Here is a 72,089-nt window from a genome sequence, read left to right as displayed (position 1 = left end):
TCAAGGGGCAGCCACCAGAACAATGCTGATATCTGAATGTTTAAACTTTAGAAGAATGTTGATGTCTAAATGTTTAATTTTCGAGCGATTCTGGTATCTGAATGTTTAACTTGAGAGCAGTACAAGAATGCTGATGTCTTAACTAAAGAAAATGTTGGTAGCTTATCTTCAGAAAAATGCTAATGTCTTAACTTGAGGTAATGCTGGCGTTTGTATGTCGGACTTAGAACATTCCTGATGTGTACGTTTACATTTAAGTATAACTTGATTAACATACTTTGTGATAACCCCATGACACGGGATTCTGCCTTGGGTGAGAAGTTATGTATAAATATGACAACGTTCCCAATTGAGAGCGAGAGACCACTGTCTAGGATCCGGCATGGGCTAGAGTGGATCTGCACCCAAGCTTGTTTGTATACGTGTATACTTGCAATCTTGAATAAAGACAGTACTGTTGACTCTATTAATCAAGTGGTGGTTCTCTGGTCTCGGACAGGCATTCACAAGCAGCCAGCAAGCTCGGGCTGAGCTTCCACATTTTGGTGGCAGCGGTGGGATCCCAACGGAAGGCGGCTCCTGGTGACGGTTGAACAGGGTACGGTCTTGCCGAGGCAAGGTGGACACGGGCCCAACTAGGACGTGAGTATACCATTTGGGACTCGCGACTAGTATCTCCCCAAGCCAGGGGCGGACCTAGATCCAACTCACCGCAGCAGGAACTGCTACCGGACGGGATCCAGAACGAACCCGTGAGCAGCCTTTGAAAGGAACCACCACTCAAGCGTGGGGAACGCTATAGAAGGTAGGAAACTTTAAAAAGTCGCTGGGAGCGCGGGTAGAAACAAGAATAGTTAGATACGTACGGGTTTAAAGTCCCATGAGGTTAGAGTCCTCATAAAAGCACCAAAGTACGTCTGTGTGGAAAGGTTTAAAGTCCTTTGAGCAGAATCTCAAAAGCACCGTCCACAAGGTTTAGGGAACTTTTAGGGAACATTATGGGACAGCTCATGGATAAGTGTGAGGATCCGGGATCATTAATTGTAACAGTCTGTGCAGAATATCCTGAGGATGCGCACTCACTCAGGAAATTGTCAGGATGGCTAACAGAAAAAATTGGGACCCGACGAATGGCCTGTAGGGGGTACGTGGAAATTGGAGATTGTAGAGAGAGCTACGGAGTTAGCATAGAAAAAGGGAACAGGGGGAAAGAAGGGTAAGAAAATTATGGCCAAACTAAGAAATGCATGCTTAAGAAAGAAAGAGGAAGCTAAAAAACAACACGAGCAGAAGGTTTACAACAGTTGGTTACATAATGCTACAAAAAGGGGCTTCCTTTGACCCTCCATGAGCTCAAGGTTGCATGTGCAAAATTTGATGAGAATACTAACGAGAACAAACGGTTGGCCAACCAAGCGGTGGAGACGGCATTGTCAGACCCGAGGCTGGGTGCAGGATGGGAAGATAAGGGAAGTAGTTCCAAGAACATGGAATCCCATCCCCAACCCCCTTCACCAGGCACAACACCCCCGAAGGCACGTAGTGAAAGAAGTTTTACCCCAAGCACAGGGAAAAAGGGATATCGGCCTCTACCTCATTATGAACCCGAACGGCAATTGCCCTACCCTTGGACAGAGGAGGCTGACGATGACAATTCAGAGACAGAAGAACCCTCAAGTCACATGTTCCCTATGCGTACTGTTCCTAACCCTCAAGCTGGACGGGTAATAGTCCCTGCCCAGCCGAACGCTCGCCCTCCTGTCGCTGCGGTTCGTCTCCCCCCTACCCTAGAAATTTTTACGCCATGGAAACCGCAGGAAATTTTGGCACTGACTATGAATCTCCCTGACAAAGATAGGGACCCACAAAAATGGTGTGAATCAGTGGAAAGTATTTGGCAGGCTTACGGGGCAGTGGGAGAAGATATCTGGAACTTTGAGGGTTGTGTTTATTGGCTCTAAGTGGACAAAATTTTTGGAAATTTTAAATATGCCCCCTGGTGCCAACAGTTGGACTGCCTTTACAGCACAACACCCGAACCAACCACAGCAGGAACAGGAAATTAAGGGAGCAATGCGGCAGGTCCTCAGAAAACCGGTTGATTTAGCAAAAATCATTGATCTAAAACCAAAAAAGGGGGAGGGTGCTGATGAATACCTACAAAGGTTTAATGAAATTTATGGCACATATTCTGGGGACCTTCTTTTCCCCTTGGGAGCGGGGGCTGTCTCACAACAGTATAATAGTCTCTTGATGAGCACTCTGCCTAAACCCACACAAGATAGATGGAAAACTAACAACTTAAATTGGATCAATTCCTCACAGGGTGATACAGCTAGGGCAATTAAAGCATTATGGGGTGAGGGTGACGGTCCCAAGGCCGAAAAACCTATTAAATCTGAATTTGCTGTACGGAAAGTGATCAAACTACCATGGCCCCCTTGCAACAACCTCCCACCCCTCCCCAGCAGACCCAGCAGCAAGGGCTGTGGAGATTACCCGGCCCCCAGCTGCAGTCTGACAATAGAGGCTATCAGCTGGAACCGGATTTTTATGTCCCAGGCTGGCAAAACCAAAAGGGCGAGTTCCACGCGATGCAGCACCCAAATGGTCCAGCTAGGAGTGGTCCTTATACACCATGTCCCCCTGACTGGCGTGACCAGGCATGGACTCCTAACTTCTGGAACTCGGGTTATCCTGGTAAGCCCCAGGCAATTCAGTTCACAAATAACTCTAAAGGGGAGGGTTGCTTTAACTGTGAACATCCTAGCCATTGGAGACGAGATTTCCCTAGACAGCCAAGAGGTCGAAGCATCAGAGGAGGAAGGGGCAGGGGTGCTATAGGCACACACAGAGGTGGGTATGGCAATCACAATCCGTTCCATTACATACCACCACCCCAAACGCCCCTACAACAATGACCTACTGAGACATTGCCTGTCTTTTCCCAACACCCCCTACCGGAGCCTGTTGTAACCCTATTAATTGAAGGTACCCCTGAACGCTTTTTGGTTGACACAGGGGCATGCGCATCCTCACTAGTAAGGACCCACTATCCTTGCAGTGACAAGATTCAACATTTGAAAGGTTTTGAGGGCAAGTCTGTGCCTTACCAAATTACCAAACCATTGAAAGTTAGCTGGGAAAACGAGGAATGGGAGCATGAATTTGTGATTAACCCCCACATTGGCATCAATATTATGGGACGAGACATTCTGGGTGGTCTTGGGGTGGTCATCACCTGCACCCCAGAGGAAATCCGCTTGACACAGAAAGGCCAGGACTCCCTCCTAAATCCGGCATGCTTTTGGGCGCTCTTCCCTGAATCTGACAGTGAACCCCAGACCCCTTATCGTTACCCCCCTCATGTAACGCTCTGTTATGATAAGTCAGGAGTTGACCAGAGAAAGGAGGAGAAGTTTGAATCCTTGCTAGGGAATCAGTATACATTTACACGATTGGCTAAAGTTAATGGGAGACAGGGTACGGCTTGGTACGTTTGGGTGCCACCAGAACTGTGGGACCAAGAGCCCGGTATTGCCCCACATCAAACTATCTTAGTTCACAAGGGATATGCAGCAAAGGACTTAGGACCCATGGTAGCACAGGCTGTAGCCTTGTCAGATCCGAATGTAATTGGGTATCAGGACTTAAGAGACGGCCTTTCTATCATCTACCTCGACCATCCCAAACCGGTATTGTCCGCGCTACGGCAGCATGAAGGTGGTTACAGCCAGGTCGAGATTGACCCTGCGGTTTGGGCCACCGACAAGTACTGTGTGGGTTTGGCGAAGGGAGTTGCTCCTGTCAGTGTCATGTTAAGGCCAGGAGCACGGATCCCCAGTGTCAAGCAATGCCCTGTCAAGAGTCAAGCCGTGGCCCCTCTACGTGGCCTGATTGATCATCTACTGGCTCGGAGTTTTGGTCGAGTGTCAATCGCAAGCCAATACCCCTACCCTTCCCGTGGCTAAACCAGGTAAACCTGGCGAGTATCGCTTAGTTCAGGATCTCCGTGAAATTAACAAAATCGTGGTGCCCTTGCACCCTATCGTCCCTAATCCTGCCACCATACTTGTGGCAATCCCTCCAGAGGCGTGTGTGTTCTCCTTGATAGACCTACAAAATGCCTATGTTGCTATTCCCCTAGCCCCTGACAGCCAATATTTGTTTGCCTTTACCTTTTTGGGCAAGCAATATACATGGACGAGACTACCACAGGGATTCTGGGATTCCCCCACTATATTCTCTCAGATTCTCCAAAGGCAATTAGACCAGATCCAGTTGCCTTGTCAATCCACCCTGGTACAATACATGGACGACCTATTACTTGCCAGCCCTGATGCTCTGTCGAATGAAAAGGACACTAAGCATCTCCTCAACAAACTTGCCGAGTTAGATTATGTAGTTAACTATGGCAAGGTCGTCGTCGGCCGACGTAAAATTAAAGTTCCTGGGGGTGGAAATTTCAGCACATGAGCGTAGGTTGGCCCCGGATAGAATTGGTCCGATTGTCAATACTCCGGCCCCTACCACGGCTAAGCAGATGAGACGATTTTTTGGGATTAATTAACTTCTGCGGACAATGGATTCCTAACATTGCCCCCTTAGCAAAGGTTCTCACCCCCTTTACCACTGAGCGACAGCCCTTCACTCTATCCGAAGCTGCATTTGAGGCATTTAACCAGTTGAAACAGGCGCTAACCAATGCTCCTGCTTTAGGGAGACCCCTCTACGATAGGCCTTTTCAGCTTTTTGTGGCCACTACCTCGGGCTGCGCGGTCACGGTTTTGATGCAGGACCATGGAGGTTCCCGCAGACCGGTGGCGTATTTTTCTACTAAGTTGGATTCTGTGATTAGTGGTCAGCCTCATTGTATTCAACAACTGGCTGCCACGTATTTGATGGTGTTGGCTGCAGCAAACACAACGCTCCAACAACCGGTCACTGTTTTTAGTCCTCATGCAGTAGTTTCTATGTTGGGCCAAATGCAGACGCAACACCTGACATCTGCCCGCCAGTCTCACTATGAAATCTTCCTTTTAGGGAACCCCTTGTTGACCTTCAAATATTGCGCAAGTATTAACCCGGCAACTTTTATGTCTGACATTCCTGCTGAGACTCCTGTCCCCGTTCACGATTGTGCCCACAAAATCATGCTAGACACTAGGCCCAGACTTGATTTGACTGACCGCACCCTTCCACATCCCGATGTTACTTTGTTCATGGATGGTAGCTCCTCTGTAAATAAGAATGGAGAACGGGTGGATGGATATGGTATAGTAGATGTGGGGGGGCAGGATTGTGGAGCAGCGTCGCCTCCTACCCACGGTATCCGCTCAAAAAGCTGAATTAATTGCATTAACTAGGGCATGTGAGCTAGCCTCCGGACTTACAGCTAATATTTATACTGACTCTAGATATGCCTTCGGGGTCGCCCATGATTTTGGGACACTGTGGGAAAATCGAGGTTTCCTCACCTCATCTGGGACCCCCATCGCACACAGGGAGGAGATTATTAATTTGTTACAGGCCAAAGTCCTCGCAAATTGGCCATTATTAAATGTTCCGCGCACTCTGCCGGAACGGATCCAGTTTCTATGGGAAATAGACAGGCAGATGAAATTGCTAAACAGGCTACGGGGCTCCCATGCTCCTCTATGATGGTTCAGAGGAAATTTATTAGGGCCTCGGTTCCTGACAAGCAGCCTCCCTCCACCGCTGATATTGCCGCGTTACAGGGGGACGCCCCTAACAATGTCCTTCATGAATGGACTGATCTGGGATGTTTCAAAGACGTTGACAGTCTTTGGAAAACCCCAGCGGGCCAGGTGTGTATGACTGATGTTTTAGCCGTCTGGGTGGTCGATGTCGTCCATCACTTAACGCATTGTGGGGCTAGACAAACTGCAGATTTAGTCTGGGAGTCTTGGTGGCATCCCAGGGTCTTGCAATTGGCTAGAGCACAAAGCAAAAAATGCTTGACATGTATGCAGCATAACCCCGGCAAGGGGGTCCCCTGTGAACAGGGTAGAACCCCGCTGCCTGAAGGCCCCTTCGACACGTTGCAAGTGGACTTCATTGAGCTACCCAGAACAGCCAAGTGTAAATTTGTTTTAGTTATTGTCGATGTTTTTAGTAAATGGATTGAAGCTTATCCTGCAGCCGATAACAAGGCTGACACTGTTGTTAAGACTTTACTCAAGGAGATTATCCCTAGATTTGGTGTGCCGCGGACACTCAGTTCTGATAATGGCCCTCATTTTGTGGCCCTTGTTAGTCAAGAACTTTGTAAAGTTCTAAATATCAAACAGCAGTTCCACTGTGCCTACCATCCTCAGAGCGCGGGTTTGGTTGAACGTGCTAATCAAACCTTGAAATCCAAATTGGCCAAACTGTCAGCTGACAACGGTCTCTCGTGGCTTCAAAATTTGCCCATTGCCTTGTTTCGGCTCCGGGTGTCCCCGGCAGGAGCCCACCGTCTCTCCCTCGCCGAGATTTTGTATGGGCGGCCCCTCCGCACTCCCTTTAGCTCTGACTTCTCTGATTCTCCTGTTGACATCCATCAGATGTCAGATGGGATGATCTCCTATGTTTTATCCTTAACTGATGCCTTACGCATGAACCATGCGATGGTTAAAGCTGCCAGGCCTTTGCGGTCGGATTTGCCGTTGCCTCCAAACATCCGACCTGGCACCTTTGTATTGATCAAAAACTTTGCCAGAAAGCACGGCCTGGAACCCCGGTGGGAGGGCCCTTTCCAAGTCCTCCTTACCACCCCTACTGCTGTTAAGGTTGAAGGTCGTAAAGCCTGGATTAGCCTACACCATTGCAAGCTTGTTGGGGAGGAATGAGAATAAGGGGCAGCTACTGCTGTATGTATTTTCTCTTCCCTTGACATAGGTGCCACTAAGGAAGGAAGACTAAAGGAAAGTTGAAACGATGAAAACCACCATCTTCCTCTCTGGCCTCTGCCTAACTGTGGCATGGACATCGACGCAAGTCAGTAACACCAGCGGTGCACCTTCTACTCTTCAAGGGCCTACAAACAACTCTAGGGCAGTCACCGCGGAGACTTGAACAAGAGCAGGCACCCCTGCGACAACTTCAAACTCTACAGATGTTACTACTAATATGGCTAATGGTTTTGTGAGTATGGCATCAAGTATTGTTCCTGGTGACCCCAATGGTGTAGTAATAACCCTTAGTGGCCTCGTGAGTACTATGAGTGACAATATGACTACCAGCACCCACCCAATGAGTTTACCACCACCCAGAGTGACAGATACCCAGTTTAATAATATAAGTGAGTCCAGTCAGGCCCTAGCTACCCCTTGCAACCTTACCGGGGATTGGTGGGTATGGACACAGGAGAATAGTATAACGCTGAGTAACACAGGCCCCACTAGAATAGTTCAGGTCAGATTGAATGCCACGTGTGATTATCATGGCTCGGATGGCAGGGGTTTTAACCAGACAATTTGTCCCTTGGTCGGCTTTCCCGACTACTCCAATGCCACTTCTAATTATAGCAGCATAGTCATCCAAAATATTGCATGGTCGCAGGATTGCTTAAAGCATTTACAAAACCTAACAGGACTTCGACAGTGGTGCCCCGAATATAATATCACAACTCGGGATGCCAGGACAGAATGTCCCCGTAATATAACAATTCCTAACACTGGCACCTGCCAGGAAGTAATGTATGTATGCCTATGCGGAAATGGCACCAAATCCGGTGATACCAATACGCACCTAAATGATACACGCACGTGTTGCCATGCTTTTGTGAATAATACCGCAGCGGACCCCAGAGACTATTAGTTCAACTTTCCCGGTTGCTTAAAATCCAAAAACCTCGCCCGCCTACCGCACCGTTTCCTTGAGATCCACCGAAAGAAACGAAGCGATCCACCAAAAGCAACGAGTCTTATCGGCAACACCTTTACTGGCTTCCTTGAAAAATTAAAAAATCATCTTGACAATCAGACTGATGAAGGAAAGAATACCAAAATAGTCTGCGTCCCAGGCCCACACTCGGTAGGGTCCAGATTCCTCATGATGGCAGTCCCTACGAGTCAGGATGAACTCTGCAGTCTTACCTATAGACGTACCCAACAAATCCCAAAACTTATTCCCTATAGAGACATTTCTGACCAGTATCCGATCCATTATGGTTACCTCAGGCGTTGTTATAACACCTGGCAAGTGATACCGAAAGGTTTTGCAGTCGCGGTGGTGCCAGAATTTAAATGGTTCATTCGCAGTGCTACAGGAACGCGTGACATGGGGGACTTAGAAGACAACAGATGCCAGGAAATAATATATCAGGACGAAACCAAGTCAGACCCCTTTGAGGACTTCCCAGAAGACGATTGGGACCAGTGTGTTAACGAAAAGCCTCATCCCGATGCACCTACAAGCCGCATTGTGCTGTCCTCTTTCATGCTAAACACTGCATTACGCCTGCACTTAACGGGACATTTTGGTTATGCAATCACACAGCCTATGAATACCTACCCATTGAGTTTAAGGGCACCTGTGCGCTGATATATTACCTCCCAGCATTCCGGTTATTGAATTCAACCCCAAAAGTTAACAGCGAGTGGAAGAAGTGGCACGACCTTAATTCAAATTACAAACCTCATACTCGAGGCCAGAGAGACCTGTTCCACCAACAGTCATTTTGGAGCAGATTCTTTGGCACCCTTCTGCCCAATTGTGGGGTTATGCAAGCCCTGGACCAGATCCGTGATCTCAGTCACGAACTTGAGACAAAGGCCAGAGCTGCTGCGGATGCCCTGGGTCATTTGCCACACGAACAGGTTGCTATACGAATGGTGGTCTTACAGAATAGGATGGCTTTAGATTATCTCCTAGCAAGCCAAGGGGGAGCATGTGCAATTATTGGCCCTGAGTGCTGTACCTATATTGAGGATGAGAGCTCGGCTGTATATAATGACACTTCACTAATTAACGACGTTGCCACTAAGGCATATGATCTGGACCACACAGGCTCAGATGAGGCCTGTGCCTGGTGGAATCTACTGTGTCAGCTGCTGGGATGGCTAAAGTCTATTGGGTTGGACATTCTCTCCATTCTGGCCATCATTCTTGGCATCTGTATTTGTATCCGAATCGCTTGGGCCCTTATCAAAAGAAGTTGTCAGACTTGTCCCGCACGACGCGACGTGAAAAAGAGTCAAGCCCGATATGGCCACAGAAGGAAGGGTTGACATCTACACTTTTGGCTGATGACGGTTCAGATGTAGAAACAGGCAGGGAGTTTGCCCGACTTCAACGTATTAATATCTGAGTTTTATCATAAAATGATAAAAAGGGAGGAATGATAAGTTGAAGATAGAAACAGTGACTATATAGAAAATGGGGCCCGGCGTGCCGGGTAAAATGGTCAATGTTTGTGGGGCATTGGCTGTACTGCCCGACATGCTGAGCGAGACACAAACTGCTAACATTGCAACTTGTAAGGTTCCCTGAAAGAAGTCCGAATAAACAAGTCCATGGTACACCCACCAAGTCAAGGGGCAGTCACCAGAACAATGCTGATATCTGAATGTTTAAACTTAAGAATGTTGATGTCTAAATGTTTAATTTTCGAGCGATTCTGGTATCTGAATGTTTAACTTGAGAGCAGTACAAGAATGCTGATGTTTTAACTAAAGAAAATGTTGATAGCTTATCTTCAGAAAAATGCTAATGTCTTAACTTGAGGTAATGCTGGCGTTTGTACATCGGACTTAGAACATTCCTGATGTGTACGTTTACATTTAAGTATAACTTGATTAACATACTTTGTGATAACCCCATGACACAAGATTCTGCCTTGGGTGAGAAATTATGTATAAATATGACAACGTTCCCAATTGAGAGCGAGACCCCACTGTCTAGGACCCGGCGTGGGCTAGCGTGGATCTGCTCCCAAGCTTGTTTGTATACGTGTATACTTGCAATCTTGAATAAAGACAGTACTGTTGACTCTATTTATCAAGTGGTGGTTCTCTGTTCTCGGACAGGCGTTCACAAGAAGCCAGCAAGCTCGGGCTGAGCTTCCACAATACATGACTAGATGTGATCACTGAGCAGTTTTTGAGCTGAGACTTCCAGGAAAAACAGAATCCTCAGGTATTGAGGAAAGTGTTGCCTTATTTTTGTGGTCAAAGGGAGATCAATTAGTTCCGGCTTGTAGATGGGTTACTGTTGTGTCCTCCCCCACCAATGTACAACATGACCCATGGAGGGCAATTACTGAAACTGCATTTAATAAACTTGGATCTTGATGAACTTCAGCTTCCAACTGAGCCCAGCCCACACAGTCGGGCTATCACAGTCTTCAGTTGTAGGGGTTATTATCCCAAGGTCATTGTTCACATGGAATTAATTGGTGTTGATGTGATCAAGGGATTAAGCTCAGATGGGCATTTGTCAATCATTTCAATTAAATGGGACTCATCAGGAGAGTCATAACCAGAGTGGATTAGTTTAACCTCCATGTCTCCGTGTTCAGACTGAATTAAGCAGCTTCAGTGTAGATTGTACTATTTTAAATGGAGCCAACATTATGGAGCTGAGCGTTTGGGTAGAGATAGCTTTGCCTAAACACTGGCTTCAAGCAGAAAGCCAGTCCTATTTCTGCTTTCCCTCAGTGAGACAGTGTGCCTCAATATAATTAACAGACACCTGGAGTAGTGGGGATCCATGATTAAGGCAGGGGCGATCATTGAAGGGTTAACTGCTCTAATCAGAGCAAAACTCTAGTAGGAGATAGAACACCCCGGAGATTTCAGGCTTGCTCTCACCATCTCTTTACCATCCCTTCCTCAGCCTCCTGCAAGTCTTGGGTGACTGGATCTATTCATCTCAATCACTGATCATGAGACAGTGGTTAACACACCACATTATGCAGTGACAGTTCTATGGTTTAATCAACCCAGTGTAGCGGTTTAACAGTCACCGTATTGGCACGGGCAGCAAATGAAGAGAGAATATCATGCAAATTCCCTGCTCTTCATGATAAACAAGATGGAGAGATAAACCAGAGTCTGCATTCTACATCAATCCAGCTCCCTCTCCCAGTCACCACCTCCCTGCTGTTTAATCCAGCTCCCTCTCCCAGTTACTCCACCCCCTGCTTTTCCAGCACCACTCTAATCTAGACTCTAATCTAGTTCCTGCCATTTCACCCTCCGTTCCAGTGAAGGAGCCTCCGATCAATTCCTTCTGGAGCCTGGAGTCAGGCTGGTCGTGGTTTCCATCCCCACCCTCTCAGATGGTGCTCCCTCCAGAATCCGTTTAGTGCTGATTGTCAATTGTGGGTCAGTTTGTGTTTTGTTCCAGTGAGGGACAAGTCTGTGGTAACAACCATTTCTCAGAGATTAGCAGCTCTTCCCTACAATCCTGACTCCATCTCACAGTGCAGCCTTTTACTTTCATAAAGCAATTCCTTTCCTCTCCAGACGGAGGGGGCTTTTTTCACTGGGAATTGGAGGATTGGTCAGAATGCAGAGGGACAGGAAAGGAGAAACGTGATTTCGAGTAGACCCCAGCTGTTGGCCAGGAACAAGCTGCTCCAACCCCTTCCACTGGGTTCCCAGACTGAGGAAGGGCCTGAACACTGTCTTTGATGCTCAACCCCACATTGAGAAGGTTTCTCCCCCTGCCAAGAGCAAGCTCGACTTGTATCTGTTAGCAATCCCCCTTCTCTGTACTAGCTGTCCTTGTCCCTCACAGCTACAGAGAGGGGTCTATCCACACAGCCTCCCTGACTGAAAGGGCAGCTCCTGACCCACAGGCTCTTTTAATAAGCTGCTAATCAGCCCCTTAGCTGCTTCAGCTGAGCAATCACTCAGTGAGAGATTGAAAACAAAGTGACCCTGAGGAAGAAACTATTTAAAGAGACAGCCTTGTAAAAATGGAAATTCCAGAATATAGAAAACGACTGAGCTAGGAGATGGCTAAACATACTTGATGTGTATGTATTTATTAATGATCTATATTTTGTTAATGTGACAATAAAATGCTCATTCTAATAATCACGTTTTAACTTTAAGAATGTTTTGAAAGCTACCGTGTATGAGCTAAGAGTTTCAATTGCAGAGCTTCGTTTTGAGATGGGACAATCTCATGTGAGGTACTCCGAGCAAGTCACTGGGTGAGGGAGAGAGATGGAGAGAAAGGGAACTGAATTGTGAGAGACAGACAGACAGACAGACAGACAGAGAGAGACAGGCTGAGAAAGACAAAGTGAGAGAGAGGGAGAGTGGGGGGGGGGGGGGGTGGGAGAGAGAGAGAGAGAGAGAGAGAGAGAGAGTGGGAGAGGGAGAGGTGGGGGGAAGAGAGAGAGAGAGAGAGAGAGACAGGCAGACAGGCAGACAGACAGATAGAGAGACAATGTATGGGTTGGATAAAGAGACAGTGAGGGACAAAACTAGAGAATGAAAATGCAGTATTGTAGTGTACAAAATCCCATCAAGGACTGCACAAAACACTATATAGGACAAACAGGAAGACAGCTAACGATCCGCATCCATGAACACCAACTGGCCACAAAACGACATGACCAGCTATCCTTAGTAGCCACACATGACAAGCAACATGAATTCGACTGGGACAACACTACCATTATAGGACAAGCCAAACAGAGAACAGCCAGGGAATTCCTAGAGGCATGGCACTCATCCACAGATTCTATCAACAAACACATCGACCTGGACCCAATATACCGGCCACTGCAGCGGACAGCTGGAACTGACAACCGGAAGCGGCAGAGACAAACCACTTTAAATGCCGGAGGAAACATCACAGAAGCGCTTCACAGGAGGCTCCCAAGCACTGAGGGTGTCACCTAGACACGGGACGAAACGTCTGCAACACAAATTCCCAGCGCGGTGAACAGAACCACAACAGTAGTTAATAACAAACCACATTTCTGTGGGTCTGAAGTCACATCTCGGCCAGACCAGGTAAATATGGCAGATTTCCTTTCCTGGAGGACCCTCGTGAGGCAGATGTTTTTTTTCCTAAACAGCAGTTGGCAATGGCTTCGCTGGGGTGGGGACTGGTGTGGGGGCTGTGAGGTACTGGGGTGGGGGCTGGGTTGGAGGATGGGGTGGGGACTGCGTGGGGGGTGGGGTGGGGGCTGGGGTGGGGACTGGGGTGGAGCTGGGGTGGGGACTGTGAGGTACTGGAGTGGGGGCTGGGGTGGGGACTGTGTGGGGCTGGGCTGGGGTGGGGACTGGGTGGGGACTGGGTGGGGACTGTGTGGGGCTGGGGTGGGGGCTGGGGTGGGGTACAGGCTTTGGCTCCTCCCCCTTTCAATGGATTCATCTCCAAAACAGCAGAGAACCCCAAATACACAGCAATCCAGACACAGAGATATATATACACACACACTCTCACATACACACACCCATGCACACACCCATACACACACACACACACACACACCCACACCCATACACACACACACACACCCATACACACACACACTCTCACATACACACACACACCCATACACACACACATATACACACACACCCACATACTCACACACCCATACACACACACATATACACACACACCCACATACTCACACACATTCACACATACATACACACACACTCTCACACATACATATGCACACACACACAACACATATATACACACACGTACACATATACACACACACACACATTTTTACACACACACATACACACACATATACACACACACATATGTGTATGTATATGTGAGTGTATGTATATGTATGTGTGTATATGTGTGTGTGTGTGTATGTGTATGTATACACACACACTCACATATACATACATATATACACACACATACACACACACACAGAAACACAGGCACACAAACACAGGCAGGGGCACACACTGAACCACACACATTGCTCAGTTGGGAGAGCAATCGTCTGAACATTTAAAGGCCCCTTGGTGAATACACTTAACTTTACTGACCAAGTATCTGCTTTCTTGGCCATCAATGGTCAGTAATTCTCTGGTCTCTTATCACAGTCCGGTCAGCAAAGCTATCAAAGGTAATTTCTCAGATTGAACTGATAATGCGACCTCAGGGAAAGAAAATAAAGAGCTCGTGTTTGGGTAATTGGAATGTTGTTTCCAAAGGGTACTCTCAGGATTCAGTATTTGTTCCCTGCCTTTCCTGGTACACCCCACCACCTGGAATTAATGGGGAGAATTACAATGTACAGATGGCCTGGTAGTGATAGTGAAGGAGAAATCTGCAGCCTGCAAGCTGAGGGAAATCAATCAGTCAGTTGTGTAGGAAAGGGGAAAGTGTAACTCGCTTCAGCAAATGTGAATTCATGCAAATAACGGAATTCACAACAAGTAACAAATTGCAATCCGAGCTGACTGTTTACAAATCTAAAGTTAAAAATCACACAACACCAGGTTATAGTCCAACAAGTTTAATTGAAAGCACTAGCTTTCGGAGCACTGCTCCTTCATCAGGTGGTTGTGGTGGCCACAATTCTAAGGCACAGAATTTATCGCAAAAGTTTACAGTGTGATGTAACTGAAATTATACATTGAAAAATACCTGGATTGTCTGTTGAGTCTTTCATCTGTTTGAATACCATGATAGTTTTACTTCTTTCATGTGTAAATCACAAAACCTTTGTTTAAAAAGCTGAATTCTCAGGTTAGCTGTAACAATTGGTGTTAGCTAGACAATATGTTGAAGGTGTTTCATATGTTGAACAATGATCTGTTTGAGGTTTGGCGGTTGTTTAAAGGTGAGCAGTGGGGATGTGGGGAAGGGCTTGGTGAGGTGCTCATCCTCATTGATAATGTGATGCAGGTCACGAAGAACATGGCGTGGTTTTTCAGCTCCTGGGAAATACTGAACAACGAAGGGTACCCTATCGGTCGCATCACATGTCTGTCTCTTGAGGAGGCCATTTTGGTTCCTTGCTGTGGCACGTTGGATCTGGCGGTCGATGAGTTGACCATCGTACCCCATTCTGGGAGGGCAGCTTGTGTATTCACAACTCTCGGGATCAGTGAGAGCATTGACTCTCCCTCAGAGCGCCAGCACGGACTCTATAGCGATGAGCGATCTTCACTCCACCCTTGGCTGGAACGCTGCTCCTGTTCACTGTAGGAGCGAGAACATTCTGAGGAACATCCCGGACCGCTCGATGTCTCTGTCTGTTTAACCCTGGCAATTTCTGAAAAACATTTTGTGTCCCTAAACATGTTTACACATAAAATGTGTAAATATTTCAAATAAAATATTTTATTTGAAAATTGCAAAAGGAATCCAGTGGGAAATGATTGTCTGTGATTCTTTGGCTGCAGTGAGATCAATGAGAGTGGGATGAGGCCGTGTTTGATGGGAAATGGTGGTGTGGTGGGAATGCTTCTGGGATGGAAAACAGAGGGCCAGGAGACAGGAGTTACAATGTCAATCTCCCACCTGGGGGGGGGGGGAAGAAGTTGGGGGGGGGGGAGTTTCTCTGAAATATTAATGAATAGATGGGAACTGAGGAAACAGGAGCTGGAGGAGGGCAGTCACAGCCCTCTGCGTCATTTCACTCAAACAGATTTGTTCTCCCACACCCTGCTATTTCCCCACGTGATGCTCAGCTTCCTTACAGCTTTCATAATGAGAAACCAATCTCGTTTTGTCCGGCACATAGTCAGGAACTGAAGCCAAACAGCACTTGGGCAAAGAGAACTCCACACAGAGGACATTAGCCCTAAGAAGGCGTGTTAGTTATTTAAATTGATTCTCTCTTTCCCTGGTCTTTATCCCCCTTTTCTAGGAGCCACTGAAATCTAGAAAATTGCAGCACATTCAGTTCTGGTGAACATGAAATTGTTATCAATTGGACTGAAGATCCGTTGGTTCATGGGTCGCTGTGTCTCAGGTCTCACTTGTCAATCCCGACCGTCCCGGGTTGGTTAACTCTGACAGATCCATGCAAAGCCCCAGCAAACCATTCGGCTTTGGCAATAAGAATCCGTGCGGATTGCTAGCCCCTCCCTCAATCCACAATCAGTGAGATGGATAGTTTGAAACAGTCGCTGTCAGCTGGGAGAGAGTGGACAGCAGCTGGAAGGAGGAATATCAGCTCAACATTGAAGTACACAGAAGCAGTTCAGGGGGTGGGGCTATCGTGTTTAACCACAGGCTAACCCCACACAGATTGGAATTTGAATTTTATACAAAAAGATTTCTGTCCATTGTGTGGAATCTCTTGGGTCGAGTATAAACAATGACGAACTCGCCCACAATGAGGACAATGTGGAAGGAAGAGGCGACAGGTCAGTCCCAAGGATGGAGAAACTGCACTTGCAGTGGGTCAGGTGCACAGAAATGTTGTTGGTACAAACTGAAAGAAGAAGAAACACAAACATGAGTAATTATAACAAAAAGCTCCAGAATTGCTTTCCGTGGCTGGTGGTGAGAGGGGCTCTGGCCGTGAGAAGACCATGGGAGAGGCTGGACCAGCCGCTCTCTCTGGACAAGCTGACCAAGGCTGTCGAGTCCTTTGAAAAGAATAAAACTCCCGGAAGAGACGGTCTGTTCCCCGGGACACACACCGAGACAACTGTGCCCGGAGGATCATCAACTCGGTGAAGGACGCTCTCTGGTCGGTCCGAAACCTGTTGATCTTCCAGCTGAAGGAGTTGACCCTGACTGAGTGTTGCAGACTGGCACATTCCAAGCGCCAGGACTATGTGCTGAGGGACGCGCTGAAGCTTGGGGCAGCTGCCGCCAAGGCGCGGTGGGGAAAGACCACCGTGTAACATCTGCCTGTCTAAAGAAGAACAGGGGGCCCACGCAGTAATCGGGCCCCGCTGACACCTCAGCTAAATATATGGGTATATGATTGATAAATGTACAGACCTGTATATATGAATGATAAATTCTGATCTCTCTATGCAAATGTTTACGTATGTAGGGCATGACCAACTGTACAGGCCATCAAATTATTTTAAGAATAAAGTAGATTTTTGAAATACAATAAAGCATCCTGAAGGAGGAAGACGGCTCGATAACATCATCTCAGGCTGACGTAAATCCTCCTAGGCCAGTCTGTATGACGCAAAGCCAACCGACAGCGCAGCCTCCCAGCTGTTCCTGTCCTCTATCACGGAGGTCTTAGACGACAGAACATGGGAGAGGCTGGACCAGCCGCTATCTCTGGACGAGCTGACCAAGGCCCTCGAGTCCTTCGAAAAGAATAAAACTCCCGGAAGCGACGGCTTACCGATCGAGCTCTATTCCGCTCTGTGGGACTTGATTGGCCAGGACCTGCTGGAGGTGTATGTCAGTATGCTTCAGGCGGGTACCATGAGTGAATCCATGAGGAAAGGCATCATCACCCTCATCTACAAGCAGAAGGGGGAGAGGGAGGAACTCAGACATTGGAGACCAATCTCACTGTTGAATGCGGATTACAAAATTCGGTCAAAAGGTAATCGTTAACCGGGTCAGGTCTGCTCTGGGGTCGGTGATTCACCCTGACCAAACCTGTGCTGTGTCGGGCAGGAAGATCGCTGAGAGTCTCGCACTCCTCAGGGATACGATCGCCTACGTGCAGGACAGAGGGTTGGACACTGCCTGATCAGCCTGGACCAGGAGAAAGCCTTTGACAGGATATCACACAGGTAGATGAGAGATGTTCTCTCCAAAATGGACTTTGGGGAGGGAATCTGCAATTGGATCAGACTGCTCTACACCAACATTGTCAGTGCAGTCTCAATCAATGGGTGGGAATCAGATAGCTTCCCAGTCAGATCTGAAGTCAGGCAGGGCTGCCCTCTCTCTCCTGCCTTGTTTGTGTGCTGCATAGAGTCATTTGCAGAGTCCATCAGGAAGGATGCGAGCCTGAGAGGGGTGACTATTCCTGGCAGCAGGGGCCTGCAGGTTAAGGCCTCCCTGTACATGGATGACGTCGCCGTTTTCTGCTCGGATCCGCTGTCCGTGCACAGACTCATGTGCATTTGTGACTATGATTGATAAATGTACAGCCCTGTATATACAAATGATAAATTCTGATCTCTGTATGCAAAGAAATGGAATGTTCACCTATGTATGGCATGACCAATTGTGCAAATCATCAAAATATTTTATGAATAAAGTTTATTTTTGAAATAAAAGAAAGGTCTGACCATCCACACCAGAGCCCACTCCAACAGCCGTCCCTGCCCCCGCTCCAAGCCCCAGACCGCTCTGTACCAGCACTCAGCTATTCCCAGGTAAGTGCCAGGTTTGCCTCCCTCGCACCAGACTCCACCCGGGGCTCAGCGCTCCCGGTGTCCCGGGGCTCACCGCTCCCGGTGTCCCGGGGTTCACCGCTCCTGGTGTCCCGGGGTTCACCGCTCCCAGTGCTCAGCGCTCCCGGAGTCCCGGGGGTCACCGCTCCCGGTGTCCCGGGGACTCACTGCTCCCGGTGTCCCGTGGCTCACCGCTCCCGGTGTCCCGTGGCTCACCGCTCCCGGTGTTCCGGGGATCACTGCTCCCAGTAAAATACTCCCTACTGCTGCTGTATTCTTCTGGTGCTACTTTGAAACGTGAATATTCAGTCTTCTCTCTCTCCCGGCTGCATTTAAAAATCACACAACCCCAGGTTACAAGCCAACAGGTTTATGTGGAAGCACTAGCTTTCGGAGCGCTGCCCCTTCATCAGGTGGTTGTGGAGAACAAGATTGTAAAGCACAGAATTTATAACAAATGTTTACGGTGTGATGTAACAGAAATGATATGATGAGAAAGACCTGGGGCTGTTTGTTCAGTCTCTCATCTTTTAGAATGACCACCTTGGTTTCAGTTCTTTCAGATTGAAGATCCCAGAATGTTTTTTTAAAAGTCACATTCTCAAGTGAACTAATACAATAGGTGTCATGTCAGCTCAGATAATGCATTGAAGGTGTGAGGTTAAAGTCTCTGTCTGTCTGTGTTCCAATGTTCAGATTGATACTTTTTTAAAAAAAAGTGATTTACTGAATCTTACATAGTTTTTGAGCAAAATCATTGTAATTGTACAAGAACAAATTTAACCCCAAATTTATATGTGTGTGTGCGTGCATGCGTGTGCGCGTATGTGCGTGCGCGTATGTATGTGTGCATGTGTGTGTATGTATGTGTGTAGCAGGGGGGTGGAGAGGGATGGGTGTGTCGGGGGAAGTGTGTGTGTGTGTCTGTGAGAGTGTGAGAGAGTGTGTTTGTGTGGGAGTGTAATGGGGTATAAGTCTGTGGGAGGGTGCGTGTGTGAGTGTGAGTGTGGGGGGGGTTTGTATGTGTGAGTGAATGAGAGAGATCTTATGAATGAGAGAGGGTCTGTGTGAGTGTATGGCTCTGTCGGTGTGAGTGTGTGAGTGTGAGTGTGAGTGGTGCAGTGGGGTGACCTGCAGTGTGACATGAACCCAAGGTCCCAGTTGAGGCCATCCCCATGGATACCAAACTTGGCTATCAGCCTCTGCTCGCCCACTCTGTGTTGTTGCCTGTCCTGAAGCCCACCTTGGAGGATGGTCACCCGAAGGTCCAAGGCCAAATGTCCCTCACTGCTGGAGTGTTCCCCGACTGGGAGGGAACACTTCTGTCTGTTGGTTGTTGTGCGGTGTCCATTTGTTCATTGTCGTAGCCTCTGCTCGGTCTCACTAACATACCGTGTCTCAGGGCATCCTCGCCTGCAGCGTATGAGATAGACACCGTTGGCCGAGTCACATGACCACCTGCTGTGTACATGGTGGGAGGTGTCCCGAAGTGTCATGGTGGTATCGTGTCAACACTCTGACACACCCTGCAGCAAGGTGTGACAAGGTAGTATGGTGCTGTCCTGAAAACCAGGCAGTTTGCTGCCAACAATGATCTGTTTAAGGTTTGGTGGTTGTTTAAAGGCGAGACGTGGAGGTGTGGGGAAGGTCTTGGTGAGGTGCTCATCCTCATCAATAATGTGCTGCAGGCTGTGAAGAACATGGCGTAGTGTTTCAGCTCCTGGGAAGTACTGGCCAACAAAGGGTGCCCTATCTGTAGCTGCTGATGCTGCCTGGCTTGCTGTGTTCTTCCAGCCCCCAGCCTGTCTGTGATAGAGCAGTGAAGGCAGAGTCAATTATCACATTCAATTGGGAACGGGATCATTATCTGGAGAGAAAAACATTTGAAAACTACAGGCAAACAATGGCTGGTGGGACAGGCTAACTTCATGTTACAGAGGGCTGCATGCACATGATGGGCCAAATGGTCTCCTTCTGTGCTATAACCAGACTGAGATTCTATTCACATCAACAGCTTGTTTCAGGAAACAATTCCAAAATACACTTGATTACTAGCTACAGAAACACACCAGCTCATATTCACAGAAAAACATTCCATCCAGAACTCAGGAAGAAAAGATTTCTCTCGGTCTCTCACACACACACAGTTAAGTTCCCTTTTTCTCTCTCTCTCTCTCTCTCTCTCTCTCTCTCTCTTTCCCCCACCCAATGACTTGTTCTGCGTCTCTCACATGAGATTGTGTCTCATCTCAAATACAAGCTCTGCAATTGGAAGTTTTAGCTCATACACTATCACTTTCAAAAAATCCTCAAAATTAAAATAAAGATGTTAGAAATTACAATTTTCTTGTCACATTAACAAAATATAGATCATTAATATATAAACACACACCCAATATCTCAGCTATCTTCTATATTCTGGAATTTCCATTTTTACAAGGCTGTCTCTTTAAATAGTTTCTTTGTGTCTGTTCCATCTCCTCAGGGTCACTTTGTTTTCAATCTCTCATTGAGTGATTGCTCAGCTGAAGCAGCTAAGGGGCTGATTAGCAGCTTATTAAAAGAGCCTGTGGGTCAGGAGCTGCCTTTTCAGTCAGGGAGGCTGTGTGGATAGACCCCTCTCTGTAGCTGTGAGGGACAAGGACAGCTAGTACAGAGAAGGGGGATTGCTAACAGATACAAGTCTAGCTTGCTCTTGGCAGGGGGAGAAACCTTCTCAATGTGGGGTTGAGCATCAAAGACAATGTTCAGACCCTTCCTCAGTCTGGGAACCCAGTGGAAGGGGTTGGAGCAGCTTGTTCCTGGCCAACAGTTGGGGTCTACTCAAAATCCTGTTTCTCCTTTCCTGTCCCTCTGCATTCTGACCAATCCTCCAATTCCCAGTGAAAAAAGCCCCCTCCATCTGGAGAGGAAAGGAATTGCTTTATGAAAGTAAAAGGCTGCACTGTGAGATGGAGTCAGGATTGTAGGGAAGAGCTGCTAATCTCTGAGAAATGGTTGTTACCACAGACTTGTCCCTCACTGGAACAAAACACAAACTGACCCACAATTGACAATCAGCACTAAACGGATTCTGGAGTGTGCACCATCTGAGAGGGTGGGGATGGAAACCACGACCAGCCTGGCTCCAGGCTCCAGAAGGAATTGATCGGAGGCTCCTTCACTGGAAAGGAGGGTGAAATGGCAGGGACTAGATTAGAGTCTGGATTAGAATGGTGGTGGAAAAGCAGGGGTGGAGTAACTGGGCAAGGGAGCTGGATTAAACAGCAGGGAGGTGGTGATTCCGATAAGGAGTTGGATTGATGTAGAATTCAGACTGTCTGGCTTATCTCACCATGTTGTTTATCATAATGAAGAGCAGGGAATTTGCATGATATTCTCCCCTCTTGCTGTCCCTGCCAATACAGTGACTGTTAAACAGCTACACTGACTTTATTAAACCACAGAACTGTAACTGCATAATGTGGTGTGTTAACCACTGTCTCATGATCAGTGATTGAGATGAATAGATCCAGTCACACAAGACCTGCAGGAGGCTGAGGAAGGGATGGTAAAGAGGTGATGAGAGCAAACCTGAAATCTCCAGGGTGTTCTATCTCCTACTAGGGTTTTGCTCTGATTAGAGCAGTTAACCCTTCAATGATCACCCCTGCCTTAATCATGGATCCCCACTACTCCAGGTGTCTGTTAATTATATTGAGGCACACCCTCTCACTGAGGGAAAGCAGAAATAGGACTGGCTTTCTGCTTGAAGCCAGTGTTTAGTCAAAGCTATCTCTACCCAAACGCTCAGCTCCATCATGTTGGCTCCATTTAAAATAGTACAATCTACACTGAAGCTGCTTAATTCAGTCTGAACACGGAGACATGGAGGTTGAACTAATCCACTCTGGCTATGAATCTCCTGATGAGTCCCACTTAATGAAAATGATTGACAAATGCCCATCTGAGCTTAATCCCTTGATCACATCAACACCAATTAATTCCATGTGAACAATGACCTTGGGATAATAACCCCTACAACTGAAGACTGTGACAGCCCGACTGTGTGGGCTGGGCTCAGTTGGAAGCTGAAGTTCATCAATATCCAAGTTTATTAAATGCAGTTTCAGTAATTGCCCTCCATGGGTCATGTTGTACATTGTTGTGTCCTCCCCCACCCATCAGTAACCCACCTACAAGCCGGAACAAATTGATCTCCCTTTGACCACAAAAACAAGGCAAAACTTTCCTCCATACCTCAGGATTCAGTTTTTCCTGGAAGTCTCAGCTCAAAAACTACTCAGTGATCACTTCTAGTTGTGTATTATGTGGAGAATGAAGCCTGTCTATCTAATTATATACTTGTCATGATGAACCTTATGAGTTCATGTTGAGTCATATTTTTCAGACCATTCACTGACCTCAACAATATCAGACTGCTAGTGATTTTGATGTGAGAATGGAGTCTGTATTTACCAGACTGGACAGAGATGGAATATATCCTTTGGAGGATATTGGAGAAACTGATGGGTGTTCATGGTTCCATAGCTCCCTTGTAGATGAACTCTAATGCCACCCAGCTGGCATTCTGTCCTTTGCCCTTTCGATGGGGTTTGACAAAGATGGGCCACCCCGTACTTCCCAGTGTGATGCTGTAATGTCTTGTTCTTGTGTGCATTTTTTAAAACTCATTTTGAGAGAGGTAGGACAGTCTCCACTGGTGTTTGATGTCCACGTTACTCTTTCAAACATGGTCTGCCTTGGGTCAGTGATTCTCATGGAGTATAAATAGAGGCTTTTGAGATTTAATGTGGAAATCCCTTTAAAAGCTCTTTCAGTTTATGAATTGGAGATTTTGTCTCCCTTAAAGTAACCAATTCCAAAGCCCTGCCTTTTCAAATTAACCCATTTGGCAGACTCTAACTCCCCCCTACATCTTATGGTTAAAAGCAGATGTTCAAATCTGTCCAGGGTTCCAGGGATTCATGTTGCTCCGATGTGTGAGAAATCCCAGCCCAACCCTCATACGTTTCAACTTCTTTGAAAATCTTCACCTGAAGAAGCTCTAACATTCCCAAATTCCTTCCCATACAGAAATGGGAGGAGGTCTGGCCCACTCTGGTGGGAGATTCCAGGTTCTCCTGGTTAATGATTGCAATGGGAATGTGTCACTCAGTCTCAGCATCCCAAGGCCACAATCCCTGTTCCTTGTGCAGATGATCCCATCGGTTGTATCATGGGGAAGATGATAGACCTTTCTTGTAAAATTAACAATAATATGAATGTTTTGAGATGCTTCGATTTAAAATCAGATGGCACACCTGTCAGGTGCCATTGTTGAAAATAAAAAGCTCCACTTCTAGGTGTTAGTGCAGCTGATCTTAAATTAGCCCAGAGTTTTGCAACTTCCCATCCTGCTTCCTGTGGACCTGCCCAAGGGTCAACCCCTCCCCCTGAATAGTTCTGTCTCCACTGGGGGATGGAATTAACAGGAGTCCAGCTAAATGACCAACTGTCTCAGTAATTATACTAATGTCTGGTGAGTTTTGAGCAGATTCCTCACTCAGGTTGAGGATCTGGGTGTAAGTTTGCTCACTGAGCTGAATGAAAACTAACGTCCCAGCTCAGTGAGCAAACTCTCATCCAGAAATGTTTGACCCACATGGGGGCAAATCAACTCCTCCTTGGTCATTAATGTTTAATGACCAAGCCAGTACAATCTCAACACTGACCGGTTTCCAGGTGTCTGGTTATCCCCTGCTGAGTTGCTTTAGTGCTTTATTGTTGGTGAAGGTCAAAGTGGAGCAGTTAATATAATCCTCATGGAAAGGTATAACACCATGATCAGCTTCCTCCAAGGCTGCAAAGCAAGGGATTGGACACTGTTGAAGAGAAATCTCCTCCCTGCTTCACTCCCCTCTTTCTGTACTAAAACACTACAAAATAGTGCCATCTTTGAGTTTTATTGTTGCTCATCAACACCTTTCTGGATACTTCTATCGTGAAGCTGGCTAGATGTTAGAGATGACAAAATAATAACTGACCTGACAATTGGCCAAGTGAGGGACGTTGAGCTGGGTCCAATAAGCTGCTCAGTTAGTTCTCCTACCTAAAGCTGTCATTTGTGTTGTGTGAAATTTAGACCCCAATTACCCATCACCCTGACGAGTGAACTAAAATACAATCAACTTTATTAATATCAGCAAATCACTAAAATTATTAACTATCATTAAAGATCTGCAAAAGTTCAAGAGTCCAATTGCGATGCACGCTGGCAGAAACCTCTAAACTGGTGAATCACTTGGGGATTCAAAACTTTGAACATTTTGTCTTCACCCACTTTCCTCCCGGACCCATTACAAACCCATAAAAAGATGGAGTGACTCCGCTTGTTAATCCCATCAGCTGTGTGAGAAGGTATTTGTTCGTCCACACTTTCATCGCATACCTTCTCCAACACACCCGTGACATCGACAATGACCACCAAACCTTTCCTGGAACAGTGTCCGACTTCCATCCTCTGCTCTTACCCAAGCTTCTACATATTTTCCAACTGTATTTACCGACATGTTCATACTTCCTCTCAACTATCTTTTAATGCCATTTAATTCTCATTTGTAACTGCAGGACACCAGCTGGGGGTGTGTGGAAGTGTTTCATATGGGGTAGAACATCTCTGACAAGCCTGTCTTCCGATGTATCTTTCATGGCTAAGGGTTGTTCCAGTGGATATAAATCTGGAGGTCTTCCTAATTATTGCTGTCTTTCTCCACATGTTGGAGATTCCATTGTCCTTGAAGCATCTCACTTGCCTCCATTGTCTACAGCTATTACGAAATAGGCTCACCATTATCTTGTTCTTCCTCATCATCTACACCATCTTCTGGTCATATTTCTTGAGGTACCTTTCACTTTGCCAGCATCTTTAGAACATTGGTATTGCTTTCTTTGCTGTACTGAAGGAAACGTGGATTACATTATCAGTTGGTTTTTCATGTTTTCTTCATTATTGTGACATTTGTATTTCCAATTTAGGAATCCCCAATCCTCTGTCCCTCCAGTGTGTGTATATAAAACCCCATTGGTGGTTAAAATGTGGCAAATGTAAAATTTCTTTCTGATATCTTGGAATAAGAGTGTAATCATTGTGAAAGATTGAGATACTTCCTTTGAAAACGAGATAGTAATATGTCCTCTGGATTATTGAAGTTATTTTTCTGAATGTCAATTCTTTGTCGGGTGTAGGGCTGATGGTAAGATTCTTTGTCCATTTTTGCAACTTAGTTTCTGACTTGACCCCGCCCAATGCCAATTCATGGATATGTTTGTGTTCTTAAAATATTGTCAATTCCCCAGGACAATGGATTGGATCTGATTCTTGTCAATCTTCCAGTTCTTTTGACCTGTATGTGTAAGGTCTATTTTTATGAAAGAAATGGAACCCTCCAGTTTTTGTTAATTGACAGTCTGGCATTCTCACAACTGTTGGACAATCTCCAAATTACACACCCGACCCGAGTGAGTCTCACTGAGAAGTGCTATATCATCAGCAAACACCAGGGGCACATGATGGAAACGATCATCTTTAATACTGTTTAAAAACACCTGACTTCCCTCCCCAATGTACTAAACCAATCCATAGCAATATTAAACAAGGGATCACCTTACTTTACGGCACAAGCTATCTTTATAAACACAAAATTAATGTCTCCATCACTGTCATATTTTTGTCTGAAGATTTACCATTGTATGAAATCCTCAGGCTACTCTGTAATGATTTAAAAATAATTTGTGCCCGATCAAATCCAAGGCCTGAGCTATGTCCATGAAAGCTGCCCAATCTCTCCCATTTCCCTTTGTCCCATTAATAACGTTACTGACAGTGAAAGCATTGAGACTGTAACCCAGGGTTGTCCCAAGGAAACCTTCCTGTCTTCGGGGAAGTTCTACTGCTTCGCTGAGTTGTTTTATAAATATACGAAGCCGAAGTGGTCCTAAAGTCACTGGTCGCCAGTTATTGGTGGTCTTGGGGATTAGCACTGTCCTCCCATTCTCGAGCATTTCTGGTAGAACACCAGTTTGGAGGCACAATGAAACCAGCCCGGGCAGACGTGTACTACCATCCATATGGATGGACGGACTCTCTCCTTTAACCCAATACCATCGGGTCCTGCTGCTGTTCTGGGATCTACCCCACGAATCATCATCCATTTCCTCTACTCGTTGGCTCCATCAGGTGATGAGGGGAAGTAATATCTCCATTAGACTTCAATCACACAATGAGCCTTGATTGGAGGTTAATGTCACTCTCTGATCTATTCACTGACCCGATGGGCTTGCAACCAGGTATCAGCAACGGACACAAATCTGTGGGTCTCCAGCGGTCAGTTAGTGTTGGGACGGTTGTCATTTTTTTCTGGTGTGGTTAATATTTGTCACAATCCCCCCAGCACAAGTGAGCTTACAGGGTGTGACCAGGTATCTGTCCATCCGGAACTCGGGAGATTGACTAAATCACCCATTATTTATTTAATAGCACTGTCCAATGGTAGTGCCTACAGTCCACACGGGTCAACAGTGGATCGAGCCAGACCAAGCCAACCGGCTGTACCACAAACCTAAAGCCAATACTCTGGTCCAAAGAGCAGTAAAACCAGCTAAAAACCAGCAATAAGAGTTAAACAGGTACACTCTCCCAGTGCCATTACCAGGGGAACCATGAGGTACAGTTTGTGATGGAGTTGAAGGCTGTAGCCAATTCCAAGACAACTGAAAGATCCTTTCTATTTGAGTTCCTTTTTGAGTAATCTTTTGCAAGAAGGCTGTATTGCCGCATGACAACCATTCTGTCCAAAATTCAAATTAACAGCCTGATTTGAGTCTCCTCGCTTAAACCCTTAGGGAAAAGACTTGCTAAAACCAGGCCAATAGTAATCGGTCTCTGGTTATCGTTTACTTTAAGGCTGTCCTGGTCATCCAGCCTTTAGAATTAAAACAGTTTGATTTGTCAATGAATCGGGTCCCGCTCCTGATGGTCCAGAGGGAACCTTGAGGTGAGGAGTAACTCTGTGAATGTTAATGGCCTCCAGGTCCATCCCATTGAGTCCTGGGACACGTTTCAGATTGATCTCCTCAATCACTGCCTTGATGTCACTTCCTTCTGTGGGGCTCATCAGGAGCTTGCCATTCCCCCTGATGGTATATGGCTAGAACTAACGTCTCAGCTTCATGGTTGGGAATGGATCATTCCCCACTGTATACCCTTTCCAGCTCCTCACTGGGTAGAGGACAGAGGGCAACAGTCAGTGCCCCAGAGTTTACTGGGTACATTATCTCCTAGTGTTATTCAGTATTTGAGTCTCTTTAATGGGATTTCTTAGCCAAATGTTTCCAGGCAACACTATTGGTGTCCTCTTTCTGCCTTCTCTTACTAGGCCTCCGTGACCTCCTTCCATGATCTGCTTTCCTCCCTTTCCCTGAAGTTGTTTCTCCTTGAGTCAATGATTCCATGTTCTGAGCCCCAGACCCTGCTCTCTTGTTTCTGGATCCTTTTTAACTGATTAATTCTTCTGCCTGAGTTAGTTGTTCTTCAATATCTATATTGGAGTATAGTCAGGTCATTGAATAATCTCCCAACCAACCTCAAGTGGTTTGATTTTTTGAACTGATTCCATACCTAAATTTTGTTCAATATTTTCCAAAGGTCCTTCTCCTGGGATGGGGAAGGGGCTTGAGCTCCATGGAGTTGTGAATTACTGGTTCAGTGACACTACCATTATCCCACCATCTCCTCACCTGTCAGTCTAGGACAAGGAGATGGGCATTCCCTAGGATCGGCATGCTGGGTAAATTCTCATGTACCACTGAGATGCTGCTGAGTCGTTTCCAGTCTGAGTCATACAGCACAGAAACTGACCCTTCGGTCCATCCCGTCCCTGCTGACCCGGTTTCCCGATCTGAACTTGTCCCACGGGCCTGCATTTGCCCCATATCCCTGTGAGCCTTCCCTATCCATGGAGCTGTCTTTAAATGATGTCTCTGCCTCTCCCACTCCCTCTGGCAGCTCATTCCATCTGTGCACCAGCCTCGGAAAATAACGGAGATGCAAGTGGAACATTGCTCTTCATTTCATTAAACTGATGGAACACTCCCGTGTGATACAAAGCAGATGGCTTTCTGAATAAAGCATCCTCTAAGCTATCGCAATATTAGACACACACTGACTACCAAGTGTGACCACGTTTAAAATCCTGTCGTCAGCTCTCCAGTGGGCCGCACAGTGAGTGGAGAGGCGCCAAGGACTTAATTCAGGGCCATTGGGGTCTTCAATAGTGACCGTGCAGGGTGGGGTTTTGTGACTGTCTGTCTGTAGACCAATTCCATTTTATAACAATCTCCATGTAATGCCTTTCCTCGTGGAAGGATTTGAGATGGAAGTTTAAATTAATTTCTTGTAATTAATAGTGTTTGTTTTTTTTCTGGGATGTGGGTATTATTGAGAACCCTGGTGTTTGTTCCCATCCCTAATATCCCTCGTCCAGTCAGCTGCTCAGTTCAATGTTGAAGTCTGTTCAGGGTCAGCCATGTTGCTCTTGATCTGGAGTCACAGACAGACCCAGACCAGGGAGAGACAGCAGGTTGCTTTCCCTAGAAAGTTGTGTGTAAACTAGAGGCGTGTACAACAATTATTGTCTTGGTCAGCTTTATAATCTCTCCCCTCACACAGCACTGCACCAAGTTTCATCTTGGAGGGTTTCAATAACGTCTAGAATTCCCACCGTGGTTTCTGTGGCCAGTTTCCAACATATAATGCATGTGTCCCAGTGTCCTGCCTTATTCAGGCAGCTCTTCAAACTCCTGAATACCAACTGCCCATCACAATTACAGCCCCAAATCCAAACCAGGGCAGGGTTTAGTGTCCACCAGAGTTGGAAGGAAGTGGAAGCTGAACTGAAATGGAAGACATTGTGGAGGTGGAAAGGCTATTCTCGTTTGGGACAATCTCAAGCCAGAATTTGCTGTTTGTTTTAAAACAGTCGTCAACTGAAGACAGATGAGAGTTTTGTTTTTCAGAAGATTGGTCTGGAGCTGCCTTTATCAAACAAGGGAAGCAGAGTCTTTGTTTGAAGGTGGAGGTAGGTTTTTGATCGTGACGAGTTGGTTTGTAATGATGGCAGTGTGGAGTGCCCAGGTCAGCCATTATCCTGGGGCCTGGCGGAACAGGCTGGTGGGGTTCCTGCCTGAGCTTAATGCTCATTCTGTCTGTTCCAATTTCTAACTCCGCCCAGACACTCTGGCACATATCGCACTGAAATATGAAGATCTCAGCCAATGAAAGCAATCTCTGATTTTTAAATGAATGGAGATAGTCAAGAGACGCGTTACCATTTCAGCAAAGGCTCTGTCCCTGTGGGTCACAGACCGATCACAACTGCTCAGTGAAAGTAACATGAATTGACTTTAATGTTGTAATGTCTCATTCAAACTGGCTGCAAGGAAACTAATGGGGGAGGGAGGGGGGAGCAGGATTTGGGAGGGTGGTGGGATGGTGTTAAAGAGCATGTTGGTGTCTGTCCAGTGAAGAGTTGGAATGCATCGATCTTTTACCCGGAATAAGACTGATGTGTGGAGGGATCCACTGGAACAGGAGACTGTTCAGGCCATTGGCCAGTTCCTGGGGTTATCTCATTCATCTTCTGGTCTTCATATGAAGTTCAACACCGTTTTTTTTTTAAAATTGTGAATGTTTCCTTGCCTTTAGCTTATCATCTCCTTCCCTCCCCCCATCCCACTTCCTGTCCTTTCCAGGCTGGCAGAAGACACACCATTGATCGGTCGGTCTCACTTTCCGATCACAGAAGCTGAACAACCAACATCTTTTCCCCAGCAGCACCTTACACCCACTGCCCCCACGCCTGGCACACCCCCACCCCCCAAACTGCAGCATCATGACTGACCCCTCCCCACTTCAGCTCTGATGAGCCATCTAGACTCGAACCGTGAGCTTGCTGTCTCCCCATGGATGCTGCCTGACCCCCCTGTGATCTCCCAGGGTTTCTGCCTGACATCTGACCCCAGGCCCAGAGCAATGTGGCTGACTCATTATTCTTCCTGCCATCTGTGTGCAGGTGTCAGACACAATGAAGACCAACAAGTGTGTACATTTAATTTATATTCCACCAGCAGGAAGAAAGGAAACGGCCGAGTGGCCAGTGACCAGCAGTGCCCTTCACATCAAAGGGCAATGCTGTGATCAAACAGTGAAGGGGAGGGCAGGGACTAAATCAAAATACAGTTGGAGGGGGAACTAATCCACTCCACTCCCAATATACACATGGTCCACGGCCTCCACAGAACAATGCACTCCACTCCCAGGCAGGGTGGGGCAGGGACTGGGCTCAGGGACTTCCTTCCCCACGTCTTCTCCCTTCTCCCTTCTCCTCTTTCCTCTTCCCCGTGCATCCCCCCCGCCCACCGCGAAGGCTAGGACCATGACCAGGCATCGATGCCCCAGGGGGTATCTGTAACGGGGCGGGGGATGGGCCTGGGGTCAGGAGGTGCAGGGCAGGGATCAGGCATGTGCCCTACCTCACAGCACAGGTGGCACCGCACGCCATCTGCCATCACGAAGACGCAGTAGACTGTGCCCTCAGAGGGTAAACGAGCCCTCGGTGACCTCCTCCTCCCGGGACAGGCAAATGAACAGCTGGTGTCAGAAGGAGTAAATGTTCCAGAGGGCGGGGTCTTTGAGACCGAGCAGGAGCGGTTGGACACCTGACCGGATCTCCCCCAAGGTGGTGAGGTGGGGAAGAAGCAGCTCACCGGGAATGAAGGGCAGGACGTTGGAGATCATGACCCTCTGGGCCGTAACCTCCAAAGGGTCGACGGGCAGCTGTGTCCTGTCCACAGTGAGCCCCCTCTCCGCGGCCAGGTGGACCACCCGTTCTTTCTTTAGTAAGAATACGGCCTTCCCGTACATCCGGGCCACAGCGACGATGGCCAGTGGGCTGACCCACACTAACCATGGCCTTACTGCAGGCCTCGATGGTCATGTCCAGGTGGTGGGTAGGGCTTGACAACGGGGTGTTTTGGTGAGGTGCCTGAAGGGGCTCGGGGTTGTAGCTGGGGCTGAAGCGGCTGAGTCTAAGGCAGCGGCTATCCTGGCGGAGGTACGGCTGGGGCCTGCTGTGTTTGATCTCTCCATGAGTTTTGCTGTGACCCCAGGTTTTCTTCCTCTGCGTGAGCCTCAGGCAATGCTAATCTTGAGACTAGGCTGAGGCAGTAGTACAGGCAGTCCAGAGTCCCAGTGGGCCCTAGTGACAGCGGAGGATTTGGGGCCAGGCAGCAGCAATGCAGGTAGGCCTGGGTGAGCCTGTGGCCCAGGTATCAGCAGCAGTCTCAGGTACAGACAGGACCCAGCCAGCAGCAGGAGGAGGCCTGGGTGCAGGTGGGACCTGGCCAGCAGCAGCAGAAAGGGGCCCCAGGCAAAAGCAGTAGATGCAGGCCTGGGCGTGGGTGAGGCCCAGGCAGCAGTGGTCAGAGCAGGCCCCAGGTGTAGGTAGGCCAGGCAAGGTCCAGGCTCCATTAGTGGGAGCAGGCTCAAATAAGCAAAAAAGAGAGCCAGAAAACAACCAACTACCCACAAAATAAACTCCTTACTGCAAAGGAACCAACAACAAAAATCAGTCTCCTCTTCTCTTGAAAGAGCAGAGTCCTTCCCTTCTCTCTCACACTGGTCCAGCTCCCTCAGAGACCGCTCAGTGAACAGAACCTCTGACCCTCCTGTTTTAACTGCGGTAGTGCTTATTTTCCCCAGCGCGCACATTCTGTGTGCAGGTCAGTCCCTGGGTTATTTTTCTGTGAACCTTCAGGTTCACTCAACAGCCTCCCCACCCTCCAGCTCTCGGGGTGACAGGTTTCAGGATGACCTATGAACCTTCCAGCTCACAATGAGGCCGACTCGACCCAGGGACACAAGACAGTGCAGGTGCTAAACACAACAGGCAACATGACAGTCGATTATCAACAAACAAATAGGAGTCCTTCCTGGTACAGAGTCCATTCCTAGGATCAGAGACCGTTCCAGTCTAGAGTACCTTGTCAGAAATGGGGTCCACTCCTGAAGGCAGCAAATGCACACCCCACAGCGCACAGGTGTTCAGTCTCCATGGAGTCCTGGCCCAGACTTGGAGAACTGGGCCTACTCACAGGAACACAGTATATTGTAAAGGTGCAGTTAACACAGGGGTTTGGTCCACTCCTGAAGGCAAGGTCTTCCCCCAGACTCCAGGATACAGCACGTGCTCACCTCCATGCACACGCACACGCACACGCACGTTCAGTCTTTACAGAGGCCCAGTCCCAGGGCTAGGCCTACCCATAGGAACAGTTCCTCTGCTCAGATGTATTTTCTCACAGGGCTCAGTCCAAACACCAAAAAGAAAAGGGAAGACATAAACAAAAAAACCAAGAAAACTCGAGTGCAAGGGCTAAGCCCCGCCACAAAATCAACATTGTCCTTTTCTCAAAGTAAAAGAGAAAAGAGTAAGACAGGCTGTAACCAGCCAGTGCAACAACAATCCCCGAATGAGGCCTGAGTTACACCTGAAACACTGGCTGTGGGGATCAGGCAGTTTAGAAATCAGTCCTCAATAAACAAAACAAGGAATGAGGTTACAAAACTGGCTTTGTAAACCAGCCAGGTCATGAATCGGGATTACCCCCCAAAAATCACAGGAACCACAAGCCAGGGAAACAGCCAAGAAACCCACAAGCCAGGGAAAAAGCACGAACCAACAGCATCAGCCCACCCTGGATGTGGGCAGCCATCGGAGTCAGTCCCCTCCCTGATACAAAGGGAGAGTCCTGGACACTGATCCAGTTCCCTCAGAGGCAGCTCTCCCAATGAACAGGATATCTGACACTCCTGTCTATTATTTCCCAGCCCCTATGTTGTGTGTGTGCAGGTCTGAGACAGTGAAAGACACAAGGGGCACAGATCTTTATTCAGTTTCCACCACAAGGAAGATAGGAAACACCCGAGTGGCCTGTGACAAGCCGTGCCCTTCACATCAAAGGGCGATGCTGTGTGATCAAACAGTGAAGGGGAGGGCAGGGACTAAATCAAAATAGAGTTGGAGGGGGAAATGATGCACTCCACTCCCTGCGGCGCCCACCTGTCCCTGAACAACTCCAGGGTGTTGGTGGACACCGCGTGCTCCTTCTCCAAGGACACCCGGGCCCTACCGTAACGGCGGAAGAGGGGCAGGCAGTCGGCCCTAACGACCCCCTCCACGGCCCGCTGTCTGGACCTGTTTATGGCCAGTTTGGCCAGGCCCAGGAGCAGACCCACGAGGAGGTCTTCAGACCTGCCCTCCCTCCTCCGTACCGGGTGCCCGAAGATCAGGAGCGTGGGACTGAAGTGCAACCAAAAACAGAGGAGAAGGTTGCTGAGGAAATCAAAAAGGGAGTGCAAACGCCCACACCCAACATACACATGGTCCACGGACTCCACAGCGCCACAGAACAAGCAGTTGGGCTGGGAGTCCGTGAACCACCGCAATCTGCGGTTGCAGGGGACTGCTGCGTGCAGCACCCACCACCCCAGAACCCCGAGAGAAAGGGGGAGGACTCCTGCGTTGAGAGCCCTCCACTGGGGATCCCCACCGCCCGGTGGCAAATGGGCACGCCAGGGCGTGTCCGGGCGGTGGATGAGGGAGAAGAGGTGGACGGTGTGCAGCAGTAGTCGGTACAGGGCCCGACTTTTAACGTCCTTGAACGGGACAAAATTAAAATTTCGGAGGCGGCTCAGGTTGTGGGGCACAGGCTCCCGCGGGAAGTACGGGACCATGGGACCAATGTGAAATTCCGTCCGGGAAGGGGTGAGCGCGGACGGGATCCCACCACACACCTGAGCGTCCTCCAACTGGTGCACTACGTCAGGTCCGAGTACCGCCGTTTTAAGTCGTCGGATGGCGGTGGCCACATACCGGACGTCTACCGCTGCCCTGCTCGCTATGTCCTGCGGCAGCGTCCAGCCCATGCCCCCGGCACCCAGCACGTCCCCGATCCTGGTCACCCTCGCCGCCACGGCCCTCCCCTCCGACAGCCACTTGAACCCGCGAGCACGGAGGTGCGGATTCCTGAGCAACGGCTCCCTGACGACAGCCGCTACTCCTGCCGGAGGGTAGGCGCGACGCGATTCGACCATGTTCCAGACAGTGATCAGGTCCTGGTAAAAGACAGGCAGCACCTTGAGGGCTACCTCCAAACCGTCACGGTCGACGAACAGGAGCTGTGTGTCGTAGTTGAGGTTACGCACCTGGCGGAAAATATACGTCGCCAGGGTGCACCACCTAGGAGGAGGCTCGACGTAAAGGTATCGCTGCAAGGTCTGAAGGCGGAAGGTCGCGACCTGGGTGCGGACGCACACCAGCGACTGACCGCCCTCCTCAATGGGGAGACTCAGAACCTGCGCAGCGACCCAGTGCATCTTTTTGTCCCAGAAGAAGTCGACCAACGTTCTCTGGATGTCAGCGACAAAGCCAGGAGGAGGGACCAAAGTGACCAGCCGGTACCACAGCACGGCGGCCACCAGCTGGTTTATGACCAGCACTCGGCTCCTGTAAGATAGCACTCGGAGCAGTCCTGTCCAGCGGCCTAGGCGAGCCGAGACTTTGGCCTCCAGCTTCTGCCAGTTGGCCGGCCAGGATTCCTCGGTCGGGCTGAGGTAGACCCCCAGGTAGAGGAGATGGGTGGTACTCCAGCTGAACCCCCGAAACTCCTCCGGCAGGGAGTCCACCCGCCACGGACCCACCAGTAGCCGGAACATTTGGCCCAGTTGATCGTGGCGGAAGACGCCGCCGAGTACACGGCCTGGCACTCCCGCATCCTCCCCAGGGCAGCCGGGTCGGTGAAAGTGAGGAGTATGTCATCGGCGTAGGCTGAAAGGACCACCCCCGTGCCCGCGCCGCGCAGAACCAGCCCCGACAACCTCCTCCGCAAGCGAATACAGCTGGCTGGACAAGGGGCAGCCCTGACGCACTCCTCTCCCGAAGCGAAGGGGCGCCGTCAGGGACCCGTTAACTTTAACCAGACACTGTGGCGGCGTACAAAAGTCGGATCCGGGCGACGAACTGCGTCCCGAACCCGAATGCCCGCAGAGTCCCGAGCAGGAACTCGTGATCGACCCTGTCGAACGCCTTCTCCTGATCGAGAGCCAGGAAGGCGATCAGCAGACCAGCCCGTCGACAGAAATGGATCCGGTCCCGGGCCAGATGGACGTTGTCTTGTATCCTCCGGCCCGGGACCGTGTAGGACTGGTCCGGGTGAATCATGTGGGCCAGCACGGAAGCCAGGCGAGAAGACAACACCCTGGCGAAAATTTTGTAGTCCGTGCTGAGGAGGGAGACAGGACGCCAGTTCTTCAACGAACGAAGGTCCCCCTTCTTTGGCAGCAGGACGATGACCGCCCTGCGCCAAGAAAGGAGCAGCTCTCCGGCATTTAGACACTCCCCCATGACCTGTGCGTAGTCGCTCCCCAGGACGTTCCAGAACGCCCTGAAGAACTCCACAGTCAGCCCGTCCAGCCCCGGGGATTTGCCCCTCGATAGCCGGTCGAAGGTGCCGGTCAGCTCCTCTAAGGTGACGGGAGCATCGAGCCATCCGGCGTCCTCCGGGCTGAGCTGCGGCAGGTCCTCCCACAGAACTCTGTGAGCATCCTCGCTGGACGGATCCGGAGAGAACAGGGCCGTGTAATAGGATCGGACGTAGGCCCTGATACCCTCCGGATCCGAGACGAGGGACCCGTCGTCGGCCAGCAGCACAAGGAGCTGCTGACGGGTGCCACGCCTTTTTTCCAGCGAGTAGAAGAAGGGGGAGCCGCGGTCCAGGTCCTGGAGGAGCTGGAGCCGCGACCTCACGTACGCGCCCCGAGCCCCGACGAGCTGCAGGTCCCGGAGCGCGGCCTTCTTCTCTTCGTACACCCCGCGCAGGGCCGGGTCCGCGTCGGGCTGACCGAGGCGTGACTCCAGGTCGAGCATCTCCCTCTCCAACTCCCCGATCCTGGATTTCCGCCTCTTCGTCGACCCCCTCGCGTACTCCTGACAGAAGACGCGGACGTGAGCCTTGCCCACGTCCCACCATAGCCTCAGGGAGGGGAAGCTTCCCCGCTTCCTTCTCCAGCCGCCCCAGAAACGACGAAACGAGTCCCGGAACCGCTCGTCCTCCAGCAGCAGGTTGTTAAAGTGCCAGTACGCGGAGCCCAACCTGGCGCCGAACGGAAGGAGTTCCGCCCACACCAGGTGATGGTCCGTGCACGACACCTGCCGCGTGGAGGCCTTCGGAAAACAGGAGGCGTACGCCCGCGAAACGTACAGGCGGTCGATTCTGGACGCTCCGACCCCAGGCCTCACGAAGGTGAAGGCGATGGAGTCAGGATGGAGATTCCGCCAGACGTCCACCAGGTCCAAGGACTTGACCAAGTCCCCCAACCTCCTCCCCGACGTCGAACTCGTGCGGGCACCGCCGTGGTCCCTGTCCTCGAGGACGCAGTTAAAATCTCCCCCGAGGACGACGCACTGGTTCTCGTCGATGGAAGCGAGATGAGCGGACACTTCTTCGAAGAAGCTCGCTTGCCTCGGCCCGACCAGGGGAGCGTAGACGTTCACCAAGTGAAGCACCGCGCCCCCCAGCCGAACCGTCAGGTGAAGCAAACGGCCTGGCACTGGCTCCCTGACCCCCAAGATCTCCGGCTGAAAATGCGGGGCCAACAGGATAGCCACCCCGCCAGATCTGCCCCCCCCCCCGCCGCCACTCCAGGAGCCAGGTAGCTTCGTCTCCCGGGGTAGCGTGGGTTTCTTGCAGGAAGCACACTGCATACCTCCCGTCCCGAAGGACCGAGGGGGTCTGGAATCTGCGCTGTGACTCCCTGCTGCCGTTGATGTTGAGGCTGGCTATAGTTGTCTCCATGTCGGAAGTATAGTGCAACCACCACCAGTAAACAGTTAACTAAAACTATGTACATTTACTGGGAGGACGAGAGAGGGGTACAGAAGTCCCTCGCCCTCACCAGGAGTGCTCCCAGGAAGTTCCTGACTCGCTTTCGCTCGTTCACGTCAAGCCCGGGCGCCTGGCGCGCAGCGTGGGCCGACCAGTAGACTCTTTCGAAGGAGCTCCAGCGGTCGAGCGCCAGTTGGGCTCTATCCCGGCGACTTCGAGTTTCCTCGACAAATTCCCGGAGTTCCTCGAGGGGGATGAGGGGGAGATCGGTGGGGGGCACCTGGGACTCAAATGTCGCTGGAGACGGACTCCGCGTCGTCCCCGGTGTCCGCCACCGATCCAGAACCCTCCTCCGGGAGGTCGCCTTCGGTCACCGACCCCTCCCCCACCGAGAGGATGGGGGCTGGTCCGGCACCGCCAACTGGCCTCAAACCTCCAGTGACCCCACCCCCAGGGTCACCTTCAGTCCCTTCCTCGGCGCACCCCTTCCCGGAACGCCCCGAGTTCTGGTCGCCGGGCGGCAGAGGCTCGGGGCCCCGCTCCTCTCCCGACACCGGGACGCCCGGCTCCCCGGGGAAAAGGTCCTCCCCCAGGGCCAAGGCCCCTGGAAAAACAGTCTGGGAGGGAGGAGCGAGGATAACACCTTCCTCCCCTCCACCGCTCGACGCCCCAGCAGTGAATAAAGGGGGGTCGTCTACACCATGGCCCGTGTTGTTATTAAAATCCTCCCCAGGGGCTGGAGGAGTTATGGCGGTGGAAGGCCCGGCTGTCGCCTCTGGGGGTTTGGGCAGGTTGGGCCATGGTGCAGGACAGTGGGGAGACACCGTCGGCTCATCCCCTGGAGAGGGGAAGCGCCGCGGGCGCGCTGATAGGATTTCTTCCCCCCTCCAAGGGCCAGTGCCTCTTCCCCAGAGAGACAAGGGGGAATTTATGGGTCTTCCCCTCCCCGCCCGCCTTGGTGGTCATGGGGCCCGAGGTCACGCCCCCCCCGCCTTTACCGGAATACGATTGGCTGGGGTAAGGCAGGGGGCGTGGCCAGGGTGGGGAGGGTCAGCCGTGTCACTTCCTGTCCCGCCCCTGGTACATCAGGTGATGGCGGGCAGGGCAGGGGGCCCAGAGCCAGGGTCGCTGCAGGAAGTGGAGTAGCGGTGGTTTCCCCCCAGGTTAGTGCCAGGGGGTGGCTGGGCTCGGTTTCCAGTGGAGGGTTTGAAGCCCCAGGTGTTCCTGTAACGAGGTGGGGGTTTGGGTTGGGGTTGGGGTCAGGGTCAGTGGGACCGGGATCAGGTACAGGTTTGGGGGTTCTGGGGTCAGGGCTCCTGCGCCGGGGCGACGCTGGCACGGCCGCAGGGGCATTGTCGTGCCAGGCCGGGGCAGGTCGTGGGCTACGTGGAGGGGAAGGGGATGGGGATGGGGATAGGGTGGTCTCCCCGTGGGCGGGCCTGACGTGTTGAGTCTTCCTGAGCGCCTTCCGTCCGGTCGGACGCTCGCCCCCCTCCCTGCCAGAGGCTGAGGCATTGGGAGCCTCCGGCTTAGCCCCCGGTGCTGGGGCTTGTGGTGTTGACTTTGGGGGAGGGGTAGGGGGTGCGGCGGCACCACCCGCAGCCGTTGGTGTGGGCTGGGCAGCCTTCTGGGTGGGGCAGTTCTTTCTAATATGCCCCACCTCGCGGCACAGGTGGCACCGCATGCCGTCCGCCGTCCATTCCGGTAGGCCGCGCCCTCGTGGAGGACAGTGAACGAGCCCTCCGTGACCTCCTCCCGGGCCAGGCAAATAAACACCTGGCGTCGGAAGGAGTATACGTGACGGAGGGCGGGGACCTTCAGACCGAGCAGGAGCGGTTGAACACCTGACCGGATCTCCCCCAAGGTGTTGAGGTGGGGAAGAAGGAGCTCACTGGCAAATAAGGGTCGTGACCTCCAAAGGGTCGACGGACAAATGTGTCCCGCCCACAGTGAGCCCCCTCTCCACGGCCAGGTGGACCGCCTGCTCGGTCTTCAGGAAAAACACGGCCTTCCCGTACATGCGGGCCGCAGCGACGATGGCCAGTGGGCCGACCACACTAGCCATGGCCTTACTGCAGGCCTCTGGTCATGTTGGGATGGGGATAGGCCTTGACCCCCAGGCATTTAGTCAGGTGCCTGAAGGGGGTTGCGGTTGTGGCCAGGGTTGGGACAGCCGAGCCTAAGGTAGCGGCTACCCCGGCATAGGTCTGGCTGGGCCCTGTGACCTTTGGGCTCACCGTACTTTGCAGCTGGGGATTGGTAGGCCCCCAGCAGCAGTGGTGGAAGTCCTGGGGATGTGCCCAAGGCCAGTCACCCGAGGCAAGTCCCAGGCAGCGATGGTGAAGACTGGTCTCAGGCAACAGCAGCGGTGGAGTCAGCCCTCTGGCTAGTCCCAGGTAGGCCCTCAGTCGCGGCGGTAGAGGGCAGACATGTTGGGGAGGGTCCCCAAGGCAAGTCCCAGGCGGCAGCAGTGGTTGTGGGGAGGGGCCCAAGGCGAGTCCCAGGCAGCAGTGGAGGCAGGCCTCTGGCGAGTCCTAGGCAGGCCTTAGGTTGCAGCGGTGGAGGCAGACGTGTTAGGGAGAGACTCCCAGGCAAGTCCCAGGCAGCAGCGATGGAGGTGGGTGCGTGCGGGGTCCCAGAGACCAGCAGTGGGAGTGGGCCCCAGGTCAGCTGAAACACTCCCTTGACCTGGGCGAGGCCCAGGCTGCAGCTCCAAAAGTAGGCCCAGGACTCAGAGCACTTAGCACCCCTTCCTTCTTTTCCTTCCTTCCCCTCTCCCAATGTGGGGCAGCTGGTTCAGGGATAGTCCCCTTCCCCTCTGGCACCTTCAAGGAGGAGAGTCCTTGTACACACTCTCACTGTTCCAGCTCAAGGAAGGGAAAACACCCGAGTGGTCCAGTGATGAGCAGTGTCCTTCACTTCAAAGGGCAATGCTGTGTGATCAAACAGTGAAGGGGAGGGCACGGATTAAATCAAAATAGAGTTGGAGGGGGAAATAATGCACTCCACTCCCAAATCTCCTGGTTATTTTTTTTTTCCTTTTTAAGCCCCCACCCTACCGCCTAACTGCGGTGGTGCTTATTTTTCCCAGCACCCATATATCCGTGCAGGTGAATCTCCTGGTTATTATCAGTTAACCAGGGCTTCCTGTTTGGCCTGAGCTTGAAAACCCCAATCAAGGACCATGTAGCGCACAAATCCCCCCACCCTCCCCACTGGCCTGGGGGTGTGGGACAGCTCCTCTTGTACCTTTTCCCTGTGACGTGTCCACCCCAGCTCTGGTCCCTCTGATGCGGACTCTGACACGGCCTGTACCGGACTGTAGTTCCTCTCCTTGTATCCGGAGCATCTCGAGAGTTTCCTCCTCCTCCCAGCGGGAATGGTATCGAGGCTGCATCCATCTTGGACCCTGAGGTTTCCTCGACACTAGCCAGAGGGGAGAGCCCATGGTTTCTGACAGGCCTTCTGGTTGTTGACAGGGGCCTAGTATGTTTTGCTCCTGCCCTGTTTGTGAGGGAACAGCTTTCAGGTGATCCACGTGTTGGTTCAGGACTGCCTCACTTTCCCCAAACTTTGTAAGTCCCGGGACCTGACCTCCCCTCGTCCCCATACAGAGCCGTTTCCATGGTTCTGGTACCAAACGCCATCCCCCTCAATGAAATGGTCTCCCTCGCTTCGAGGAGGCATGTGGCTGGCATTGGTGATCCTGCTGCTGTTTCACCCCAACACCCCTCCCCCAGTTTGGGAAATATCAGGTTTAACCTGGTGCCGTGTCTTCTCCCCATCACCGACTCTGCTGGAACTATCCTGTTGTTGTGTGTGGGCTGGGCCCAGAATCGATCAGGAACCGGGACAGTTTGGTATCGAGTGACGCTGTAGGCTGCTGCTTTAAGCCTGCCTTCAACATTTGGAACAGTCTTTCCACCAGACCATTGGATGATGGTTGCCATGGAGCTGTCCTTATGCCATTTTCCCACAGAATGTGAGTATTTCCTGAGGTCAATGATGCTCCACTGTCTGTGACAGATACTTCCCGGACTCGGTGTTGCAAATAATGCTCACAGCTTCTCCGTCATCATCCCTGAGTTTGATGAATAAACTTTCTGCACGTCCAACCACTTAGTTCCTGGTCATTGTCAATGCCCATTGTGCCCATGGAAGGACCTGCTCAGTCGATGTGTAACCGAGCCATTCCCACAAATATGGGAGCTCAGCTGGTGGTAAGTTTCATCCTTGTCCCTCTGGGCACTGCCCACCAATGCAGCTGTGTTAGCATCCAATCCCAGCCACCTTGTTTGTATCTTCATCTTGGAAACGCCTGGATGACCCTGGTGGGGTTCAGTCAGTATCTGGTGATGACCTTTACTCGGACACTCCCACTTGCTCCACATAGTAATCTGCCGCCCTCGACGGTGATCTGGTCTTGCTGGGATCAGAAAGGTTTCAATCCTGGTTGTGATGGTCCTTCTCCTTCCCCCATTCCCACCAGCTGTTTGCTTCACCAGGACAGGATCATTGTGCCCACAGTCGGATATTGTCAGGAGTGACCGCAAGGGTATCCAGGATGTTTTATACCAGAACAGACCCTTCCATGGGAACTGGGAGCCCACTTCCCCAAACAGTGTATTTAATTCCATCTGATTTGGATGTTGCTAACCATTGGATTGTCCTGTGGAGGGGGCATTGCGAGGAGGGCACTCTCCTGGGTACCAGCCGACAAGTTTGTTACTCAGGTCAGACCTTGTGGGACCCTTTGCTGCCTTGAGTCCACACACCAGCAGCAACTACAATGGCTGTCTGAGCCAGATCCTGAAGGACTCTTCAGCCAATTGGCCGATACTGGGATTTTTTGTGAGGCCCTGCTGAGGGCTGGCCTTAGGGCCCCTCTGTTCAGGACATGCCCAGCTTGAGGCTCTGTGATTGGCTGCACTCAAATGGTGCTGCCCAAGCTCAGTCAGACAGGTGAGTGTGTCCCCTTCCATTGGGATGGCCCGACAGCTCCCATGATGCACTTGCTGCAGTTTCTAATGACAAAGCCAGGTGTAGTAGCTGTTTGAAGGCCAGTTGGGCTTCAGCCGGTAGATCCTTCTGTGTGGTTATGTAATTAATTCCCCCATCCCCACGTACTGACTAACTATGGGAAAGCTGGCCCCACCCCCTTGTCTCCCATGCCTCAGAACGGTCTCTCAGCATCTCCTTCAGTATTAACCCAAAACCACATGCCTCTGCCACTCGCCTCAACCTCGTCAAAAATCTCTCCAGATTCCCCGGTCCTCTAACAGCCAAATAAAACCGATGGCATCTTAGGAATAGAGATGGTTTGTGGTCATAATATTCCTTAAACATCTGTCAGTTCTCGGAAGGTTCTGGTACCTGGTGCCTCTGGGAACATTTAAGCCCCTTGTGACTGAAAATGCTGTGGGTCTGCAAGCAGCCCGAAGGATTGCTCATTGCTTTTCACCCGCCCCAGTGTCAGTTGCCCAGAAAAAATATTGCGTTCTTTCCTCATACTGGGCCCAGTCTTCGACAGCAGGATCAAATGAATCAAGATTTACAAAATAATCCAGAAACGCTTTCCCCAGCAACAAGGGGAAAAGGTTCTTCAGGCACTTCCTGTTTTCTCCCATCGCCACAGAAATGACGGCGCTGACATTTGAATTTTCTGTTCCTCAGAGTTCTTATCATCTCTGGAAGTGAGTTTTTAAATTTCAGAATAATCTCTCTCTGATCCCTGTGCCTTTTCTCTCTTTAATGCCCTCCCCTGTCTATGGACGTTGTTATGTTTAATTCTTTCAAACCGGATCCATGTCTGACCTGGTTCCGTTGTTGCCGACCTGCTGCCTGTATGTTTCTGAAATCCATTTGTAGCCACTCGAGAGCCTGTTTCCCATCTTCACAATCTCTTCACACCCCCATCTGACAGCGCTGCAAACACCTCACTCGCCCCACCTACCAACTACCATTGGGGGGAACGACCATTACCCCCACAGTCTCTGGCCAAGTCATCTGCCTCACCGGTTATTCAAAATCATTCAAAAAGGCTTCTACGTCTTTATTGTTGAATTATGGTAATTTGGAAATTTTAGCCTGTCTGCTAATCCTGAAAGTTTCTTTTTTTTTCTCTTTCTAAACTTCCTCGGCAAATTTGGGAAGATTGCAAAAAACGTTGAGTTGGAACAATATTAAAAGCCATTTCCCCCACTTTTGATTTAACCAACCACAAGTAACCGAAACTAACCGTATCTTTCCACCGAAGGTTTATTTTAAGGTCTCAGACAGTAATCCCCAAGTCTGTTTAAATCGATCCAAATCCATCCCGATCTGGGACCTGGGACCTGAGCCCCCAGCCCCTGTCACCATGCCCCCCTTGATTTACTTGGACAGAGTACACTGGCTGTGACCAGCCAGCTCGGAGTCAGGTTCCTGAACTGAGGAGATTCTCAATCCCCGGGTAATCCTGGTCAGCCAGGGCTTCCTGATTGGGCCCAGATTAACATCCCTCATCAAGGAGCTCATCGTCCACCAGATCCACCTGGTCCCAATCACTACGCAGGGGGGAGTCACTGTGACTGTCACCCACACAGCTCCTTCCAGGGGGGGGCCCTGGGTACAGAGGGGTGCTGCCAACTTCCTCATGACCATGTAGGTGCGGAACCAGGTCACAACTTTATTTGAACAAAGGTTAAGAGTTCACCTTCAGACTTTTATCTGTTTATTTTGAACGATCTGATTCTTTAGAAACTGAAGCTCCTTCCCAGATACTGGGAGCTGGTCTGTCGAGTGTTTGTTCATCAGGAAGGGCTGAATTGCCCTTTCCCACTTCCTCATGTGTTCTGATGCCTCTGTAGTTGGCAATTGTCTGGGCTGAGATCTTGCAATGACTTGTCCCTGAGGCTGAATTGTCTCTTGTCTTGGCTCAGGTATTCCCAGCATGCTTTGTATTTGGGCCAGTTTTGATGCCCTGTTTATTCCAGTTGCTGTGCCTGTATTTCCAGCCTCCCTTCCTGATGGGTTTTATTTCCAGCATCTGCAGTCTTTATAGTCTCTCACCAAGTTTGTTCCACTGTGAAGTCTCTTCAAAGAATGCCCACTTTGAAGACGTTCTCTCCCAAGTCGGGTTACCTCCCTGAAACGTAGACTCCCCCCGACACTGCCTGGCTTGCTGTGTTCTTCCAGCCTCCTGCCTGTCTGTTTTATTTCCCTTGAGCAGGTAAAGGCTGCTACAATGGCAGCATCCCATAAACACATCCTTTGCAAAGGCAGTTGAGTCAGACAGTTCTTACATCACTGTTAGGAACCAGACCAAACCCCTCGAACATACTTTGTGAAGATACACTCGACCCCAAATGGCCAACCTGCCAGACTTGAAGCAAAACAAACTTTATTCATTCTCCATCGTTCAAATGGAACAAAAGAAACCAGAAAGTGGAATATATAATTCTATTGGAAATCTTAACAGTATACTTGAATTCATAAACACTCACTGTTCCAATATAGGAACATCACATACTTTGACACAGGCAAATTCAGTCAAAGAGATGATCTCATATGCAATGCTCCCAATCCAGGAGGAAAAAAACCATTGGGCGATGGAAAGGTGAACTGCAGCTTCCAAGCCCAGCTTCAAGATCCCAGCAACAACTGCTACTGAGGAACTGAACTTAACAATCCTGGCTGTGGGGGAGCTTGGCCCCACCCATTCAGGCTGCTTCTATTGTTCCAAACTTTGTAAAGCCAACCTAGACCTCAAGTTGTTTATTTAATTGGATTCAAATAGACACCTTGTTACCTCTGGTTTGAAGAGGTGATTTTGTTGTTTTTTTGGGGAGACTGATTTTAAGACCTAGTGTTGTCACACCTCCCCTACTTATTTAAAAAAAAAGACTCATCCATTCACAAATATGGCTTCATTTGTTGAAAGCCTTCAGCTTTAGGCTGTTAGTAGACCACAATAAATATACACTGACTGTAACTGTGCAGACATTCCCCATTACAGACCATTTTGTCAGTTTTCTCCTGGTACTGAACACCTCCATCTCCCTCGAAGCTGCGGCAATGCATCAGCATTGATGTTCTCTTGTCCTGTCATGTGTATAATTTTCAAACTGGCTGCAAATAATAAGCTCCATTTAAACCGTCTGGAATTATTGCCCTTAACCCTTGAAAGTTTTAGGGATAAATTATGATTAGTGTGTATACAATTATCTCGGACACCTTACTGACAGTAAAAAGGTTGAAATGTTACAACACCAACTCTCAGCTCAAGGTCTCCTCAATCGTGGAATATTTATTTTGATTATTCAATTTTATGGAAAAAATGCAATCTATCTTATTGTCATCTTGCAAGAAGACAGCACTGACACCCACATCACTCTCATTGATCGCCACCTTGAATGACTTTGTGCCTGACACTGAGGCAGTGGTGAGCACAGCTTTCAGGATGTCAGATACCTTCTGCCTGTCTGTCTTCATCCACTGAAAGGTTATGCACTTCAAGTCCCTCAATGAAGCAGCCACATTGTCATCGGAAGTTTGTACGGTATTTTAACAATCAGACAGTCGCTGGAATCATGGTACCTCTCTTTTTGGAATAGAAAGCTCCCCAAAAACCTTTTTTTATTTTCACATCCCCTGGACGATGTGTGTGTGTGTGTGTTCGTTCGATCACATGGCCCAGGAATGTGACTTGTGTTTTTGTGAATTCACTCTTCACTGGGTTTATCACCGAGCCTGCTGCCCGAAGGCGATAAAATAATTCTGATCGATGCTTCAAATGAAAAAAACCATGTTGAAGTTCATCAGAAATCAATTATTTTGGACAGACTCTCCCACCACAGTCCCTCCTCTTGATCCTGAATGAAAGTATGATGGATCACAAAATAGAAGACCAATCTTGGTCCGGTGGGTATATAAACATTCAGACTCAAGTAAAGCACAATATACACATAACCAACTGGAGTGTTACAGATGGCATGAGAAAGGGACATGTAACTCAGATCAGAAACTGGAATAAATAAGGTATCGGAAACATGAGCAAATACAAAACAAGAGGGAAACTACAATGGCCACACGTTATAAAGTCTTTAACAATAAAAGAAAATCAAACCGTATTCGTGCACAAGGGGGGCTAAGATTCACTTGCCTGATCAAACAACAAATGAAATGGCAAAGTCAAACAAGTTCTAAAATCAAACAAATTTCTAACAAAAAGTTCCATAACTGGAAACTTGAAAGTGAAGCAACGTTATAAAACCGGGGAATACTTTATACATTGGAGAATGGAAAATGGGAATATCAAGCAAATGTTTTAAATCTCAAAATTCGCTGAGAAAACAAATATTACAGAACATTGTATGCACAATGGTAACGAAGACTGATTGATTGGGTCTAATCAAATATCAACAACGTTTCAATAGGCTGGGGGAGACCGGAAGTGGACTGAGGTCTCCAATTCAGTTTGACAGTTTGTTCTTCCACTGGGTAAATGTAACAGTGAGGACTGGTGATGTACACTGGGCTCACCAGAGTCAGCAACACACACAGTTATCACTGTCAGGAAGGCAGACCCAGGGATGGGTTTGTATGTTGGAGCCCCAGTCCCAGAAATCCTCCCACCAAGTCCTTACTCGAGTCTCCTTTACCTGTTGGTTGGTATTGATAAGTTGAAGATAGAAACAGTGACCATATAGAAAATGGCGCCCAGCGTGTCGGGTAAAATGGTCAATGTTTGTGGGGCATTGGCTGTACTGCCCGACATGCTGAGCGAGACACAAACTGCTAACATTGCAACTTGTAAGGTTCCCTGAAAGAAGTCCGAATAAACAAGTCCATGGTACACCCACCAAGTCAAGGGGCAGTCACCAGAACAATGCTGATATCTGAAGGTTTAACTTTCGAGCAGATTCTGGTATCTGAATGTTTAATTTGAGAGCAGTACAAGAATGCTGATGTTTTAACTAAAGAAAATGTTGGTAGCTTATCTTCAGAAAAATGCTAATGTCTTAACTTGAGGTAATGCTGGCGTTTGTATGTCGGACTTAGAACATTCCTGATGTGTACGTTTACATTTAAGTATAACTTGATTAACATACTTTGTGATAACCCCATGACACGGGATTCTGCCTTGTATGAGAAGTTATATATAAATATGACAACGTTCCCAATTGAGAGCGAGAGACCACTGTCTAGCGCCCGGCGTGGGCTAGCGTGGATCTGCTCCCAAGCTTGTTTGTATACGTGTATACTTGCAATCTTGAATAAAGACAGTACTGTTGACTTTATTAATCAAGTGGTGTTTCTCTGTTCTCGGACAGGCGTTCACAAGAAGCCAGCAAGCTCGGGCTGAGCTTCTACATTTTGGTGGCAGCGGTGGGATCCCAATGGAAGGCGGCTCCTGGTGACGGTTGAACAGGATATGGTCTTGCCGAGGCGAGGTGGACACGGGCCCAACTAGGACGTGAGTATACCATTTGGGACTTGCGACTAGTGTCTCCCCAAGCCAGGGGCGGAACTGGATCCAACTCACCACAGCAGCAACTGCTACCGGACGGGATCCAGAACGAACCCGTGAACAGCTTTTGAAAGGAACCACCACCCAAGCGCTGGGAGCGCTATAGAAGGTAGGAAACTTTAAAAAGCGCTGGGAGCGTGGGTAGAAACAAGAATAGTTAGATACGTACGGGTTTAAAGTCCCTTGGGGTTAGAGTCCCCATAAAAGCACCACAGTACGTCTGTGTGGGAAGGTTTAAAGTCCCTTGAGCAGGATCTCATAAAAGCACCGCCCACAAGGTTTAGGGAAAGTTTAGGGAACATTATGGGACAGCTCATGGATAAATGTGAGGATCCGGGATCATTAATTGTAACAGTCTGCGCTGAATATCCTGAGGATGCGCACTCACTCAGGAAATTGTCAGGATGGCTAACAGAAAAATTGGGACCTGACGAATGGCCTGTAGGGGGTACGTGGAAATTGGAGATTGTAGAGAGAGCTACGGAGTTAGTATGGAAAAAGGGAACAGGGGGAAAGAAGGGTAAGAAAATTATGGCCAAATTAAGAAATGCATGCTTAAGAAAGAAAGAAAGAGGAAGATAAAAAAACAACACGAGCAGAAGGTTTACAACAGTTGGTTACATAATGCTACAAAAAGGGGTTAAGTGTCACCAAGGGTGGGCTTCCTTTGACCCTCCATGAGCTCAAGGTTGCATGTGCAAAATTTGATGAAAATACTAACGAGAACAAACGGTTGGCCAACCAAGCGGTGGAGACGGCATTGTCTGACCTGAGGCTGGGTGCAGGATGGGAAGATAATGGAAGTAGTTCCAAGAACATGGAATCCCATCCCCAACCCCCTTCACCAGGCACAACACCCCCGAAGGCACGTAGTGAAAGAAGTTTTACCCCAAGCACAGGGAAAAAGGGATATCGGCTTCCACCTCATTATGAACCCGAACGGCAATTGCCCTACCCTTCGACAGAGGAGGCTGACGATGACAGTTCAGAGACAGAAGAACCCTCAGGTCACATGTTCCCTATGCGTACTGTTCCTAACCCTCAAGCTGGACGGGTAATAGTCCCTGCCCAGCCGAACGCTCGCCCTCCTGTCGCTGCGGTTCGTCTCCCCCCTACCCTAGAAATTTTTACGCCATGGAAACCGCAGGAAATTTTGGCACTGACTATGAATCTCCCTGACAAAGATAGGGACCCACAAAAATGGTGTGAATCAGTGGAAAGTATTTGGCAGGCTTACGGGGCAGTGGGAGAAGATATCTGGAACTTTTTGAGGGTTGTGTTTATTGGCTCTAAGTGGACAAAATTTTTGGAAATTTTGAATATGCCCCCTGGTGCCAACAGTTGGACTGCCTTTACAGCACAACACCCAAACCAACCACAGCAGGAACAGGAAATTAAGGGAGCAATGCGGCAGGTCCTCAGAAAACTGGTTGATTTAGCAAAAATCATTGACCTAAACCAAAAAAGGGGGAGGGTTGCTTTAATTGTGGACATCCTTAACCCGGCAACTTTTATGTCTGACATTCCTGCTGAGACTCCTTTCCCCGTTCACGATTGTGCCCACAAAATCATGCTAGACACTAGGCCCAGACTTGATTTGACTGACCGCCCCCTCCCACATCCCGATGTCACTTTGTTCGTGGATGGTAGCTCCTCTGTAAACAAGAATGGAGAACGGGTGGCTGGATATGGTATAGTAGATGTGGGGGGCAGGATTGTGGAGCAGCATCGCCTCATACCCGCAGTATCCGCTCAGAAAGCTGAATTAATTGCATTAACTAGGGCATGTGAGCTAGCCTCCGGACTTACAGCTAATATTTATACTGACTCTAGATATGCCTTCGGGGTCGCCCATGATTTTGGGACACTGGGAAAATCGAGGTTTCCTCACCTCATCTGGGACCCCCATCGCACACAGGGAGGAGATTATTAATTTGTTACAGGCCATTCAAAGTCCTCGCGAATTGGCCACTACTAAATGTTCCGCGCACTCTGCCGGAACGGATCCAGTTTCTATGGGAAACAGACAGGCATTTGAAATTGCTAAACAGGCTACGGGGCTCCCATGCTCCTCTATGATGGTTCAGAGGAAATCTATTAGGGCCTCAGTTCCTGACAAGCCGCCTCCCTCCACCGCTGATATTGTTGCTTTACAGGGGGACGCCCCTGACAATGTACTTCATGAATGGACTGATCTGGGATGTTTCAAAGACGTTGACGGGGTTTTCCAAAGACCAGCGGGCCAGGTGTGTATGACTGATGTTTTAGCCGTCTGGGTGGTCGATGTCGTCCATCACTTAACGCATTGTGGGGCTAGACAAACTGCAGATTTAGTCTGGGAATCTTGGTGGCATCCCAGGGTCTTGCAATTGGCTAGAGCACAAAGCAAAAAAATGCTTGACATGTATGCAGCATAACCCCGGCAAGGGGGTCCCCTGTGAACAGGGTAGAACCCCGCTGCCTGAAGGCCCCTTCGACACGTTGCAAGTGGACTTCATTGAGCTACCCAGAACGGCCAAGTGTAAATATGTTTTAGTTATTGTAGAAGTTTTTAGTAAATGGATTGAAGCTTATCCTGCAGCCGATAACAAGGCTGACACTGTTGTTAAGACTTTACTCAAGGAGATTATCCCTAGATTTGGTGTGCCGCGGACACTCGGTTCCGATAATGGCCCTCATTTTGTGGCCCTTAGAAGTCAGAGCTAAAGGGAGTACGGAGGGGCCGCCCATACAAAATCTCGGCGAGGGAGAGACGGTGGGCTCCTGCCGGGGACACCCGGAGCTGAAACAAGGCAATGGGCAAATTTTGAAGCCACGAGAGACCGTTGTCAGCTGACAGTTTGGCCAATTTGGATTTCAAGGTTTGATTAGCACATGCAACCAAACCCGCGCTCTGAGGATGGTAGGCACAGTGGAACTGCTGTTTGATATTTAGAACTTTACAAAGTTCTTGACTAACCTGATTCTCCTGTTGACATCCATCAGATGTCAGATGGGATGATCTCCTATGTTTTATCCTTAACTGATGCCTTACGCATGAACCATGCGATGGTTAAAGCTGCCAGGCCTTTGCGGTCGGATTTGCCGTTGCCTCCAAACATCCGACCTGGCACCTTTGTATTGATCAAAAACTTTGCCAGAAAGCACGGCCTGGAACCCCGGTGGGAGGGCCCTTTCCAAGTCCTCCTTACCACCCCTACTGCTGTTAAGGTTGAAGGTCGTAAAGCCTGGATTAGCCTACACCATTGCAAGCTTGTTGGGGAGGAATGAGAATAAGGGGCAGCTACTGCTGTATGTATTTTCTCTTCCCTTGACATAGGTGCCACTAAGGAAGGAAGACTAAAGGAAAGTGAAACGATGAAAACCACCATCTTCCTCTCTGGCCTCTGCCTAACAGGGACATCAACGCAGACCAGTAACACCACAAGCGGTGCAACTTCTACTCTTCAAGGGCCTACAAGCAACTCTAGTGCAGTCACCGCTGATACTTCAACAAGAGCAGGCACCCCTGCGACAGCTTCAAACTCTACAGATGTTACTACTAATATGGCTAATGGTTTTGTGAGTATGGCATCAAGCATTGTTTCTGGTGACCCCAATGGTGTAGTAATAACCCTTAGTGGCCTCGTGAGTACTGAGAGTGACAATATGACTACCAGCACCCACCCAATGAGTTTACCACCACCCAGAGTGACAGATACCCAGTTTAATAATATAAGTGAGTCCAGTCAGGCCCTAGCTATCCCTTGCAACCTTACTGGGGATTGGTGGGTATGGACACAGGAGAATAGCATAACACTGAGTAACACAGGCCCCACTAGAATAGTTCAGGTCAGATTGAACGCCACGTGTGATCATCATGGCTCGGATGGCAGGGGTTTAACCAGACAATTTGTCCCTTGGTCGGCTTTCCCGACTACTCCAATGCCACTTCTAATTATAGCAGCATAGTCATCCAAAATATTGCATGGTCGCAGGATTGCGTAAAGCATTTACAAAACCTAACAGGACTTCGACAGTGGTGCCCCGAATATAATATCACAACTCTGGATGCCAGGACAGAATGTCCCCGTAATATAACAATTCATAACACTGGCACCTGCCAGGAAGTAATGTATGTATGCCTATGCGGAAATGGCACCAAATCCGGTGATACCTATACGCACCTAAATGATACACGCACGTGTTGCCATGCTTTTGTGAATAATACCGCAGCGGACCCCAGAGACTATTAGTTCAACTTTCCCGGTTGCTTAAAATCCAAAAACCTCGCCCGCCTACCGCACCGTTTCCTTGAGATCCACCGAAAGAAATGAAGCGATCCACCAAAAGCAACGAGTCTTATCGGCAACACCTTTACTGGCTTCCTTGAAAAATTAAAAAATCATCTTGACAATCAGACTGATGAAGGAAAGAATACCAAAATAGTCTGCTTCCCAGGCCCACACTCGGTAGGGTCCGGATTCCTCATGATGGCAGTCCCTACGAGTCAGGATGAACTCTGCAGTCTTACCTATAGACGTACCCAACAAATCCCAAAACTTATTCCCTATAGAGACATTTCTGACCAGTATCTGATCCATTATGGTTACCTCAGGAGTTGTTATAACACCTGGCAAGTGATACCGAAAGGTTTTGCAGTCGCGGTGGTGCCAGAATTTAAATGGTGCATTCGCAGTGCTACAGGAACGCATGACATGGGGGACTTAGAAGACAACAGATGCCAGGAAATAATATATCAGGACGAAACCAAGTCAGACCCCTTTGAGGGCTTCCCAGAAGATGATTGGGACCAGTGTGTTAACGAAAAGCCTCATCCCGATGCACCTACAAGCCGCATGGGTGCTGTCCTCTTCCATGCTAAACACTGCATTACGCCTGCACTTAACGGGACATTTTGGTTATGCAATCACACAGCCTATGAATACCTACCCATTGAGTTTAAGGGCACCTGTGCGCTGATATATTACCTCCCAGCATTCCGGTTATTGAATTCAACCCCAGAAGTTAACAGCGAGTGGAAGAAGTGGCACGACCTTAATTCAAATTACAAACCTCATACTCGAGGCAAGAGAGACCTGGTCCACCAACAGTCATTTTGGAGCAGATTCTTTGGCGCCCTTCTGCCCAATTGTGGGGTTATGCAAGCCCTGGACCAGATTCGTGATCTCAGTCACGAGCTTGAGGAAATGGCCAGAGCTGCTGCGGATGCCCTGGGTCATTTGCCACACGAACAGGTTGCTATACGAATGGTGGTCTTACAGAATAGGATGGCTTTAGATTATCTCCTAGCAAGCCAAGGGGGAGCATGTGCAATTATTGGCCCTGAGTGCTGTACCTATATTGAGGATGAGAGCTCGGCTGTATATAATGACACTTCACTAATTAACGACATTGCCACTAAGGCATATGATCTGGACCACACAGTCTCAGATGAGGCCTGTGCCTGGTGGAATCTACTGTGTCAGCTGCTGGGATGGCTAAACTCTATTGGGTTGGACATTCTCTCCATTCTGGCCATCATTCTTGGCATCTGTATTTGTATCCGAATCGTTTGGGCCCTTATCAAAAGAAGTTGTCAGACTTGTCCTGCACGACGCCGACGTGAAAAAGAGTCAAGCCCGATATGGACACAGAAGGAAGGGTTGACATCTACACTTTTGGCTGATGACGGTTCAGATGTAGAAACAGGCAGGGAGTTTGCCCGACTTCAACGTATTAATATCTGAGTTTTATCATAAAATGATAAAAAGGGAGGAATGATAAGTTGAAGATAGAAACAGTGACTATATAGAAAATGGCGCCCAGCGTGTCAGGTAAAATGGTCAATGTTTGTGGGGCATTGGCTGTACTGCCCGACATGCTGAGCGAGACACAAACTGCTAACACTGCAACTTGTAAGGTTCCCTGAAAGAAGTCCGAATACACAAGTCCATAGTACACCCACCAAGTCAAGGGGCAGTCACCAGAACAATTCTGATATCTGAATGTTTAACGTTCGAGCAGATTCTGGTATCTGAATGTTTAATTTGAGAGCAGTACAAGAATGCTGATGTTTTAACTAAAGAAAATGTTGGTAGCTCATCTTCAGAAAAATGCTAATGTCTTAACTTGAGGTAATGCTGGCGTTTGTATGTCGGACTTAGAACATTCCTGATGTGTACGTTTACATTTAAGTATAACTTGAATAACATACTTTGTGATAACCTCATGACACGGGATTCTGCCTTGTATGAGAAGTTACGTATAAATATGACAACGTTCCCAATTGAGAGCGAGAGACCACTGTCTAGGATCCGGCGTGGGCTAGCGTGGATCTGCTCCAAAGCTTGTTTGTATACGTGTATACTTGCAAACTTGAATAAAGACAGTACTGTTGACTCTATTAATCAAGTGGTGTTTCTCTGTTCTCGGACAGGCGTTCACAAGAAGCCAGCAAGCTCGGGCTGAGCTTCCACAGTATCATGGGCCTGCCGGAGTGGGGTGGGGGCGGAGAGGTCAGGAAGAAAATTGCAGGTTAGGAACTTTCTTCCTGACCTCTCTGCCCCCACCCCACTCGGGCCTATCACCCTCACCTTGACCTCCTTCCACCTATCACCTATCACCCCTCCCCCAAGTCCCTCCTCCCTACCTTTTATCTTAGCCTGCTGGACACACTCTCCTCATTCCTGATGAAGGGCTTGTGACCGAAACGTCGAATTTCCTGTTCCTCAGATGCTGCCTGACCTGCTACGCTTTAACCAGCAACACATTTTCAACTCTTCTACACCATTGTTCTCCTCATCAGTGAGAACCATTTCCTCCAATTGCCCATTTATATTTGGATTCCAGATTTCCTTTAACGGTTTCAATTTACTAAATTTTTGTCGTTATACTATAACCCTCGAGTGAAAATGAGACACAAGGCCTCCCTCGCGAGTCCTAGTATATAAAAACCCATCTGCGATAGATTGTGGGAGATGTAATAGTTCTTTAACCGCACTTTCAATTATATTATCAAGTCTAAGATAATTCAGTGATGCTTCTGATAAAATTAATAATAATAAAGTCTAGGGATAAAATATACTTTCAAGAGTTCCAATTTCTGTACGGATTTTAAGAGATCTTTTAAGATTACCTATCCAGTCTCCTAGCAGGTCTTCCCAATGTGATTGGCTTATCCCAATCCACGGATCAATTTTTGCACCCAGGTATTTATCGGTGCTTCCAGGATCTATAAACTGTATCTCTCCCTCATTAAATTTCCAGTTAGCCCTATTATTATAAATAAATGTTTTACTTTTATGAGCAAAGTAAATTCCTTTAGTTTTTCTCATGTTAACCTCCATACCAGTATTATTGTAAAATCTTTGTCAGTTTTAAATTGTAAGCCATTCCTTCATAGGATTGGCTGATAAATGCTGTGTCATCGCAAACACTGGGGTTACACAATGGTGCCCCTCCCTATCCTGATCTAAAAATATTCCTTTTTAACCATCTTCAATAGTGTTTATGAGGGGGTCCATAACTAATGGGGACTATTTTGTGACTTAGTGCCCACTTCCTTACCGCGAATCCTGTTTTGTTTTAGGAGTGATCTTCTTTTATCGGAGATTTGTTTCGGTGTTTTAGTTCTTAGGTTTTCTGCAATGAGTTTATGAATATGTTTACAGCCTGTACCTTCCTGCTCTAACCGGTTTAACATTTCTATTTCAGATTTGGACCAAACTCATACCTTTCTCTACCTTTTCCAAATTACCTTTCTGTGATATTTAGATTTGCTTTATTATGCAACAAGAAGCTATTAAGATGTGCATGGTACCCTAGACATTTAATATACAACCAAACTAAATATGTGGTATGTCTTGCTACTTTATTTTATATATACTGGCTGTTTTATTTTAAGGAAATGTTAATGTTTGGGCTAATTTACGTAAAGATTGATCTTCTAACGATCAGTATTGCAATGTAAGCAGTTAGTAAGAAAAACAAGCTAGCTGGGGGCAAGGGGTCAGCTTTGAAAAATAATGAAACCTTGAGCGAGACAATACTTCTGCTAATATGGTGCAAAAACAACCAGATAAGAGTACAAGGTGCGAGACGGTTGCTAAGTTCAAGGGCTGAAAATATCATTAGACAGGGAAGTGGGTTATGCGGCTAGAGTTCGAGACAATGAGGACATGATCATATGCTTTCTCTGTAAGAAATGAGATCATTGTAAAGCAATGACCCTCGTGACCTCTAGGGGCCATAGGGGAGGCTCTAAATTGCTATATAAGAAAGATTGCTGTAATGATTGGGTACGCTTTTCTTTGGAAAGGCGTCCGATTCTGCAGAATTTGTTAATAAAATCTTTGTTCTCTTGAATTTGTCCAGAGCAATTATTTAGAAGTGAATTTTCATTTCTAACAACTTGGGGGCTCGTCCGGCTCCACACTCCGGCTGCGGTGGGCTCGAGGAAGGACATCGGAGACGGTGCACCCTACCGAGTTCGGTAGTCCCCGATTCCTTACTCGCCGTCCCGCTTCGTGGCTTGAGCGAGTGGTATCCGGGAGGCTCAGGAGAACAAAGAGGGAGGAGACTGGCCAGTCATAAAGGGAAAAACGGGCAGGGGATCGAGTAATTTCGGTGCACCGAAGCCAGGTAGGCACAGATTTCTTCTGTTGCGTTCGGACAGGTTTGGTCTCTGATGCGCGAAACTCAAGGACACCTTGTCTTGTCAGGTGTTGTTTACGTACCGGAGTCTCTGCGCTCAATCAGTTACCAGGGTTTGGTCTCTGACTGATGCGAAACTCAAGGACACCTTGCCTTGTTTGGTGTTGTTTACGTACCGGAGACTCTGCGTTCAGTCAGTTACCAAGGGTTGATTACCTGTTGCCGCTACCTGGTCGATCATAAGGAAATCCGGTGAGTGTGGGATATTCTTGTTTCTCGCACGGGCGGTTTATTTGCTTGTACTTATCTTCGGCATGGGAAACGGGGGCACAAGAGTGCCTAAACCGTTGCCTGATGAAGAATACAAGGGGGTACCGGATGATAGCCCGTTAGGACGAATGTTATGTAACTGGAGTCATGGAAAAAGAAAGGGGAAGTCTAGACAAAAAATGGTTAAATTTTGCGAAAAATGGTCACAACAACCTATTCAAGGGGGTTCTGTTTGGTGGCCCAAATTTGGATCGGACGAGGATTGGGTTTGTCAAATTTTAAATGATCATTTAAAGAATAAATATAATCCAAGACTAAAACAGAGAGAAACAAAGAGAGAGAGAGAGAGAGAGACATGAGGAGAAAAGGGGATAAAGAAGTAGTGAGACTGTCCCCGCACGGGAGGTCCCGGTTGGGGAACGGACCACAGGATTTGTTGTAGCCCCATTAAACTCAAATGATATAAGACAACTGAAGTTTTTTTTACCAGCAGTTTGCAGTAAGACCGACAGAGAGAGAGAGAGAGAACTGCTTGCAAAACATTTAACACTCTGTGATTCGGGTTGAATGCACATTTGTTTGTTGGTGATTGAATGAGGAAGTTTTATTCACTGGAACTTGAGTTCCAGGATTGTTTTAAATGTGATTTTTATGAAAACTTAACATGATTTATTTTCACTATGTGAAGGACAGTTGTAGTTAGGACTTCCGTAGTTATTATCTGAGACCTTGGATTCGGCTAAGACAGTTATGATTATTTTATGACCTAAAGTATTGTAATTGAGAAATAGTTAGGAGTACACAAGAAAACTAATTTTGGATCTAAATTAGGATACTAAATTTGGGTGATTACAGTGGGTTTTAAAATTTGGGAACTGTATGTATTTTATATTTTAAATATTAAATAAATAAATGGATATAAATATATAAATATGTTTACAGTTTTGGAACAGGCTTTAAAGTTAGTCAAGCATGAATTATTAAAATTGGTGTTTGAGGATATGAGAAGTTTGGAACATTACAATATTTCTTAAAAAGTGCCGATAGGGGACAAGGAAATTGGGTTTGTGTGTGACCCCCTCACCAGTGGGGAGGTCGGAACATTTAAAAGGAAATGACGGTCCTGGATGAGAATCCGATAGGATTGTCAGAACAAATTAATTAATGTTTGAGGCCCAGTCTGTATATGTGGGCTGAGATAATGTCTATTTTTGAATATACTATTTACTGGGGGAGAAAGGAGACTTATATGGGGATACTGAATAGGGAGTGTTAATTGAGATTTTTTTTAAAAAAACTAGTAGCAGTGCCGGTATTAAGCTTGCCGGACAATTTGGCATGGGAGGGGGATGGTTAGGGGTGAGGACAAATATCCCCTTCAGAACCCTAACTGAGACAACCATAATATAGAAAAGTGAAATAATATACTAGACATGCAAAATTTGATAATCCGAGGGATACAAACTTGCATCCCCAAACAGCGAAAGTTAGCCAAGGTTTTCGACCTGAGGCAGGGAAAGGACAAGTCTCCCTGTCCATTCTTACACAGATTAAGGGAGTCGGTTAGGAAATGTTTGGGTATAGACCCAGATGGGGAAATAGGATGACGGATGGTAAAGGTTCACTTCGTGACAAAGGCATGGCCTGATATCCAGAAGAAGTTACAGAAGATAGAGGACGGGAGCGGTAGAAATGAGTCGGAGTTGTTACAGGAGGTTCAGAAGGTATTTGTACAGAGAGGCATAATGGCGGAGGAACGGAAGGCTAAGATACTGGTAGCAGTAGTATGGGAGGACTGTATGAAAGACAAAAGGAGTTGGATAAATATGGTGTTTATCTAAACCTGAATATTTATGTCTGTGTGGGCCGCCCCCCCCCCCCCCCGGTAGGAATTTTGTGTTGAAGATTTATGTGTGTCTTTGTGTGTGCAAATTTGATTGTAAAAAAAAAATAGTCTCTGTGGATGTGAGAATTTGTGTTTATGTATGGATTTTTTTTATATTAAAAAAAAGGGTCTTCTCAGCTAACAAGCAGTTTAACACTTTGTGGTCTGGCTTGAATTCATCTGTTTGTTAGTGCATGAATGTTTGAGTGTTTGTCACCTAGAGCGTGAGTCATGAGATATGTGGCTTCGCTGTTTCTCGTTTACTCCACCAGGGATTCCTGACTCAGACCCCTCCACTCGATATCCACCTCCACAAAGTGGAACCGGGAGACTGGGTTTTGATAAAATCCTGGAAACCGAAGAAACTCCAATCACTCTGGGAGGGACCGTTTCAGGTGTTACTCACCACCGAAGCTGCCATACGAACAAAAGAAAAAGGGTGGACTCACGCCGCCAGACTAAAAGGCCCGGTGTCGCCGCCCAAAGAGGACTCTTGGTCGTGTGAGGCCGGAGACAGACCGTTGGTGGTGAAGTCAAAGAAACATCAAAAATGAACTCTCTTGGGACTCTTTTGCTACATACTGTATTATTATTTGCCTTCCTTTTAGTGGGGAAATTGACTGGTAACTGTGATAAATGCGGATCTTTTATATCCCACTCCTCTTATGCAAATAATACTCGCTGTTATGACATATACTCACGCCAAAAGTGCTGGGAAAAGGGAAAACTATACTATCAAGTAAAAAACAGGGGATATCTCGGTCTATCTAAGGCTGGGGTCTATCGTTGCCCCTTTATAAATTACGAATGGTTGTGTATGTCAACAGACAGTTTACAGGGACATGCTGAATTGCTGGAAACAGATAAAAGAAGACCTAAAGGGGAATGTGCCAAATGCGGCGCCATAGTTCAACTGGGAGATCCTAACTTCTCCTCCCTTTGCCATGATGAGGAATCACGGGAGGAATGTTGGGAGGATGGGAAATTGTATTATCAAATGTTAAATAAGGGATTTATTGGATGGCCTGAAGGGAGGGTCCATGAATGTATTTGGGAAGAACACGAATGGGTCTGCATTAAAAAAAAAAGACAGTTGGAAAAGGCTAACAGGCCGTGCGACAAATGCCGCCAAACTGTGAAATGGGGAGACCATGTCTTTCCGGGGTCTTTTGTGTTTCACACTAAAATAAGTGGTGCCTGTTACAACCGGGAGAAAATGATACCATGTTGGGAGGATGGGGAACATTACTACCAGGTATTCAGCCTGGGATATTACACGAGTGGAAATATAGACTGTCCACTTATGGAATAATGGCTCTATCAGTTTTACTGGCTCGGCAGCGGACCACTTTGACCGGGTTATGGAAATATATCCCGGGTTAGAGAAATCTATTCCAAATTACGATGCCAGAATAGCCGCCTCAGCCAAGGTCTCCTCCCTCTATGAAGACATTAAGAGTCGGCTTACTCTTCCTGATGTTGCTAAAAATCTCTTTATTGACTTCACGTCTCAGATTGCCAAAATTTTAAATGTGACGAGCTGTTGGGTTTGTGGGGGTCCGCATATGACCGAACAGTGGCCGTGGACAGGGGAGAGTTTGGATGTTCAGGAAATCCTCGAATACAATTGGACTTACTCCAAAAACAGAATTTATCAAGTCTGGAAATTGCAGAATACCCCGGCGGGCCACTTCTGCGTTGGGAAAAAAGGGTCCCGCCCAGTTGGTGACAGCCCCTGTCAGCGGGTCTTGAATCTCACCACAGACACTTGGTGGCCCCGACCCTTGGGTTGGTTTCTCACCAAACAACCCCTTGGGTTGTCTATCACCCAACAAGGGGATCTCAACTGTAGGCGATTGCATCCCACCTCTGATTCCTGGAATTGCAGTGGTTCTGGCCCTTATGCGGGAATGCCGGGAATTAGGGAGGCGTGGGACGGTGTTGCCAGGGACAGTGGAGGGGGTCCGGCTCCCGATGGTTTATTTTGGATTTGTGGGGATCTGGCGTATTCCAGGTTGCCCGAGAAATGGGGTGGCTTATGCTTCCTCGGTATAGTCAGACCGGAGTTCTTTCTCCTCTCACGTGATCAAGGGGCTGACCTGGGGGTTAAGTTGTTCGACTCCCTGCAACGGAGGTCCGGAAAGCTAGCACGGAAGCGTAGGAGTGCTAGTCAGTGGAATGTCCACCAGTACGGAGACATCCACTTGGCCAAGTGGGGCGCAGATTGGCCACCGTCCCGTATCATTGAGTATTATGGGCCGGCAAGTTGGGCTCAGGATGGCTCTTGGGGTTACAGAACTCCAATTTATATGCTTAATCGCATCATTCGCTTGCAGGCGGTGATGGAAATAATCACCAACAAAACCGCCTTCGCATTGGAATTACTGGCTAGACAGCAGTGTCAAATGAGGGCTGCAATATATCAGAATCGTCTTGCTTTAGACTACCTGCTTGCCTCTGAAGGGGGTGTCTGCGGGAAGTTTAACACGACAAATTGTTGTCTGGAGATAGACGATAACTACGAGGCTGTCCTAAAAATCACCCGGGACATCCGTAAAATAGCCCATGTACCTGTCCAGACGTGGCCACCTATAGGGGACGCTAGTTGGTGGAACACGCTTTTTGGGGGTGGCTGGTGGCGCATGGCATTAATAATGATGGTGGGTGTCGGGGCCCTGTTCCTCGTTATTCCCTGTCTGGTTCCTTGTGTTGGGGTATTGATCCAACGCCGTATCGCCCAGATGCAAGCCATTGCCATACCCCAACATGGTACTCATGAACTTAAAGTTTTACTATTGAAAAGACAGAAGGACCTCCCTGAGCCGTAATTCAGCCTATTCTGTTACGCATGCACATCTTAAAAAGAAAAAGGGTGGAGTTGTGAGATTTAGATTTGCTTTATTATGCAACAAGAAGCTATTAAGATGTGCATGGTACCCTAGACATTTAATATACAACCAAACTAAATATGTGGTATGTCTTGCTACTTTATTTTATATATACTGGCTGTTTTATTTTAAGGAAATGTTAACGTTTGGGCTAATTTACGTAAAGATTATAGAACATAGAACATAGAAGGATACAGCGCAGTACAGGCCCTTCGGCCCTCGATGTTGCGCCGACCGAATCCTACCTAACCTATACTAGCCCAATAACTTCCAAATGCCTATCCAATGCCCGCTTAAATGACCATAAAGAAGGAGAGTTCACCACTGATACAGGCAGGGCATTCCATGAACTCACAACCCGCTGTGTGAAGAATCTACCCCTAACATCTGTCCTATACCTACCACCCCTTAATTTAAAGCTATGTCCCCTAGTAACACCTGACTCCATTAGCGGTAAAAGGTTCTTAGTATCTACCCTATCTAAACCCCTAATCATCTTATACACTTCTATCAGATCTCCCCTAAACCTTCTCTTCTCCAATGAGAACAGCCCCAAGTGCCTCAGCCTTTCCTCATAAGATTTTCCTACCATTCCAGGCAACATCCTGGTAAACCTCCTCTGCACTCGTTCTAAAGCTTCCACATCCTTCCTATAGTATGGCGACCAAAACTGCACACAATACTCCAGATGAGGCCTCACCAGAGTCCTATACAACTGCAACATGACCTCAGGACTCCGGAACTCAATTCCTCTGCCAATAAAGCCCAGTACACCATATGCCTTCCTCACAGCACTATTTACCTGGGTGGCAACTTTCAGAGATCTGTGTACATAGACACCAAGATCCCTCTGCTCATCCACACTACCAAGTAGCCTACCATTAGCCCAGTAATCCATCATCTTGTTATTCCTACCAAAGTGAACGACTTCGCACTTAGCTACATTGAATTCCATTTGCCACATTTCCGCCCAGCTCTGCAACTTATCTATATCCCGCTGTAACCTACCACTTCCTTCCTCACTATCCACAACTCCACCGACTTTTGTGATCTTCTAACGATCAGTATTGCAATGTAAGCAGTTAGTAAGAAAAACAAGCTAGCTGGGGGCAAGGGGTCAGCTTTGAAAAATAACGAAACCTTGAGCGAGACAATACTTCTGCTAATATGGTGCAAAAACAACCAGATAAGAGTACAAGGTGCGAGACGGTTGCTAAGTTCAAGGGCTGAAAATATCATTAGACAGGGAAGTGGGTTATGCGGCTAGAGTTCGAGACAATGAGGACATGATCATATGCTTTCTCTGTAAGAAATGAGATCATTGTAAAGCAATGACCCTCGTGACCTCTAGGTGCCATAGGGGAGGCTCTAAATTGCTATATAAGAAAGATTGCTGTAATGCTTGGGTACGCTTTTCTTTGGGAAGGCATCCGATTCTGCAGAATTTGTTAATAAAATCTTTGTTCTCTTGAATTTGTCCAGAGCGATTATTTAGAAGTGAATTTTCATTTCTAACACTTTCTTTTCTTTATTTATTTTAATATTCCTTACATTTGGGTGCACGCGCCCCTCGTGCTGCCCTAAACCTATGGCTGTTGTAAATCTAAGTGGACAAACTTCACATTGGAATAGTTTATCTACTTCTTTCATTCCTGTTACGTTTCGGACAGTGACAAGCGGCTGAGTGGTAACTACCCTCCCAGACACATTTACTACATTAACTCTTCCTGCTTTTATCCCCTGACACTGATTTAAGTGTTTTCTAAACAGTCCTGTTGTATTATAAATGTTATTACAAAATTTACAAATGAAATTATTTATCAGGTACTCTTATTATTTCTATTTTATCTTTTCTAGGTAACACTTCTCTCTCTATCGCTCTCTGATTCTCTGTTTTGACTAAAATTAAAGGTCCCTTTAAAATTTGAATTAAAAATTGTCCAACTATTAAAAGAACTAGATTCTAGAGGGGCCTTCTCTATGAATCCTTTAATTCGACCATGACATTACTCGGCCCTTTCCCTGTCTCCCTCATGCCTGCCTGAGGGCAGTCGTGCAGGAGTAACAATTATGGGCTCTTCGGTTTGTGTAGAAACAGATGGTCGAGTGCTTATTTGGCGAATGCATTTGGCACACGGTGCTGCCAATAGCAACCACGTGGGGTGGTTATTTTCCCGGTCTCCCACCCAACCGGAAATTTTGGCGCTCAGCATAATTGCCAATTTGCCAAAATAAAAGGGGTTTCTAAAATTGACCGAAAGGTCACCAGCCATCTCTTGTTTTTGCTCTGGTTGTATTACCGACCTGATGCTCATGCGACGGAAAGAGTAAATTAAAACCATCAGTGGCTCCACAGTGCTGGATAAAACCAAAGGTAAGATCAATGATAAAATCCACACCAGTAAAACCACATAAAGCAAGCTAAAACCACACCTCCGTTATCCAGTTTCCTCCCTCAGGCCGTTTCCAGGGGAACCACATGGGGGTTCGACCAACTTTGCACCCGGTAAAAATACGTAAAAACGATTACGAAGGTGACTCCACAGGCACAGTTGGGAGACCAACCAAACACATCAATCTGTAGTCACATCCCCCAACAAGGCTGCCAGCTTTATTCCCAACGATTTCCCCATTGGCGTCCTTCTCATTAATAGTGTCCAAGGTCTGTTTCCCTGTTGGGTCAGGACTCTGAGCTTATTGTCCTGGTTGGCCAAATCAAGGGCCCGACTGGTTGATGCTCCTGCCCCATGTGCTGTCGCTAAGTCATTCAATATTTCCCTTTTATGTTGTATCTCTGTCCCAGGTTTGGTCTTTCTGTCATCTGTCCCTATCTCTTGTCCCAGTTATCGATGGGACACTGGGAGGTATAGTGTTTGAAGTTGAGGGGGGAGCACCATTCGGGCAGTTGGGTTCCTGCTAAATTCACCACCTTACATCCCAATTCATGGGGATGGGATCATGCAGGACTTTTCTGATTAGTTTTAAACGAGTCTGTTTTGTGAACCGGATGTGGCTTCATGTGGAAATGGTTCTGGTGAAGGGGAGAAGGATCAAAACTGGAAACAAAGTGACAGAAGTTATCTGAACCCCTCCCTCCTGCACCATCTCTCAAGCTACATATTCATCCTGCCTATTCTTTCATTTCTACTCTGACTGGCACGTGGCACTGGGAGCAATCCTGAGATGACTTCTTCTGAGGTCCTACTTTGTGACTTGGCTCGTAACTCCCTAAATTCTGCTTGTAGGACCTTATCCCATTAATTCCCTTCCTGATGTGGCCTACTTTACTACAGGGAAAACATCTGAGCTTTCTTACTTCCAAAGATTGTGCGAAGATTTGTAGCTCGGGTGCTTGTTGTAGTGGTTCTGTTCGCCGAGCTGGAAGTTTTTGTTGCAAACATTTCGTCCCCTGGCTATGAGACATCATCAGTACTGTGGAGCCTCCTGCGAAGCGCTTTGATGTTTCTTCCGGTATTTATAGTGGTCTGTCCTTGCCGCTTCCGGGTGTCAGTTTCAGCTGTCCGCTGTAGTGATTGGTATATTGGGTCCAGGTCGATGTGTCTGTTGATGGAGTTTGTGGATGAATGCCATGCCTCTAGGAATTCCCTGGCTGTTCTCTGTCTGGCGTGCCCTATGATAGTAGTGTTTTCCCAGTCGAATTCATGTTGCTTGTTGTCTGAGTGTGTGGCTACTAGGGATAGCTGGTCGTGTCGTTTCGTGGCTAGTTGGAGTTCATGTATGCGGATTGTGAGCTGTCTTCCTGTTTGTCCTATATAGTGTTTTGTGCAGTCCTTGCATGGTATTTTATAAACTACATTAGTTTTGCTCATGTTGGCTATTGGCTCCTTTGTTCTAGTAAGTTGTTGTCTGAGCGTGGCTGTTGGTTTGTGTGCCGTTATGAGTCCTAGGGGTCGCAGTAGTCTGGCTGTCAGTTCTGAAACGCTCCTGATGTATGGTAGTGTGGCTAGTCCTTTTGGTTGTGGCATGTCCTCATTCCGTGGTCTATCTCTTAGGCATCTGTTGATAAAGTTGCGCGGGTATCCGTTTTTGGTGAATACCTTGTATAGGTGTTCCTCTTCCTCTTTTCGCAGTTCTGGTGTACTGCAGTTTGTGTGTTGGGGTGGTTACTTTCATAGTTTAGGACTTGGTCTGTGTGTGTTGTTTTCCTGTGTACCCTTGTGGTGAATTCTCCGTTCGGCTTTCTCTGTACTATCATGTCTAGGAATGGGAGTTGGCTATCCTTTTCTTCTTCCCTCGTGAATTGGATTCCTGTGAGTGTGGCGTTGATGATTCGGTGTGTATTTTCTATTTCCGTGTTTTTGATGATTACAAACGTGTCATCGACATATCTGACCCAGAGTTTGGGTTGAATTTGTGGTAGGGCTGTTTGTTCTAACCTTTGCATAACTGCCTCTGCTATGAGTCCCGAGATTGGTGATCCCATGGGTGTTCCGTTGATTTGTTCGTATATCTGATTGTTGAATGTAAAGTGTGTAGTGAGGCACAAGTCCAGTAGTTTAAGTATGCCGTCTTTGTTGATAGGTTCCGCCTCCTGTTTTCTGTTCTGTATGTTTCACGAGAGAAGTAGAAAAGGATAGCCAACTCCCATTCCTAGACGTGATAGTACAGAGAACGCCGAACGGAAACTTTCTTACTTCCCTTTCCCCTCATGGTTCACCACAGGGTCTAGAGGAAACCTATCATTAATATCTTTAACAAGATGTCCCTTTTCCCTAACCACGTGAGGATTTCCACTTTTCCACAATTTCTATCCCTCTCAGATTGAAATTGATGTTGGAAGCCAAATTTTGATTTATGAGCCAACTCATCAGCGGAAAAGGCAAATGATTATCTTGCAATCTTCGCTCGCTCTTCCATGTCAGTTCTCATTACTTCAGGAAGTGAATTTTGAAATCCTCTACGATAACTGTCTCTCTAAGATCAATTTTCAATGCTCTTATCCACAGATCAAAGTTAGTTTAAGACCATAAGATATCAGAGTGGAAGTAAGGCCATTCGGCCCATCGAGTCAACTCCACCATTCAATCATGGCTGATGGACATTTCAACTCCACTTACCCGCATTCTCCCCGTAGCCCTTAATTTCTCGAGACATCATGAACCTATCAATCTCTGCCTTGAAGACATTTAGTGTCCCGGCCTCCACTGCACTCTGTGGCAATGAATTTCACAGGCCCACCACTCTCTGGCTGAAGAAATGTCTCCGCATTTCTGTTCTGAATTGACCCCCTCTAATTTTAAGGCTGTGTCCACGGGTCCTAGTCTCCTCGCCTAACGGAAAAAGTTTCCTAGCGTCCAAGTCATGTATTATCTTGTAAGTTTCTATTAAGACTCTCCTTAATCCTTAAAGTCCAAAGACTACAATCCCAGGATACTCAGCCGTTCCTCATATGTTAGACCAACCATTCCAGGGATCATCCATGTGAATCTCCACTGGACACGCTCCAGTGCTAGTATGTCCTTCCTGAGGTGTGGGGACCAAAACTGGACACAGTACTCCAAATGGGGCCTAACCAGAGCTTTATAAAGTCACAGTAGCACAACAGTGCTTTTATATTCCAACCCCCTCGAGATAAGTGACAACATTGCATTTGCTTTCTTAATCACTGACTCAACCTGCATGTTTACCTTTAGAGAATCCTCGACTAGCACTCCCAGATCCCTTTGTACTTTGGCTTTACGAATTTTCTTACCGTTTAGAAAGTAGTCTATGCTTTTATTCTTTTTGCCAAAGCGCAAGACCTCGCATTTGCTCACATTGAATTCCATCAACCATTTCCTGGATCACTCTCCCAAACTGTCTAGATCCTTCTGCAGCCTTCCCACTTCCTCAGTACTACCTGCCTGTCTACCTAACTTCGTATCATCGGCAAACTTCGCTAGAATGCCCCCAGTCCCTTCGTCCCTTTATCCCAACTCTCTGCCTTCTGTCAGACAGCCAATCCTCAATCCATACCAGTAGCTCACCTTAAACACCATGGGCCCTCACCTTGCTCAGCAGCCTCGCTTGTGGCACCTTATCAAAGGCCTTTTGGAAGTCTAGATGCACCACATCCACTGGGTTTCCCTGGTCTAACCTACTTGTCACATCTTCAAAGAATTCCAACAGGTTTGTCAGGCATGACCTCCCCTTACTAAATCCATGTTGACTTGTTCAAATTAGACTCTGCTCTTCCAAGAATTTAGAAACCTCATTCTTAATGATGAAACTAGAATTTTACCAACAACCGAGGTTAGGCTAATTGGCCTATAACTTTCCATCTTTTGTCTTGATCCTTTCTTGAACAAGGGAGTTACAACAGCAATCTTCCAATCATCCGGGACTTTCCCTGACTCCAGTGACTTTTGAAAGATCTCAACCAATGCCTCCGCTATTTCCTCAGCCACCTCTCTCAGAACTCTAGGGTGTATCCCATCTGGGCCAGGAGATTTATCATTTTTAAGACCTTTTAGCTTTTCTAGCACATTCTCGTTTGTAACAGCAACCATACTTAACTCAGCCCCCTGACTCCCTTTAATTGTTGGGATATTACTCATGTCTTCCACTGTGAAGACTGACGCAAAGTACTTGTTAAGTTCTCCTGCTATTTCCTTATCTTCCATCACTAGGCTTCCAGCATCAGTTTGAAGTGGCCCAATGTCTACTTTTGCCTGTCGTTTGTTTCTTATGTATTGAAAGAAACTTTTACTATCATTTCTAATATTACTGGCTAGCCTACCTTCAAATTTGATCCTCTCCTTCCTTATTTCTCTCTTTGTTATCCTCTATTTATTTGTGTAGCCTTCCCAATCTTCTGATTTCCCACTGCTCTTGGCCACTTTATAGGATCTCTCTTTTTCTTTAGTACATTTCCTGACTTCCTTTGTCAGCCATGGCTGTCTAATCCCTCCCCGGATAATCTTTCTTTTCTTGGCGATGAACCTCTGTGTACAGTGTCCTCAATTATACCCACAAACTCCTGCCATTTTTGCTCTACTGTCTTCCCCGCTAGGCTCTGCTTCCAGTCTCTTTTTGTTAGTTCCTCTCTCATGCCCTCATAATTACCTTTACTTAACTGTAACACCATTACATCCGATTTTGCCTTCTCTCTTTCAAACTGCAGACTGAACTCTACCATATTATGATCGCTACTTCCTAAGGGTTCCCTTACTTTAAGATCTTTTATAAAGTCTGGTTCATTAAATAGCACTAGGTCCAGAATAGCCTGCTCCCTTGTGGGCTCCATGACAAGCTGTTCCAAAAAGCCATTCTGTAAGCATTCCATGAATTCCCTTTCTTTGGATCCACTGGCAACATTATTTACCCAGTCCACCTGCATATTGAAGTCTCCCATGATCACTGTGACCTTGCCTTTCTGACATACCTTCTCTATTTCCTGGTACATGTTGCGTCCCTGGTCCTGACCACTGTTAGGAGGTCTGTACATAACTCCCATTATGGTTTTTTTGTCTTTGTGGTTCCTCAATTCCCCCCACACAGACTCCACATCATCCGACGCTATGTCATTCAGTGCCATAGATTTAATTTTGTTCTTAACTAACAAGGCCACACCACCCCCTCTGCCCACCTCCCTGTCTTTTTGATAAGTTGAAAATCCTTGGAGGTTTAACTGCCAGTCCTGACCCCCCTTTAACCACGTCTCCGTGATGCCCACCACATCATAATCATTCACTATGATCTGTGCCATTAGTTCATCTGCTTTGTTACAACAGCTAACTTTATCATTAGAGATATTGGAAGTCATAAGATGTCCTAAGTTATCCTTCCTTTTTGCTGCATTCCCAGTCTGCCTCGAGTTTAAATCCGCCTGGACACATGCTATCCTGCTGCTTATCTTTCCGTTTAACTCCATACTCCCTGTCGCTTTCACTTTCCCTTCTCCCCCACCTCCCCCGCCCCCCCCCCCCCCCAAACTCAGAAGTTTAAAGTCCTACTGACCACCCTATTTATCCTCTTCGCTAGAACATTGGTACCTGATCGGTTCAGGTGGAGACCGTCCCAACGGTACAGATCCACCCCCCCGTTCCAAAACTGATGCCAATGCCCCATGAAGTGGAATCCCTCTTTCCCACACCAATCCCTTAGCCATGTGTTTACTTCCCTAATTTTCTTATCCCTATGCCAATTGGCATGTGGCTCGGACAATAATCCAGAGATTATGACCCTTGAGGACCTGTACTTCAATTTCCTTCCTAGTGCTTCATAATCCCCAAACAGGTCCTCCACCCTAGTCTTGCCTATGTCGTTAGTGCCAACATGGACCACAACAACTGGATCCTCCCCCTCCCGCTCCAATATCCTTTCAAGCCGGTCGGAGATGTCCCGCACCCTGGCACCGGGCAGGCAACACACCATGCGAGACTCCCCATCTGGCTTGCAAAGGATACTATCTGTCCCCCTAATTGTAGAATCCCCTATAACCACTACTTGTCTATTTGCTCCCCCCTCTTGAATGGCCTTCTGCACCATGGTGCCGTGGTCAGCTGGCTCATCCTGTCCAGAGCCCTTTTCCTCATCCGAACAGGGAGCAAGAATCTCATACCTGTTGGACAAGGTCAAGGGCTGAGGCTCCTCCACTCCTGAACTCAGGTTCCCCCTACCTGCCTCACTTACAGTCACACTCTGTTGTGCCTGATCACTAGCTGAATGTGAATTACTTAATCTCCCAGGTGTGACTGCCTCCTGAAACAAAACGTCCAGGTAACTCTTCCCCCTCCCGGATGTGCCGCAGTGTTTGAAGCTCAGATTCCAGATCATCAACTCTGATCCAGAGTTCTTCCAGCAACCAACACTTGCTGCAGATGTGGTCACTGCCGTTCACAATGGGATCAGCCAGCTCCCACATCATACAGCTACAGCACAGCACCTGCCCAGCCATCTCTGCTTAGTTAATTACTTTGTTATTTTGTACAGGTTTGTTAGAATTCTTTCTGATACCTCTCTGCTATAATCTTTTCCTAAAAAAGAATTAATATATATATACACACACTAAAACAAAGTAAATTTTAACCAGTCACTTGTAAAGAAATGGAAAATCCTTACCTTAAAAAACCAGAGTAGTTAAGGAGGTTAGAGGAGGAGGGTGGGTGGGAGATACTACAGGTATAGAATCTCGGGTTTAGCCGCCTTCCTGATTTATATACTCACTGCTTTCCTTCCCGGCTGCCCCTCTGGTCAGCATCACTTCCCCTGCTGCTCCCGCTCTTTCTGTGAAACACAGCTGCCCACTACCGGTAAGTAATTTTAAAACAAACTGTCTTACCTTAGCTGTCATCTTCTGGGTTCGTTTATACTCAGCCATTGCTCCCACTCAAAATCTGTTTGTTTGATCCTTTCAAACTCTGTGACCACAGGCCCCTCCTTAGGGTCTAAAATGCCTATAAGCTTCTGGGTGGAGCTCATATGCACTGAAGGTGGCTTTTTCATCACCTGATACTCCCCAGATCCCTCCCCTGATAATGACGTAAATACCTCACCAGCTCCACCTCCCAACTTCACTTGGATCAACAACACCCACATGGTCACTGGCTATTTCATTTGTTTAGCCACTTTCTTCAATGAAATGAAAAAGCTGTTTACATTTTTCTTGTCAAACTGAGGCAACACTTGAACATAATGAAATAGATTCAATAAAGTGTGACACAGGAAAAGGCACAGCAGGTCAGGCAGCATCTGAGGAGCAAGAGAGTCAACGTTTCAGGCAAAACCCTTCATCAGGACTGGGGAGAGGGAAGGGGGCTGAGAAATGTGGCATGGGGCTAGGGGAAAGGTAGGGTGGGCTAAGGTAGGATGTGATTGTGATTGGTCAGTAGGAAGGAAGATGGGCACGTAGGTCAGGTCAAGAGGGCAGTGCCGAGTTGGATCTGGGATGGGGTGTGGGGAGGAGAAATCTGGAAACAAATGAATTCCTTGTGAAGCTCTACACTTTATCGACTCTGTCCAGCATCGACAGTCCTTGCTGCCTCCTTGTATTTAACCCAATCCTCACCAGCCCTTGGCTATGATGTGATCACTCTCCACCATCCCCATCAATCCTTTCACTTCTGTCTCTGCCATTTTAAGTCAAATTTGAGTTTGCATGTTCCAACATCTGAAGTACAAGAGCTCTCTCTTTCTCCTTTTCTTCTGTAAGGCCCATCCTTCCCTTTTGTTTCTCCTGTTTTTAATTGTAATTCAAACTGTTTCATTTCCTTTTCTCTTTATTTTGGTTCTGCCTGGGACAATCTTTCTTCCTCTTCATCCCTCGCCAAAGCCTCCAATTCAAGCTGTTGGATTTGCAGTTGAACGTTGCCAATCTCCAATAACGCTGATTGCTTTCCTGGGAATTGGAAATGGTGAGCTTTTGCTGCAATTCATTGCCTCACAATGACATCATCGCAGCTCCTGAAGGCCCAGGGGTGCTCCCTGTCTGTCTGTCTGTCTCCCCAGGAACCCAGTCACCACACTGACTACATAGCACCAGGATACTTGAGATGAATGCTGCCTACCCTATGACGTTATAGCAGCCTGGGGATTAAATATTAACACCTCCTTCAGGATCCTCTTTTTATCTGATTACAATCTGATGCTCTTTGACCTTGAGATGAATGAATCATTGGCTTTTAAGATTGACAATA

The sequence above is a fragment of the Hemiscyllium ocellatum genome, chromosome 32, assembly GCF_020745735.1.
Source record: "Hemiscyllium ocellatum isolate sHemOce1 chromosome 32, sHemOce1.pat.X.cur, whole genome shotgun sequence".
Taxonomy (NCBI): Eukaryota; Metazoa; Chordata; class Chondrichthyes; order Orectolobiformes; family Hemiscylliidae; genus Hemiscyllium; species Hemiscyllium ocellatum.
The sequence above is the reverse complement of the archived record's forward strand: the minus strand, read 5'-3'. Positions refer to the sequence as shown.